The 62264-nt window shown below is 37.6% G+C and overlaps 2 protein-coding genes across 2 annotated transcripts in view; both read right to left on the bottom strand.

Annotated features, from left to right (window-relative positions):
• Positions 1 to 12730: 12730 nt before the first annotated feature.
• Positions 12731 to 40547, bottom strand: LOC140239537 (phosphatidylserine synthase 1-like). The gene is made up of 14 exons (XM_072319371.1): positions 40366 to 40547; positions 38618 to 38629; positions 38352 to 38431; positions 37879 to 37923; positions 36507 to 36625; positions 30898 to 31056; positions 30016 to 30167; positions 28194 to 28253; positions 26915 to 26996; positions 24524 to 24636; positions 23772 to 23837; positions 21516 to 21615; positions 15936 to 16001; positions 12731 to 12980 (listed from the first exon to the last, which is right to left on the bottom strand). The coding sequence occupies exons 1-14, from the start codon at positions 40530 to 40532 to the stop codon at positions 12798 to 12800; spliced, it is 1404 nt and encodes a 467-aa protein (XP_072175472.1). The 5' UTR covers positions 40533 to 40547; the 3' UTR covers positions 12731 to 12797.
• A 20128-nt stretch (positions 40548 to 60675) lies between these two features.
• LOC140239636 (monocarboxylate transporter 3-like) overlaps positions 60676 to 62264 on the bottom strand; it is a 19937-nt gene continuing 18348 nt past the window's right edge. The window contains exons 3-4 of the mRNA XM_072319465.1: positions 61337 to 62245; positions 60676 to 60839 (exon numbers count right to left, since the gene is read on the bottom strand). Of these exons, the coding sequence (XP_072175566.1) occupies positions 60676 to 60839; positions 61337 to 62245 (1073 nt within the window). The remainder of the gene's footprint in view (positions 60840 to 61336; positions 62246 to 62264) is intronic.

Raw genomic sequence — 62264 nt, 5'->3', positions numbered from 1 at the left:
CAAAGAGATCCACTATACCTTTAAGTTAGAAGAGAGATAAGTAAATAATGATAAAATAAACAAACAAAAAAGAATGAGTTTCTTTTGTAATACTATCTGACAAACTTTTTACTTTACCATTTTACTTCATAGCTCAGCACTTTCCATTCTCTCTCATGCCCTCTTACCCATTACATTTAAATGAAATACAACTAAAATGAGTTTGCGTGCCTGCATAATACTCTTTGGAAATTATGAGTGAAAATGTTCTTAGGTTTTGGCTCACTTTAAAATGAGAACCAATAGAACTGTCACAACATGAGAAAATGTATAAGTAATAATCAACACTACATTTCCGAATTTGGCCTGAAAAGAAATCCGCTACCTGTAAGTTAGAAAAGAGATTAGTAAATAATGATAAAATAAACAACAAAAAAGAATGAGTTTCTACCGCCGTATCCAGAACAGAGCCTGAAACGATGCAGGCTCAAGAAATCGTTTGTACTATAATACGTCTTGAAGTACTGTGTGATACTGTTGACTCAGACTTCTACAAAGCTGTAAGTGAGAATTGTAATCCAATCCGACTCATGAGATATTTATGAAAATATATCAATAAAGAATGTAAATTAAATAACGATGCGTCACAATGCAGTCTAACGCTCTCACAATGCTATCATACATAGGGTTTTTCACTGACTGTTTTTACTCCGGAGCTCTTGCAATATTCAGGCTTTTGTAATACTATCTGACAAACTTTTTACTTTACCATTTTACTTCATAGCTCAGCACTTTCCATTCTCTCTCATACCCTCTTACCCATTACATTTAAATGAAATATAACTAAAATGAGTTTGCGTGCCTGCATAATACTCTTTGGAAATTACAAGTGAGAATGTTCTTAGGTTTTGGCTCACTTTAAAATGAGAACCAATAGAACTGTCACAACATGAGAAAATGTATAAGTAATAATCAACAGTACATTTCCGAATTTGGCCTGCAAAGAAATCCGCTACCTGTAAGTTAGTTTCTAACGCTCTCACAATGTTATCATACATAGGGGTTTTCCCTGACTGTTTTTACTCCGGAGCTCTTGCAATATTCAGGCTTTTGTAATACTATCTGACAAACTTTTTACTTTACCATTTTACTTCATAGCTCAGCATTCTCTCTCATACCCTCTTACCCATTACATTTAAATGAAATACAACTAAATTGAGTTTGCATGCCTGCATAATACTCTTTGGAAATTATAAGTGAGAATGTTCTTAGGTTTTGGCTCACTTCAAAATGAGAACCAATCGAACTGTCACAACATGAGAAAATGTATAACTAATAATTTGTTGGAACCGTAAGCAAATGGCAGCTGAAGGCGAGTAGGCAAGTGTGTTTAAAAGCATTAGATTATGCACGGAGATCGTACAGTTACTTGATAGATGATCTTTTCTCGAATGTTGGTACTAGCAAAAGGGCTAGAAAAAGCAGCTATTATAATTCGTTAGGCATGCATAATGGCCCAATGAGTGTTACAAGAGAACTGGAGTAAGACAGGTCTTTCATTTTGTTTTGTCTCTCCTGATCGTTCGTAAGAAATGCTAATTCATGACCACCTTTTCACAATTTGATTGGAGCATGCATTCATAATGGAAAATAGTTGACATAATAATCTATCCCCAGGCATTATCATGCCAACATGTACTTATATATACATGTACTATATCTTTGTGAGACGTAGATGTAAAATGTCTCAGGTTTTCGATTATAGTAATTTCGAGGAAATTTCTTTAATTTTTATTATATATGTAAACTTGAGGCTATAAGTTTTTCATCCACTTACCTCTGTTCCTGTGAAAAAATGCAAGTGTCAACCTCAATGTCATACACGAATCGCACGTACTCAGGCGGCCAGTGGAAAAAAAAAAACACCGGTCACACGCGCCAAGGGCCATGGCATGCAGTGCCAATATAATAATAGCTCGCACAAATTGATACATAACATTTGTGTTTGTGTGCGTGGGGACGATCCGATGGTTCATACAACAAAAGGGTTTCGTACAATTATTTTTAATATTGTTAAACGTACTCTTCCACATTTACGTAGCATATAATGTGTCTTTATATTTATTTGGATTGTTATCTTGAGAATTGCTAAAAACCGTTATTATGAAAAAGTGGACCTTTCAGAATTTGGGGGGGGGGGTGCGTACGCACCCGACGCACCCCCCCTGGCTACGGGCCTGATGTCTGCTACAATATGTGTGTTTTCGTAAGTGTATGAAAGAGCATACAATTCTAAGATGAATTCCAAGATTATTTGATGAAGATTGGTTTTGAAATGGCTGAGATAACCCAGTACCAAGGTGGGACTCCCCTTTCTAGTTTCAAGTTCAAGTTTATTCACTTTTTCCTAGTGTACAACATCATACATTTCAATCATATTTGTCAATTAACATGTATATAACAAGCATATTATAAAGAAAGTGTAATAGTCTGGGTAAGCTCAAAAAAGAAGAAAAAAAGGACGAGTTGACCCTAGAAAAAGCAAAGCTTATGAAATCAAGGCTCCGCATAATCACTATACTGATTAACGATTTCCTTTAAACAAACTATAAAACAAATTCAACAACTGTAACAAGCAAGGGGGTATGGACAGAAAAAAAACATCTACTTACAAAAAGGACATAAAACAAAAGCAAACACAAAAGTAAAGAATACTAGTAAACAGAAAAAAAGAACAAAGAAAGATTAACAAAAGCAAGTAAATTATATAATTCACAAAACAATGAGGGAAAAGATGAATAAGTTTGCTGCAAGTGTGGAGGCAAAAGAAAGTCTGCAGTTCTTTGTACAGATATTATTCTCGACTAGAGATTTGGTTTGAAACGAGCTTATAAATGATATCAACCATACAGTGGAAGTGTTATGTCATAGTTCCTCTAAAAGGACAATCATTTTTTCCCCAAACAATTTCCCCTGTATATTAACTTTGTAATTACGTAAATGGTCCTGTGATAAGCGGTAACAAATTTCTAATTTCACAGGGAGGGATGCAATTTCGAAAAATTAACTTGACCTTTAAAATAATGTGCTGTTTAGCATTCATGTCAGAAAGTCACTAATGGATTGGATTCTGTGGTGCGTGTTTAATTTCTGTACGCACCATGGAGTTTTTATCGTTATGTTTAATGGTATACATACGTTGTTGATACAGACGGCTTAATGTTATGTGTTCCATTCATCCTCATGATGTTTTGGCGTTTAGGAGATCGAAAACCGAGTATGCGCCATGAATTCAGTGTTTTCCTCTAGTGAATTCTTCATCAATTTCGTTTATTTCGGGGTAACCGAAATGATTTGTTGATAGCACTTTATGCAAGTCAATGTTGCAAATCATTTTGACCCCAAGTGGCAAATTTACAATATCATCATAAAATGCTGTGTCCAGCAGAAATAATGTCTGGTTGGATGTTATGGCACGTTGGTGAATACATGCCTGTAGTGTTTGGTTACTCTACATAGTTTGAAACGTAAAGGAATGAGACTTTTCTATTCGTATTTGACATTTGTTATATAACAGTGGAATACGAAGAAGCTTGCCGTGTAGCAAAATTGATCTGTGACTTTGTTTAAAAGATGGAAGTATAAATAATTCGCCGAAATTCTGCCCTCCGTGGGAATGGACTCAAACAGCGCGGTGACATTGAGTGCAGACCACATTATGTAACCAGTGGCGGATCCAGAGGGGAGCGCACCGGGTGCCCCCCCCCCTTATTTTTTTTTTCAAACAAAAGAAGTAAAAAGAAAATATGGGGGTGCGTGCACCTCCCCCTTTAATTTTGTAAAGGCGCATCCTCTTTACGGAATTCCTGGATCTGCCACTGTGTAACTGTCATGCTTGAGAGAGGGTATAATCGCTTCAAGAATCAGAAATCTTTATGTGTTGTTATTCTTTTACAGTAATTTTAAAGTATATGCTTGTAAATGAGAGCACCTCGGATGCACTTCGCTTTACGGGGAATTTAAAAGTGGCAAATTTCATTCGTGATGTGATTTCAAAACTAGAACTTTATCCTCACCTATCCAACTATTCCACTCTGGGCGACATTGTGTTTCGTGGCCAACCCTATTGAAATGATAATACGTACTGAAGTATAGTGTTTGAACATTATTTTTGCGTGGTTGATGAAATATTCTATTGATAAGTCCTGTCTTCAAACTGTACGTTTCCGATTTTGATATTGATACAATGCAATTAAGGTAGTTTTTGTCACATTTTATGATTATTACATGCACCGTTGAAGCATAAATGCCTTGCAAAAATGAAACGCTGATGTTAAATCTTGAGTAATTTCAACTATCACCATGAAAGTAATGTTAATTTTGCTAGAGGTGTTATTGTCAAAACGATCAAAATTTATGTATAACAATGAAACATAATAATGTTTAAAAACCTTCTACTTGAGTAGCCAATCATTCAGCAGCTCTTATCAGTGATAATATATTTTGTAATGTTAACCCTTACTGTTTCTGGTACTGTTTTGTCAAATTTATGAGATAATTATCCGATTTTCACTCTATATTCTCCTTAAAAATGAAATTTCTTTAAATACCCCTGAAGTAACTTTCAGGAAGGCAACACCTGACAAAGAAAAAAAATGAAAAAAAAAAAAAAAACAATTCCAAGAAATGTACAAAAAAGGTACCAAGCTGAGATTCTATGCCGGAAAATGGCGCCAAACCGGAGGCACTCCCTTCAACTTCGAGTGAGTAGTTACCTCCTGTATGTAGATTTTTCATTACCCTATTTTGCAGGTCTAGGGTCACTGATGGTTTACTCTATGGAGAAGATCATAAGCATTTGTCGAGTTGTACATAAACGCGTGACGTATATTTACTGTTTGGGGTGATTTAACAATCATATCTCATGCATGCCACTAGAGTATATTGGTGCCGTTAAAACATGCGCATTGGTCTCTGAATGCTTGGAATCATACCGGTTTTTACCATATTAAAATGAAATGGTATAAGAACATGGATAGATAAAAAGTTACTATACATATAATGTTGTCAATAATGCGCAGTGTAAAGTATCTTATGCAATACATAGATGTAAAGTAAGTTTGAATAAATGGTTTATCGATTTCTCCTTTTTCTAAACACGCGATACTTATTGTAGCTCACGTGCATATTAGATCACTGGAATAATTATCCTGAATTGTAAAATGCCGATTGCGACAATGTGTGTGTGTGTGTGTGTATGAGAGTGTGTGTGTGTGTGTGTGTGTTACCTTAAAGTGCTATGGTTTGAATTCAAATATATTATATATACATATTATGTTATCAATGAAAATAATTAACATTCTGTATATATCTTTGAATAAGGTGTAACTGTATGATTTATACCGTCTTTATGGGGATCATTCAGCGAGATGGATGCATTATTTTCCTGAATCGTAAAAAAACACCTTTATAGACGGTTACGTTATTTTCTATGAATTCATACTGAATCCACACCTTCGCTGATTACTACGTCCCCTTCAAATCATGTAAAGCAGTGACATTTATCATTTTGTGAAATATTTCCTAGTAAACTTGATTTCACAACTGGATGTTTTTCTGCTAGGCAGATTTGAATATTCACATCACTATAAATATATATATTTTTTTTCCTTTATAGTGAGTGTATGTAGGAGGGACAGGCCGGCTTCGGAAATAAATTCCACTACACTTCCTAAAAAAGCATAAGAAGCGGTGAAGGTACAATTTTTATTTCATAAAGAACTGTTATAAGCTAGCACAACAATATTATTGTAATGAGGCAATACATGTATTAAGGAATTTTAATATCAATAGAAGTCACATTTTCTTCGAAGATCCCATTAGACTGTATTCCCATGGCCGTGCACAGAATTTATGTATGCATTTATGTATTTATGTATTCATTCATTCATTCATTCATTCCTTCATTCATTCATTCATTCATTCATTCATTCATTCATTCATTCATTCATTCATTCATTCATTCATTCATTCATTTTTAAGGGAGGGGAGCAAGAATACCTAAAAATGTCCAGGAATTAACACGCATTTGACGGTGCATTTGCTTTTTATGAATTGAAAGATCTACATGGTGCACACTTTTAATGAATTGTATCAATTCTTGCACAAACACTCACTAAGACGCACACAAAACCATCCTCGAAACCATGTCTACATGTTTTGATGTGATGACTGAACAAGTCATTTGCACCTCTTCATAGATACAAGAGTGTAAAATACCCAATAAAACGTTTCCACATATCTACATGTAAGACGGTTAATCAGGTGCACACACCATGTACCTATTTTTAGGTGCATGATACAATGTACTACTATAGTTGATTGAGCATGCATCTTCGAAATCATGTATGGATGTTCATGTTCTAATGTGAGAAGTGAGCAAAGTCGGTTGCATCCCTTCAAAAAAAAACTAGAAATGTCGCTACAGCGACTGGTTATACCCCCGCCAAACAACATTTCATAAGCTTTGGTCAAAACATTTCATAAGCTTTGGTCAAAAAACTGAGGAAGTAGTTAAATCCGCAAGATCTTTCCTTGATCTCCTGCCATTAATATGCCGTTACCATGGCAACGTACTTTCGGGTACTGTCGAAAAATGCGTCTAGCACATCTACAACCAAAGGCACACATCTGTACCAAGTTTGATGGAAATTGGGCAAAAACTGAGGAAGTAGTTTGCAACACAAAATTTTCCATCATTTTGGCTCATAATATGTGAGCGTGTTACCATGGCAACATACTTTTTGTAACTGTCAAGAAATGTGTCATGCTGACCTATATCCTAAGACAAACATTCAATATGAATTCCATGAGAATTGGAAGAGCACTGATGAAGCAGTTTTGCCATGAAGCATTTTGCCCTATATTTTACCAATAACATGCCGTTACCATGGCAACGCACTTTTTGCCACTGCAGAAATATGTGTCTTGCACATTAACATATTCAGATGAACATCTGTACCTAATTTCATAAAAATTGATCAAAACTGTGGGAGGAGTTCGCGACGCAAGATTTGTACCCATTTTTGCCCATAATATGCCGTTACCATGGCAACGTACTTTTGGGTACTGTCAAAAAATACGTCTTGCACATCTACAACCCAAGGCACACATCTGTGCCAAGTTTTATGGGAATCGGTTGAAAACTGAGGAAGTAGTTCGCGACACAAGATTTGCAACGGACCGACCGCCCGACCGACCGACCGCCCGACCGACCGACCGCCCGACCGACCGACCGTCCGCTGATTCCTATATACCCCCTTCAAACTTCGTTTGGCGGGGGTATAAAAAAAAAAAAAAAAAAAAAGCATGTCAGTGTAAATGTGTGAAATAGGCCCATAATACTTTTCCATGATTATCTTAGACAATTATTATTGTATGCAGGAACACAGAAATTCCTTGCCCAGCGGAGGCATCAGTCATAGCAGCACGCATGAATCAAGACAAGACAAAAACCAAGAAAGGATGGCTTGATTCATCACAACACGCAGAAGCATTCTTGATAGAAATAATGAACATGGGTTTTAATACAATGTAGATGCATACTGAAACTGAATAATTGCTGGTATAAAACATGCGAATTCAACATACCACAAGTAAGATATTCTCAATTGCCTCTCACATAATAAAGTACGTACACAGACCTTCAAGAGGTAAAAACTGAGAATGAAGTCAAAATAATGATGATTTCTGAACAAATGGTAATATGTGAAAATCATTCTTGCAGTAAAGCACCTCTGTACACATCTACACTTTACTCAAACTGGTCAAAAATATGTCTGAGCTTTTCAGCTCAAAAGTGAATTATTTATTTTCTAAATACACAACCACGTACAGTAGCAGCCTCCTAGAATACGGATGGGTGGGCAAAGGTGGAGATACCAATGTAATGAAAAGGATGAGTAAATAAACACTTGTTTTTCAGACACTTGTTTTTAAACATAGGAAACAAAATCTTAGGGCAGACTGCATTTTTGAGAGCACAATCTACATTCAAGGCACCATGATGAAATGGCAATCTAGCTCTGCTTTTTCATTTGCATGTAATATTATAACAGCTTATTAACTCCCCCACATAATAATGTATTGCAAAATGGGGAGTTTTGCACCGAACATTAGCCATTATGGCCCAATTTCACTGGCTGCGCTTGTTCATACTTAAGCTAATCAAAGTATTTTATTATTTTTTTTTAACAAGATGAAATATCTCCAAATATGTTTGGATGTTGTTATTTTCAACAATGTACAGATGAGCACTCAATTCGTGAAAAAAAAATACACCAAAAAATATCCATGTTTGAACACTGCATCCCAATACTCCAGATCATACATGAATTGTGATTTTTTTCCCTTTTTCATGTCAACTCCTCACCTTTACACAGTACCTCGTAAAAACAACATTTCTCTAGGAAAACAGAATTTATTTGAACAATTTGAATGCTGCATCCCAATACTCAAGAGCATACATGAATTATGTGATTTTTTTCTGCTTTCTTTTCATGTGAACTCTTCACCTTTATCCTTGTAAAATCAACATTTCTCCTGGATTACACACATGAAGAGAAGCATGTTCTCCGTTGATCACAACTCCTGCATAACAAACAAATCCTCAATTACAAAATTCATTGTGCATGTGTGGCATGAACTGAGAGATAGATGCATATTTAGATGGAAAGATAAATAGATAGATTTGGGACCTGTAAAACCACATTTTTATAAGCTTTGATTATAAAATGATTATAAAATGAGGTTCCACTGTAATAGTAATTAAGTCAGATAGTCTACTAAAATTCAACTTTAACATGGAGTAGATTTCCACATTAACTTGGTCACTATGGACTTTAACATTTGGCAAGTAACACTGCATACTAAGAACATAATCATTAGATCATACCAGACACTAAAGAAGAAGAAAAAAAAAATGGGAACACATGAATCCAACAGAAATCCATGTTATAGATCTAGAATTCCTATCTTACGTACAAACTTTAGAAGATAAAGAAGGAAACACAAAACTGAAATTAGAGGGAAAAAAATACATAGGTATAACTGAAAACATATCAAATGAAGTAAAGAAGTACAAACATATAATTCAACACATCTCACATATGAATGCAAATAAAACATAGCAAAAAAATAATGAAAGAAGAGATAGATTCTACTCCTTTGACTACAATGCAAAAATAAAATTATCGCTTGGTAGAAGCCAACGATGAGGTAGCTCGGTGGAAAATGCACTGTGAAATCTATGACGGGAAACTGTTATATAGGGCTATATGAGGATATGACTGAAAACCTCAGGGAAATCGTCACAAGCAGGGGTGCATCAAAAATATATCAAGGTGATCACATGCTTAGATTCTTTCTCTGGCTTCTTCTCTCTCTCTTTCTTTTCCCCTACATGTTTGGTCCTACCAGTCCTAAACTGGTAAGTCTGGTCCAGTTCAAGTAACATAACGACAACTTTATACACTGAGCAGTAACAATTTTCATCTGTTAACACTCAAACTCAACACTCCAATCAAAACTCACCTACCAAAAGATTGATGACAACATTTCATTACTTGGCATCATTATCGAACTGACTGTAAAACATGATATATTCGCGGCACAAAATTTTCGCTAATTGGAGCTGATGGCCTCTTTTGTGGCATGAAATTTTTGTGAATTGCCACTGGCGTTCAATGCATACAGTATAGACAGGAACTTTTGCGTGCATTTTATTTTTGCCAATCTTAGCACTCGCGAAATTCGCGAAATTAAAATGCACATGAACATTCCTCGTTTTACAGTCAAGCTTGACTGTCTGCTCAAAAAAAAAAAATCAGAATCTGAATCATGAATGCAGCTTGTCTGATTGCTAACAAATACAGTGATCAACCTTTTCTTAATGGCTTCCAAGCACTGTACAAACAAGTGTTCTCAAAATTACCAATACTTCACACACTCTTCAGAAGCCTCTAGATGTAATGATATAGGGGGAAAAAAGACAAAGACAAAAGCGTATAGACATGTATCTCCCACAGAAATACAATATGTAAAGGAGGAAAAAACAGAAAAAGGTCCTCCAGCTAAACAATGCATTATGCAGACTAGTTGCATTGCCCAGCAACAAAATTTTCCCCACATTCAAAACTTTCACACACCTCTACTCCCTACTATGCAGGTCTGTAGCTCGTACAAGCATCAACATTATTCATACAGCATATCAGTGAAAATCGCGATTGCAATCAGTCCCACTGAATTCATGAAAAGGTTAATGACCCTTTGCTTGCGTGAACCAGCGAATTACATGTCTGACTAGTATCTCACAGGCTATGAGGTCAATGCCCTCACGAGTACCATTCTCCATATGTTATGCACACACACTAAATACAGCCAAACCTACTTCAGCAAACCACTGTCTATAGAGACCACTTGTTCATTCAGACCATTACCAGTGTACAAGTACATGTATATCTTTCCCTGCGGACACGTTAATGATTGTGTAAAGATTGTGCGTTCATTACATTTTTTTTTTTTTCTGCCTACCTTGGTGAACTTCATATTAAAGCAGATTTCATTGTATTTCAAACATGTAAAATAGTTATAACACATTCTGGATAATCTGATATGGTTTGCACACTAAAGCAGGGATGCCAACATTGTAAATGGCGTTGCAACATTCTGAGAGCTGAAAAGGCTTATATTTGTTCCGAAAACAGTGTTTTTACTGTTCCTGCAACGACAGTGCTGAAGTAATACAATAAGGTGAAAATAGTGTCTTCTATGAAACCTGCAGTATTTTTGGATAAAAACAGGAGAAAATACTGTAAAAAAAAAGTAACACTTACAATTGTAGCATCTGTGGTAAAGCCTTGTGGAAAATTTTCCTTTCTCAGCACAGGTGCGATTGCTTTCCTCCTTTTTGCTTTGGAGTCAATTATACACCAAAGCAATTATTATTGCATCCACTCTAAGTAGTAGTATCAGGACACTGTGTGCTGCACATCACACTTGATGAAAAAAAATAAAAATAAAAACTTGACACACTCTTGCGAAGACTGCTGTTGGGGAGAGAGCTGCTCCATTGTTTTGGATATGACCAATTGATGTGATTAGAGTCTCTCATTACGCATATAGCTGAACAGGCGAAATATCTGGATATACCATGGTACTTCCACAAATTTCAAGTCCTCCAGTTTCTCTTCCAAACATAATAACCATGCGAAAATTGTCTCCCAACCAAATCTTGGTTTCTCTCGGCACATCACAAATATTAGCATTATTATGATCATTCTGTTATTACTATCATCATTTTTTTGGAACATTCTTTTTTTTTATATTTTAGACTCTATTCACACACTAACCACAATAGTTTTGACTTTCTCCTCATCTATTTCTAGATTCATTGATTTGAGCAGGTACAGGATAGGACCAGAAGAGGTCTTCACGTATCTGCTCATACAGAAACATTTTACACATTCACAATGCATAGTAGTCTCGTCTTGCCAGACTCGTGCCACTCTCAACACAGCCTTCTTTCATGTGCGCGGTAATCCACGGATGAAATAGTATCATCGCATCTCATTTTGGCAATTCGTTTCGGGGACTACCTGCCTCTTATCTGGCAAAGTTCAAACTCTTCAGCTATTCTCTGCTTTCATATGCACAGTAAATCCCTAAAATTCCAGCATGTGAGGGCTTGTAAATCTTCCTCCTATTTTCATCCTCCTCCTGGCATTTTCATCACATCAACACAAAATGGAATAGAGGTGATAAAACCCAAGCTGTTGCACATTAATGACAGTCTATGGGATAGTTTTCTGCCAGTACGTTCAGACCTCTTAATTCATCATACATTTCTGGTCGTCATGAAGTCTATCCATCTCCCGAAGCTCTCCGTGGAAGCAATAGAACCACTAGAGACTGGCAGGTGGGGTCGAGAGAGGCTTCTTCCAGAATGAGAATGCTGCAGCATTTCTTTGATCTTTGAGCAGGGATGTCCGATCCTCTCTCTACTCCTCAGTCATCTCCTCATCCTTTTCTAAATTTTTTTCCTCCTCCTTCTCTTTTGAGTACTTCTTCTCCCCATCTTTCTATTCCTCCTTTTCTTCTTTCTCCTCCTTCTTCTACTTTATCTTCTTCCTATTCCACATTCTCCTCCTCCCTTTCCTCCTTCAGACCTCCTCTTAATCCTCCACCACCATTACCTTCTCCTCCCCCTCTTCCTTCTATGCATCTTTCTCCTCTCCATCATTTTCTTCCTCCTCTTCCTCCTCCTCAATCCCCTTCTCCCCCTCCTTCTTCATATCTTCCTCAATCTCCTCCTCCTACTTCTCCTTTCTTCCTCTTCTCCTCCTTTTGCTCATCCTCCATCACCACCAACATCTCCTCCTCATCCCCATCATTCGTCTTCATATCTTCCCTCTTCCTCCTTCTTCACATCCTCCTCCTCTTCCCTTTCCTCCTTGTTCATATCTTCCTCTTCTTCTTCATATCTTCTTCCTCCTCCTCCTCCTTCTCATTTTTATTTTTCATCTCCCCCTCCAGACCTCCCCCTATTCGTCCTCCACTGCCATCCCCTCCTCCTCTCCCTCATCCTTCTTCATGTCCTCCCCTTGCTCCTACTCATCCTTCTCCTTTCAATCCTCGTTTTCCTCTTCCTCCTCCTCCTCCTCCTCCTCTGCAATTTTCTTCTTCTCCTCCTTTCATATTCAATCTCTCCTTCTCATCCTCTCCATCCTTCTTATCCCCAACCCCATCTCTATTAAATGTTATCACGACAAACTGATCCTTTCCACATTCTGCGCCTTCCTCTGCCTCGTGCCATAGTGGTGTGGGGAGCTGTTGGTCGAACTTTCGTCGGGCAGCCCGTTACTGTGTTTGGTGGGCGTCGACGGGGCAGATGAGGACTGCTGACTGAGACGACGCACAGCTAGTGGTACCAGTCTCTCCTGAGGCTGAGTAAGGTGAAATTGCATTGCATTAAAATTGACAAAGAGGTATGAAAGTATATGATATTTAAAACCTATCTGAGCCCTAGAAACCATATTTCTGCGGACTGGTGCTCTATCATTTTGTTTTATCATAATTTTACAACTACAGTTAGTGTTTCATAAAATAAAGAAAAAAAAAGATTATTGTCTATGTAAGGCCTTTGTTCTTTTATATGACCATTTGTTTTGGTCGTAAACCTGTAGTGGCAATATATCTTTAAAGACAAAAATTCCATTCTCTCTCTCCCAAATTAGCAAATTTTGTAAACTGCTTTCTGGTGTCTTCATGCTATCTTAATGAATTTAGCTACATACTATGATCTTTCTCTAATGTAAGATATGCAGTGACATTAAGAAATATCATTCAAAAGACAAGATGACAATTTCTAAGAGACAAAGAGAGATGAAGACAGAAGGGGGAAAGGGTAGACAGGTAAGATTTAAAAATTACCGTCAATAACTTGCATTATTTAGAGATGAGCACACAAGACAACATTTCCACCAAAAAAAAATAAAATAAAATATATTATGTATACTTGAAATAGTGATATTTGGGCATATCTCAGCACATAGCATAGTAATCTCACATCTATCTACATACATCATCATGCAACATATTACAACATCCTAAATGCCAGTTACTGTAAATCATGAATATTCCTAACTTTGTGATCATCATTCCATATACGAATATTCATAACTTCATGGTTGTCACCATTCAATTCATAAATATTCAGGTCATCATTCAATCATGAATATTCATAACTTCATGGGAATAATTCAATATCAAGGGAGACAGGGATAATTTGTGACCGTGCATCACAAAACCAACAAAACGTTGCACCCCTTGATTTTACATGAGGTCTCAAAAAAGGTGAAATGGGTCAATCACGTCAATCTTGAGTTTTTCATGTTTTATATAAGAGCCATTCTTCTTCTGCATTACTCTTAAAGATGATAAAAAGTTCTGGTATTACCTCATAAGTTTCCCTGAACCTTGGGAGAGCTACACTGAACTGACGGCCAGCGCATGCGCACACAAACATCTTATCCGTTCATGGATTTGATATTTGTTCGCATGTGATGTGTGCGTATGCGCTGGCCGTAGTAATCAGTCTATGTAGCTCTCCCAACGTCCTCTCGACAGAGTCACATTCAGTCATCAATTCGAACAGAAAGGGACTATTGGCAGAACCAAACGTTGCCCGAAGCCTGTTTTCAAGACTTCAACTTAATTGGTAAGTCTTCAAATTGAAGAATTTTTTGGATTTTAAGTTGATATTTACCCGCGATACTAAATCTGTCATGATCCTGAATGCTACAATGCAAAGCCCCATTACGCTATGCGTATGGGGCTGCTGGTCGCAGTTAATTGCATGATTACTAAGAAATGAGAGCACTTTGGGGTGAGTAAGTCTCACAGTGTTAGTTATATGAAAGGTACTTTAACCTGAAACACGGAAATTTAGGGAAACTTTTGAGGTACCAAAACTTTTTATTATCTTTAAGTTTGGGATCATAAAATGAATGGGAAAGTGTATTTTCAGCAGGTTTTCTAAAACGCTTTTTTTTTTTTTTTTTTTTTTGGTAGAGTAGTGTGATTAGGTATGTCTTAGAGACCCCTTTTCATTTCTTGAAAATTCTTTAATAATAACACTCTTCCTTTTCACCTCAATAACTTTTGAAAGGATGATACTACTGCTTTGAAAGTTGACATTAACCATGATCAAAATGTGTAAACAGAGCATGCTTAATTTCACTTTAATCTGAAAATCGTTAAATCCCTTCATTGTTGTTGCTCAGAGGTTTACATCCTGTTTTTTGTCCCATTCATCGCGCCTTAAGCGCTTGAATAGACCCTGTACTTGAGAGCCTCCTTTTTCAGTTCACACTTATCCAGAGTGTGTGCTTTCTTTCCTATATTTAGATAGATTAGCAGAGTTCATCTAAATTGAGTCATACATCATTTTAAAGCTTAAAATATGCTCTTTCAATATCTGCCCTTAAATAAAAATCCATGTCTGGCGACCTTTTTTGGTCTTGTGATGCAGGGTCACATTTGTGAGTGGGAAATATTTAGCAACTCACAAGGTGGTTGAAAGTACTGTATACGCTGTATATTTCGCATGGGTTTTATTTTCGCGAATTTCGCGAGTCGGGAGCTATTCGCGAAATTAACAACACGCGAAAATATTACCTTCCAAAATGAATCCCTTGCCTTGATGATACAAACATTTCAGTACTAGTATACCATGTCACGGCTTACCGAACAGACCATACTGGCTAAGCTTGTTTACGTACATATAGCACTTCCACGTCTATCTACTAACTAGTATACACAGCCCAGTCGCTGTAAGTAGCATTCACACAGTACAGCGTATTAACAGCTACTTACGAATACTGTAGAGCCAATCCATTATCGCAACCCCTCATACCACTCGTCAGAAATATAGCGCGATGGAATTAACCACTTCAAAAATGTTGAATTCTAACTTACTAGTTCGCAGAGTTTGGTAAGTTTTTTTCATGCAGTGTATAAATAGTATCATTCTTATTTGCTAGTAAGTTGAAAATTCACACTTTCTTTGCCACTTCATATTTTCTCTGGTCCCCCAATCGCGAATTAACCACTCGCGAAAATGTGTGACAGCGGCAATTCGCGAAAATTTATGTATGCGAAAATTATAGCGTATACAGTAGATACAAGTTTGTAAAGGGTGACCGTACAAATAAACTTGTGAAAATACCGTAATAACTGTTGCTGATCACAATCTTTCATGATTGGTACTGGTTAGGATACAGAACACTGACATTTGTACAAACAAAATTTGAGAGTTGTGCTGGAACTGGCAGTGCAAAGTATACTTTGATTTAAAAAACAACAACAAACAAACCACAAAATATACAAGAGGCACCTACCAACACAGGCTTGTGTTTCTGGTAGTACCACCAGAATGCGTAGAAGCATATAAGGACAAAGATCAACTGTAGAAAAAAAAAAAGACAGAAAATTGGAGGAAAGGAATAAAGAACATTATTTTCATCCACACAGAGGACATAAAATGCACATCACATTGAAGGTGCCCATTCAGACTATATGGGGGGGGGGGGGGTTAAAAGGTAATTTCCATTCTTTTACAACAGTAGGATCCTCAACTGCTGCAAATAGGAGCCTAGTTGGTCCTGTAGGAAATCTCTGCAGATTTCAGTATCTCTCAGAAGAATCAGTAAGCAGTTACAATGTACTGAATATGGCAAACAAAACTAACAAGCAAATATCCATCACAATGTCTGTGGCTATTGTAGCTCCTTAACCCTAAAAAGACTGGGGGGGGGGGGGCCCTCGACATTTCGCACGATTACTCAGCAACACGCAATGCTCTCGCTGCGATGCTCTATGATTTTTTTCTTTCGAGTTTCCCGCACATTTTAACACCAAATTTGTGACGCCCGGGGGTACGGTTCTGAAGTTAAATAACTTTTTGTACATGCACGTGAGGCCGAAAATGGCTCAAAAATGTGATTTTGTGTACAAAGTCAATGCAAATTGAGTTTTTTCACATGGTTCATATAAATATGCTTATTTTTACTCTCAATGGCTAAAATTAATGTGTTCTAGGAGTATTATGCTTCAAAAAGTGTCTGCCACAAATTTTGTTAAAAAACAACAAAAACAAAAGGTCGAAAAAACAAAGAAATACATAAGAAATTCATAAAACAATAAAATAAATAAGAAATTGATTTTGATACCGATTTTTTTTTCAAGTACATTTGCTAAGAATGCCACAAAGAATAATTAGACCAAAAATGAGCACTTTGGAGCTTTATTTACTGATTTAGATCAAAGAGTCTGATTTCTCGCATAAATTAGCATAATTAATCAAAATAAAATAAAAAAAGACTATTTTGTAAAATTTAAATATAGGATCTTGTAGATTACATCGCACACTACCATTGTACAAATTTCCGCGGCGATCGCGCGATCCACAGCCGAGATCTGAGGGGGGGGGGGCCCTTTAGGCCCCCCCCCCCCCCCCCCCCGTCTTTCGAGCTACCAAAATAGCCCAGTCTTTTTAGGGTTAACGCTTTATGTGCCACGTTCACATGCCCGACTCGGTCGACGGCATGCCAAGTTCGCATATTTTACTCAAACGCACAAACCCGCCCAAACCAATCAATAAATCGCCAAATGCCACTGTACAGTGAAAGCTCCACTCACGATTCCATTCCTCTCATATGTATAGCTTGCATTGTATCATGACTGAATATCAAAGCGTTGTTACCTATTAGATTTTCAAAGTTAATTTTCAGTTTCTGTCAATGTTTCGTGTGCAAAAGTCATGCCTGTACAAAAATTTAGCTGCTGGTTATTTTGAAAGAAATACAATCAAGAATTTGTCATGAATTTTACATCATAACAAAGCTTGTAATTTGCTCTTCAACTTTACTCATTGCATGTCCTGGGCCCCGTTGCAAGAAAGCTGCAATCAATTGCAAATAATTGCTAATTTTGAAACAACCATTCTGACTGGCTCAGGGTCTGCCCTATTAAAAAGACATGCATGCAACAATGATTTTCATTGGCCAGTGACAATCAGTTGCAAGTTGCGTTTAAACGCAAAGTTTCTAGCAACGGGGCCCAGGATAATAAAAATCTATAAAAAGTTACATGGATTAAACAAAACAGAAATTATGGTTTTCTAAAGCATGCCTGCATTGCAGTCTCAGAATAATTAGTCCAGGCTAGGCTCCATAGAAAGTGCACCTAACCTTGTTTTTTGATATATACAATGTTTTTTGATGGTTTCTTGTCAATTCGAGGGTGCTGATTCCAAATCCGATTGATGCCACTCGCGTAACCTTGAGCATTTTCGGCAAAATGCAAAAATCCAAAATGGCCGCCAGATATGCTAATTTGGCCATAATTCCCGTTATGTCAATTTTATGACCAATTATTCCATCAAAGTTTTTAAAGTTTTTGTTCCTTGTGTAATTCTACTTGCACATGCAAGAAATTTTTCATTTGAAGAGGTACATTTAGCATTTTAAGCTTATTTTTAATTCAAAATGGCCGCCAGTCCTATACTCATGTACTATATGAATGGCAAAAAATATGCATAGAAATAGAAGACGAATTTTCAGTCACATACCTACGCTTTTATCAAGTTTTGCATGTGCAATGCAAATCTGATGAGTGCCAATAGCAAAACAAGCAAACAAACAAGCAAACGAACAGAAAATTTATTGTTTTTAGGCTTATTATATTCTTCTCAATACAAAACTCCAAAATGGATGCCACTCATATACCCCTGCACACTATGAACGGCAAAGTGTACATGGAAATAAACAGATTTTCTTTTCTTTTTTTGTTACTCAGGTACACTATTTATCAATCTATGTGCTGATTATTAATCAGAAGGTTGTTAGTAACAAAAGCTGTTTTCCTCAATCTGAATTTTTCCCTACGAATTTGGAAAATCCACCAAAGCTTGAATTGACGCCAACATCAAGACTGTTTATCAGAAATTATTATGTATGAACATTTGATACCTACTTTCCTTGAGATGTTTAACATCATAACATTCACTCTGATTTGCTGAATTAAAAGGCTGAATCCTAGATGATGACACAAATGAAATTTCCAATTACCTTTCTTGTTCTATATTGTCTAAAAGCGATATTATACAAACTTTTCAGTTCCCTCATCCGAGAAAGAATATCAGAGTCAGGGGGAAAAGGGAAAAAAACGAACCACCTCACTTCCTGTCGTCAAATCTCTGAAAGGAAAATAATACCCAAAAGTTTTTCATGTTAACCCAGATGAATTATATATGGTAGATTAATTTTACCACCATTTTTTCGGAGTGAATGTGTTTGAGTACTAGTATATGATGTCAAGGGAGACTCTGAGATCTGTAAAGTGCTGCCTCATTCTGAAAGCAGTGTTATAACAACTTCACACTGCTTGTCTTTAATCTTCAGCACTTGCAGATTCAGGATTGTTCTAGGTAACCAGACCAGCTGTGTTAGGACTCTGAATGATGACCTCCTTAATGGTGGCTGTAAACTAACTCCACTAGAGCTCTTTTTAACATTTACATGGTGACATAACATTCACTTCACGTAGGAAGTTTGCAGGTGATCTCGCCTTTACGTCTCATAGAAAGTCCTTGGATGACACCTGGCAGCCGAGTACTGACCCATCTCAAGACAATAGAGGAGTACTTCACCTTCTGGAGACTTTGCCCCAACCTTTATAAGATTATCATCTGACCCATGCCTTCCATCTTAATAACCATCTTGCCAACGCTATGTTCAAGGTAGCCCTCTGTGGCAAGCCTTCCAAGCATAGGCTAAGGAAGTCTACCCTCCTTCACTGGCACTCGATCACTCTCCCTCACGCTGGAAGGAAAAAATGGCAAGTGTCACCAGTGCCGTCAACGCATACCCTGACCTTCTGAACACAATAGCATGGGGGCATTTCGTGAAGCGTTTTGTCTGACAAATTTGTCGGACAAATTTGCTGTCAGCCAATCAGATGCAAGGATTTTAGTAGCTTATAACAGCTGTCAAAAAGAAAAGATCTGACAAAGCGCTTCATGGGATGCCCCCTTGAACAACCTGCCATTAATGCGTCTGAAATCCCACAAATCTAGATTTCCCTCCCGTAACTTGAAAGCTTTGACCCCAAAACAGGTTGGTGCAGATGCTGGTCTCGTGTCATCTCTGATACCACCTAAGTTACCTACAACTGACTCTGGCCTGGCAACAAAGCCATAGGGCTTCAACGGGTGGTGATCAAGCAAGTCTTCATGTCTTCATTCTGTTTCTATGGCAAATAATCGCCCTCTGACCCCTGAGGAAGTGCTGAACATCACCAGATGTGGTTGCAATTAAATCAATTGCAGGACTAATATGCATCTTTAGCCTGAGAATTCTTCAAACTTGGGGCTGATGTCGCCTGCTGCCAAACATCCAATTAAAGGGTTCTTTAAAGACGATAAACTAATGAAAGTTTTAGTTTTAAGACAAGATTGAAAGAGATCATGATGCCAAAGTGTTATCAACACCTGGGAACTGTGAGAGAACTGAAAGAGGTATCTCACATTGCTTCTTCCCAATTGGTTGATGTTTAATGAATTATTTGTACGGTATTGCGTTTGGACAGTTTCGTTCAAGTTCAAGTTCGAATTTATTCGTTTTTCCACAATAACGTAATACAAACAAAAATCTCGCTTTCTTGAGTGACAGAAACAATGCATGTAAATTCGTACGTTTATGCCTTCACAAGTTTTTGTTGTTTTAATTCAAGAAGAAAATCAAGTTTGCTCGATAATATCAAAGTGATGGAGGTTATGATCCATTTCAAACTCGCCTCAGGACTCCTCCCTTCCCCCCCCCCCCCCCAACTCCTTGCTGGTAAAAAAAAAAAAAAAAAATCTACAATGTAAAGGGTATTTAGTTGGCTCATTAATGTCCGATGTATTTTTGTCTGCACCATGTATCTCTGCACTTACGTATAGGATTTTTCTGTACTTTGTTGATATGGTTTTAGGGGAATGCATATTAGAAGCTTTGCTTTCTAGCTTCCCCTCCATTTTCAACATTATTTGATAAATACCATTCATCTAGGCTTCTTGATATATTATGTTACTATGACATTTCTATATTCAACCTGCATGTAGAATATGATGGTATATTGATTTCTTGGGAGACGTTTAGTGAACTTATATTCGTTGTTGAGACAAAATGAAGTATATAAGAAATTGTGTTAAAAATCGTAAGGTTTATGAATATAGAAATGCTCAAATATACATGTAGGCCCTCTATATTGTAAGTGACACCCAACATATCTGTATTACACATGCAACACTTCATGACAGCGTAGATACGGGACTGGAAATACAATAAATTTGTTCTATATTTCCATGCATATGTTTTGCCATTCATATAGCACATAAGCATGGGAATGGCGGCCATTTTGAATTAAAAAATGAGCTTTAGATACTAAATGAACCTATATGAAATGAAAATTCTCTTGCAAATGGAGATGGAGTAACTCTAGGAACAGAAATGTACAAAGTTTGGTGGAATAATTGGTTATATAATGCACATTTTTGTGTTTATCACGGCCGAATTAGCATATATATCTGGCGGCCATTTTGGATTTTTGCATTTCGCCGAAAATGCTCAAGGTTACGCGAGTGGCATCAATCGGATTTGGAATCAGCACCCTCAAATTGACAAGAAACTATCAAAAAACATTGTATATATCGAAAAACAAGGTTGGGTGCCTTCTAGCCTGGACTATAATGTAGCACACAGGGAATTTACACAGTGGCATATGAAGAGTTAATGAAAATCAGATAATTATGATTGTGACACACATAATTTAACTACTAATATATACTACTACTACTACTACTACTACTACTACTAGCAGTAACATTCATAATTCATAATTAGAGTGCTGCCATTTACTGGTTGAGTAGTGATTACCTGAGCCGCTAGCCAGAGAAAGATGTTGATGAAGATTGTCTGTTGGAACATCTCCTGGCCGTGTTTGATGCACGCCATCAGTTCAATCAGCGTGATTGCTCTGAGGAGGGGTGTGGTGACCAAAAAATAAATAAAAATATAAATAAACTAGAAACGTCGCTATGGCGACTGGTATGCCTCCGCCATAATGCATGATTCTCCCAATAGGCGTATCGGGTATAGTACAATGTCTTCACAATGTGTGATCCATGACAGTTTCACATGACTGCCAAATATTGAAATGACATGTTTCTTTGTCAGAAATGTCTTGAACTGGGTTTGCTATAATTTTCTAAGAGTGCAGGTACACATATTTGGGGAATTTTGGGGAAGTTTATGCATTGAGTAATTTCCAAGGTATGAAGAAAGAGTGTGATGATGGTACAAAATATATATATATTTTTTTTTTTTTTTTTTTTTTTTTTTTGGGGGGGGGGGCATTGAAACCTGGCCTTTGACCCTTAACCTTTGACCTTCTGGCTGGAAATTTCCCGGAGAATCTCCATTAGGTAATGCATGTATTAAGTTTTGAAACTAATAATACAAGCATTGCATATACTAGTATATGAGGGAAATAGTAAAATTTTGAGGAGTTGACCTTGACCTTTGACCCCTGACTATTGACCCATGACCCCTAAATTCCCTAGATAATCCCTGCCAGACAGTACATGCATATGTACCAAATTCCACGAAGATACATTGAACCATTTGCAAGAAAAGTGATATTGCAACATTTTCACCTAACCTTTAACCTTTTGACCTTTGACCTTATGACATGAAGCTCTCTCTGGAGAATCTTTACGCAGTAGTACATGTCCACACCAAGTTTCAAGAAAATATCTTTGGGCATTGCATAGATATGGGGGAAATTGCAACATTTGTAGCATTTGACCTTGACCTTTTGACCTTTGACCTCTTGCCAATGTCACTAAAATCTACTCAACTAATTGTCCCATCATACATCATCCTTGGACCAAGTTTGGTGAAAGCTGCTTCATCCAGTTTTGAGTTATCACGTAAACAGATAAATTTTAGGATTTGACCTTGATCTTTGACCTTTGACCTCTGTCCGATTTCACTGAAAAACTATAAATCAAGTAATTGTCCCATCATACATCATCCTCCAACAAAGTTTGGTGAAATTTGCTCCATCCAGTCTTGAGTTATCGCGTAAACGGATACAATTTCATGATTTGACCTTGACCTTTGACCTTTAGCCGATTTCACCCAAAATCTAATCAAATAATTGCCCCATCATACTTCATACTTGGACCAAGTTTGGTAAAATTCCAGTAAATATTACTCAAGTTATCGCGTAAACGAAAGCGGACGGACTGACAACCCGAAAACATAATGCCTCCGGCACCACTTCGTGGCGGAGGCATAAAAAATGGTTAAATCAAGCGAGACCCAACAATTTGCCCGCAAATATGCCTTGTTATTTGATCATCTATTGATGTAAGGTGCTACGATCAAAGGAAATGCTGTTTATCACCTCTGCTGGCAGTGCTACCACTACCAGCACCACTTTCATGACCATGAATACCCTAACAGGGTGCTACAAACCCATGTGGCCTGCTTGCCAAGGGCAACTAAAAATAACTCTAAGCAGAGTAATATGAACGGACAATGGACTGATAAGTGGCATGAAACCCTGCCCCAAAATGACTGTTTGAGCAAGAGGGAGAAATTTATTCTGTTATCCCTAATACCAGCATCATCTTCCAATCTTGGAGTACCATCATCATCACTATTATCACCATCATCATCGTCATCATCATCTTCATCATTATTATCAACACTAACATCATCACTATTATCATTCAATATCATTACTATTATCACTATCAATATCACCATCATCACTATTATCACTATCATCATCACTATCATCATCATTGTCATTATCAACATCATCACTATCATCATCATCATTATCAAGAGCTGGTGTGGTTCGGTGGGTGAGACCACAGGTATTGCTCCTAAGCAGCCATGCATAAAACAAATGCATTCAATTCAATGTCAATCTCTATCTTCGAAATCAGCCATGCACAAGTGATGTGAGTACTAAGCCGTATAAAGCAAAGTTAAGTTGTGAGGGGATCAGTCTAGAAGCGACACACAGACTAGAAAACAAGACTTTGGGAAAAACAACGATTTTGGATCTGCATTTCTTAATGAAGATTGATTGCTATAAAATAATGTTAATTTACTTACAGGAAAACCCACGTCTGTGTGCCCACTCTCTTGCAGTGTGGGTCAGTGATGTATGTATAGTATTGCCTGTAGAAAAAAAAAAAAACAAAATAGGGAGCAAAACAAATGCGTGATTAAAATGCTGAAATTTGTCACAAGAAGAGAAAAATGAAATGCGTATCACAGGTCACAGGGATAATCTTTCAGGCTCTGCCTCAAGATAAATTTGCTCAAGCTGCTTTTGCATAGTTCATGCCCTCTCTGTCTTTCTCTGGTTTTTTTTTTTTTTAGCTATATGTTGATAATTTTCAGTAGAACCTTGAGCATCTTAATAAGGTGGAGTTGGTGCAGCTAAGATATCAGTACTGTACCATCACTGTCATTGTTATGATCACTATGGTATTAGGCAAAAACAGAGGCAGTATACATCAATGATATATTCTTGGCACACGTTTGAATGTTACAGGCCCAAGATTCTTTGGTACAAGCATGCTGTCATATACTTTTCATGATAATCTGAACACACTCCAGAAATTCCCACCTTCCCAGATATATAAAGAGAGCATGAAGAAACAAATAAACAAACCAAATATTCAAAACGAAAAAGAAGAATGTATTCATACAAAATAAAACACAATAGAATAGGCAATTAAGAATTTTGTAAACAATATGGAAAAAAATGAGCTTTCCTCTTTTCCCCTCAGTTCATATTTCTGTCATTATTTCCCCCTAATTTCAACAGTGGATCAGTCCACTTTAAACAAATCCCTTACCTAATTGTGGGAGCTGTAATTGCACAAATGATGGTGATCCTGATAATGCCGATCATGTGGTCCGCTGGAAACACGTAAATCTGCTTCAGGAAGAACGTGTTTAACTCACACAGCTGTGAATGAAAACAAAGCCGTAGAGAAAAGGGAAAGATGAACATGCAGAGGTGCAAATCAAAGAGAATTAAAGCCAAAAAATCTGCTATAAAAAAAAGAACGTTTTTGATAATGGACAGAATTAATCCCTTAATTAAAAAAAAAAAAAAGGGACATTGCTTACAATAACCTTTGAAGATTAAGTGAGGGGATGATGTCACTGCCTCACCACATTATCCATTGGCTTGTGTACAAAAGTCTCCACTGAATACTGTAACATGAGGAATGTTCGTGAGCATTTTGATTTCGCGAATTTCGCAAGAGCCAAGATTTGCAAAATCAAAATGCACACACAAGTTCTTGCCTACACTACATGCATTGAATGTCACTGGCAATTTGCGAAAATTTCATGCTGCACAAAAAAAAATAAAAAGGTTATCGGCTTCAATTCGTAAAAATTTCATGCCACGTATATACCATGTTTTACAGTAGAGAATTTCATTATAACTTTGTCATACATGATTGCAAGAAGTACTGAATAACAATGATGAATATCAAAGGGTAAAAGAGCACGTTTATTAAATTGTCCACCAAAAACATCTCATTTCTTAATTTAATATCAACATACAAACCAGTAGCAGAGCTTTGAGGACATGACATCACTTTTCTAAATCTGATAGGTACATGAGATTGCAACCAATTTCATCTCATCATAAAAATTTTGTGGAACCTTAAAATTCCATGACTCTTGTGTGCTCGGTCCATTTTCAATGAGACTTCCTACTGTTATCTCTGCTCAATTTACTTTACATTCATTTCAGTCAGCAGGATGGAGTGATATCTCCCTTTAAAGGTCCTGTTTACCTTTGGAAGAAGTTATTTAAAAAATGTTCAAGATACATGTATCACATTTGATCCTTATGTGTAGGTCTGTTGTACAATGTATCACAAAAAACATCCTACCATATACAATTTTCACAAAAAAAGCCTAAATTTTAAGGAGATATCAGCATTTTTCTCAATAAACCATAACTGCAGACGGTTTAGTCTGGAAACATTTTTATTATAGCTATTGTTCACATTTTGTGTATTTAACAGTATTTAACATCGATTCTATTGATTCAAATTTTTACAGTGGCTGTTTCTATCCCTAATTCACATTTTAGAACTATTTTAAAGAACTAATGCTGGGTTTTTGTTTCACCAGCAAATGGTAAATTATGCCTTTAATTTCCTACTACAGTATTCTCTCTGCTCAATTTTCTCTATTCAATCTAATTCAGTCAAGTTGAGATAGAGGGATATTTCCCTTTTAAGGGGTGGTATAATTTTGGTTGAGATGGGGATTCAGAATTTAACTTCTTGAGAGATAATTAGAAACCACTTAAGAAATATGAATGAGCATACAATTCTAGAAGAAATTCAGTTTACTCAATGAAAATCTGTTTTGAAATAGCAAAGATAGCCAAAAACAAAGTAAAACAAACTGGTCCTAATAAACAGTGGGACCCACTTTTAATCAGGACATCTTTGCTCTTCGAAAATCTCAGCCATATCAAAACCACTCTTCATCAATTTAATAAACTTTTGAATTCCTCATAGAATTGTATGCTCTTTCATATTTCGTGGGTTTCTCATTTCTCACAAAAAAAGTTGGAAACCTGAAGCCCCATCTCAATCAAAACAATACCATCCCTTTAAAGGACAAGTTCACCTTCATAGACATGTGGGTTGAGTGAATGCAGCAATATTAGTAGAACACATCAGTGAAAGTTTGAGCAAAATCGGACAATCCATTAAAAAGTTATGAATTTTTGAAGTTTCTGCTCAGTCACGGCTGGATGAAAAGACTACTATAGCTTGTGATGTCACATGAGTAAACGATATAAAGAAAGAATAAAGAAAATTCAACATATTTCCATTTTTCTCGCATAACAAAAGAACATTCGACTTCTCTCTTTCAGAAGGCAGGGGGAATAATATTACCCTAAACATACGTCAGAAGCAAGTCGACGAAATGTGCACTTTATTCAAAAAGTAAAGTTTTGTGAAATTCTCTTTTTATTTTCCTTATATAGTTGTACGCATGTGACATCATACACTGTAGTAGTCTTCTCTTCCAGCAGTAACTGCGCAGATACTTAAAATATTCGTAACTTTTGAACGGATAGTCCAATTTTCCTCAAACTTTCACTGATATGTTCTACTAATATTGCTGCATTCTCTCAATCTTTATGTATATGAAGGTGGACTTGTCCTTTAAGCATCTGGGTGGAAAAAGTTCAACCTGCCCTGTACCTGCACCACGAGCACCATGATGTAGACAGCTATAACCCGTTTCAGTGACGAGGTAGGCTCCAGCCAACGGACGCTGGTCCAGCTACAAATTGAGATACAAAGACAAAGGAGCTCATTACTTGACGATCGATGGCCACTTCATGGAGGGTCTCATGTCAGTCGTGAAACATAATGGCCAGAATTCAGGAAGGTGGTTTAAATTCAAGCCATGGTTGAAATTAAGACCATGGTCTAGAATAAGCATGAAATAGGCATACCTTTGACATGCACGTATCAACGTGTATTTTTACTGGACATCTGTTTTGCATAAATTTGCATAAATCTTGGTCTAATTCTAACCACCTTCATGAATTTGGGACAATAACTTTCAAAGCAGTTTCAAGATAAGCAATGCTTCAAATTCAAAAAAAAATCTGAGCTATATAATCCTAAATGCTAGTAGACTCTGACAGATATTCATTATTGTGTTAAAATAAACATGTGGAAATAAATGTCACTGAAAATGACAATTAGTTACAGTTAGTTCAAATTGCTTCAAGAAACTAACAGTCTATATTGACCAGATTTACAAAATCACATTTTCTTAGTCCTGTGAGAGTAAATAATCTAGTAAAACATTCATCAGCATGGCAAATTTGGTCAAGGACATCTTGATAGTGACAGCATAATTTTCAGACTTTTTGAATGTTACAGCACATTTTCTCAGCCATTTGAACATCAGACTATAGCTCAGATAGTATAAAGTCAAGCAATATTAAATGGAAATATGGACATATGGATTATCTTTACTGGAAAGACCCACTGAAAGAATGGAGGGAAGTGCTCTGAGCTTGAAGCTTTTCTTATAATGGAAATAAAAAGACAATGCTCATTATCAGAACTCACACAGGAGGTGAACTGGTAAGACATAAATATGTCTTTCTTTTCATATCTCAGCAGGAAAGAGCTAATTTTCAATCAGCATATTCAAAGCAACTGCATGATCATTTGCCACATACTGTAGCAAGACTTTTGTGGCATAATGTACAAACAAGTGTAGCGTAGCACAATAGGCACTTGACAACAATTGCAAAATCTTTCCATGGGGGGGGGGGGGGGTGTGGGGGTTAAACTAGAATAGTATGGGATGACAAGAGTTAACACAGGAAATTCAACCTCCCCTCCATTATTTGACCAATGTACAATGTACATACACTATGGTGATAGTGCTTTCATTCTATGCAAGTAACACTCCTTACAATGGCAACAGGAAATTAACAGGAGTCCTTTGTTGGCTCACCTTGCTGGAGTGAACTGGAGAACTGCTCGCTTGATCTTCCCTGAGGTAGATGGAATGTCTCTGGAATGCAAAAGAAGGAAATCAACAATGTACATTCCCTTGGTGTTTACCTTTCTTTTCTTTTCTTTTTTTTTTTTCTTTTTGGTCTTTCTTCTATTCTCATCTGTTTTGTTGCCATGCCATGAGCAGCATGTTAGAGTCAACAACCTATGCCCACAAACGTGTATACTCATATTGCAGTACACGATATGTACCTGTAATCATAAAGTTCAACACAGATTTCGACACAAATGTGTCAGCCAACTGCATGCTACGGCACTGCAGATGAAAGACGGACTATGCCTAGGAACACAATACAAGTTATTAATCTGTGTTATCAGACAATCAAAACTTATCAGGCATACTATAAAACAATATGAAATGGCTTCAATAAAATTTTGAGATGGTAATTGCATCATCAAAGCTTCAAGAAGAGAAAGATGGGATAATATGAAATGTTGTATCACAAACACCTAAGCAGTCTTAACCTTTCTCCCGAATTTACGAAGGTGGTACAATTGAAACCATGGTTTCAACCATGGACAATTTGTATGGAGTGCCAAGCGTCCAATGGCCTATTTTGTTACAAAATCAGTAATTTCTTAACGAAATAACAACATTTCGTCCACAAAATGATCATTTCCTATCATGAAATGACAACATTTCGTCCACAAAATGATCATTTCCTATCATGAAATAACAACATTTCATCGACCAAATCACTGATTTCATAACAAAATAGGCAATGCAACACTTGGCACTCCATACAAATTGTCCATGGTTTAAAAAATGGTTTCAATTGTACCACCTTCATGAATTTGGGCCTCTGAGTACTTTCAGTGCCAATTGGCATAGAAACCCCCTAAAAAAAAAAACATCATACACACTGTCCAATGTCCCTTGCACAGAGAGGGTTAAGATTTATCACATCCAATAGTACAGGCTGCAGGTATGCTATCTTTCACTGAATCCTATAGCAGAAGTGAAACCATACCCGTTCATCAACAAGGAAATACTACAAGTTTCAGAGTGCTGGTCATTATCATATAATTACAGTGTATGATCTGTTTTGAACACTGCTTCAGGGTACCAACCTTTGCATATGATAACACAGTAATGCATAGTGTAAACAATATTGTAAAATCACATATGTTCGCACAAGTAATTTTATATGCTCAGCTGAGTATTCAGATGAATTTCAATTTTTTTTCATTCTGTGGAATCAAGACATTACATAGTGGTAAGTATAGCAAGAATAGTTATTTTTATGCTTTTATTCTTACGCTAGTTTCTGGTCGCGTAAAATGTGCGAAAATTTCCACACTGTGAAAATTTCCACTTTTACAGTATTTTGAAGGCCAATATCATGCACATTTTGACAAGGATATGGGAAAATTACACATATCCAGTGTACTATCAAATATCAGCAGAAAATCAAACATATTTTCTCATCTGGGATGAAAAAAACATAACTATACTGTAAAACGAAACATTTTTGCGGCATGAAATTTTTGTGAATTGGAGCCAACAGCCTTTATCGCAGCAGGAAATTTTCGCAAGTTGCCTCTAACATTCAATGCATATAGTGTAGACAAGAACTTTCATGTGCATTTTAATTTCGCGAATCTTGGCTCTTGCAAAATTCGCAAAATTAAAATGCACACAAACATTCCTAGTTTTACAGTACGATGAGATAATATCACACAAACATACTCGTTGACGGCTCTTCTACACGTACAATGTAGTTGTCCCAATTATCGCAAAGCAAAATGACAGCACTCACTTGATGCTCTCCCACTGAAACTCGGTCATCTCCAGCCGCTTGCAGAGTTTCATCCCAAGCCAGATGCCGAGACCGTTGCAGACCAGGACGTCGAGGACGATGGAGTCCCACCAGCACTCGGCAAAGTTGGCCTGGAGGTGGATGAAGAAGAGCTATGGAGAGAAGAGAAACAAGAAGCGGGATTTATCAAGGGTTGTAAACATCCATGTAAACCCAGTGGACAACAGTATGAAAGTAATGGACCCGAACTTCCTTACACATTTAGACGGTCAGAAGGTCTTTCATAACATAGCAATCATAACAGGCAGGAGTTACAAGGGTTTCCGTAAACCAATATAGGAATGACACCATAAAAAAAGAGCATCATGAAAGTAATAACACACAATTACAAGGAAATAAATCAAGGCAAGGCCTATGTGGTAATTAACAAATGCAACTATACTGATGGCACCCTTTACAGTTGAGGCACAGAAATGCATACTGTGCATTAAAAGTAAAGGATTCTTATATGGTCTTTCTTTCCTTATTTATTACAACTGACTGACAAATTGCCCTTTACTGACTTTATACAGTGTATGCATCAATTACAACTCGATGCAAGAATTCATTAATCTGAGTTCCTACAGCATCTTGGAAGGGGGGCTTTTATCAGATAGTGGAAGGTACTTCAGAAAGATTTCCCATTTCCTTCAAGAAAGAAACTATTTCAAGCATTACAATACTTCACTGTTCCTTCTTTCCTTTGTTTGTCTCCTCCAGTCAACATTGAGCAAACTTTGGTATCTGAGCTCATGTCCACTCTTTGGCTCATATTCCCCTCAACACAAATTGACCTCTGACCCTCAAACACATGACCTTTCACCCCTCTTAATATGTACATACCTCTGTGATCTCCCAGGTGATGCTGATGATCCAGCAGAGGATGGGGCTGCGAATCAGGAGTGCCTTGAGCATCCAGCCTCCAAAGTGGCACAAGGAGTACCAGTCAAAGGAGCCCCAGATGCGCTCGAATGTCACGTCTGAGCAGTTCACCGCGTACTCCTGCCAGAGGAGAAAAAAAATAAATGGGTTATGCCAACTTTATCTTTTACTCGGTGAATAGTGGTCACCTCGGCCTGTGGTATTTCTCTTTGCCCATAAACCTGATTACCTTCAAATACGAGAAGATTTTGTGCATGTAAGATGGAATGAGCAATGAGATGGCAAAGAAACTCCTTTGACTAAACCATTCTAATAATTCCCTAATCTTGGGAAGTAACTCCATCTGTATCACTTCAAAGCATTTGATGCCAATGGCATTTTTACACAGTGGCCCTCAGAGTTACATGTACAATGATGTATGTTGGCAAGATTGATGCTAGTAATGTTGGCAAGAGATGTATATCCCTCATCTACAGCAAATGATTACATCAAATGGTCTGCATAGATACTGATCAGTGATTGGTCATAATAAAATCATGTGACTAATGAAGCAAGGGTCGAAATTGCTATGCTGGGAGCTGTCAGGTCATGTCAGGTAATACAGTTCAGGAATTTGACTAGCTGCTGATGGGGCTAGAACAAAATTAATTAATTAATTTATGTAAATGATATCATAACAAATACTGTCTCTTCTATCGTTTTATTTAGATACAAGCAAACATAATACTTGTTAGTCCCTCAAGAGCTGTATTTTTCTCCCAGGGCTGTGCACTGTTTACCATCGTGAGCAGCGACTTTAAAAATGTTTTAAGAGCTATCACACTTGATGCATAGCGTATCTTAGTTGTATCCCAAAACATCTTATCATACAACAATTTTGCAATAAAGCCTAAGAAGCTAAGCCTATAAAGCCTATAAGATATCACTTTTTTCCCTCAATAAACCATTACTGTATACAGTTTATTCTAGAAATAATTCTATTATAACAGTAACTATTGTTCACATTTTTCATATTTAACAACACTGATCATACTGATTAACATTTTTACATAATTGGTCGTTTCAATCTCTAACTCACATTTTTGAACTATTTTGAAGCACTAAAGTTGGGTTTTTGTATCATCTACAAATGGTAAATAATACCTTTAGCTCCAGCGGAGATGTCAAGTGATATATTGTAAACTCTTTCTTCTAAAATGGCAATATAGGTACAATAGTACACTACCTGCATCTATGCACTGGCATTGAGTTTATGGCCATTCAAGGACAGCTTATGATATTGAGAAAAAAAAAAATTGCACCACAGCACTGAAAGTTTTGAATGGCTCAGAGGCAAGATCATGTCTGAAATTTGCACAAACAACAATTAAATTGCCTTTATCAGCAGAAAAAAATGGGAAAGTCTGAACAGAGACTACATTAAAGTGTGTGCATGGGGGGGGGGGGGGTAGACAGTCTGTAGTCCTATGTTCCTAAGGATCTTCAGTGACACTTTTAATAGCTGTTACAAAAGACATGTAACATGGTATTTGTGTTTTTGACTATACCCTTTAGTAGACAAACAGTTGCATAGGTCTGAAGCCCCCCCCCCCCCCCTCCCATCCCCCATCGATCCACCCTCCATTACACATGGCTGATGGGCAGCATGACATGTAAACAATGTACGATGGGTGATAAGCCTGTTTACATTCATAGGTGTCTCATAATGCCATCACTCAGCCTGACCAAGCTACCAGTCTCCATACCGTTCAGGTCATGGTGCGATCAAAAGCAGATGCCATAGGGTGACATTTAGAAACGAAAAAAATGTCACAGGCCTCTTTATATACAATGTACCTGCACATTTAATCATCATGCAATATCCACCTTTTCTTTTAATTGCAAATCTTTCAAAAGAAGTGCATTCTTCAAATTTGTCTACATTTTTAAAAATATCGCTGTCCATGTTGACTTGTTTTATTTCCCTCTATTTAGAGTCCACTTGTAGAATGAACTAAGTTTCACTTTAAGAGAACTTAGAATTGTGACTTTACAGTCCACAGCCAACATCCTAGCAGTTCTAACAAGAAAGTAACATTAAAACTACAAGTGCACATATGTATCATCATACACCAAATGTTCCTTCATGTAATAAAACAAACTCAAACAAAAGCAAACATTGGCATATCATATACCAGTATCATCACTCGTCAGTGCACCAAAGTGTTCATGTCACATTTATAGGTCACAGGATGCTGAAAATATAGTACGGCTGCCTATTTTGCATTCACACATCAAGGTACTGTACCAGTATATGCCACTTTAGGGAGTGTAAATTTTCATGAATCGGGACTTCCCGACAATTTTGCGAGCGGTTAAATTTGAGATTGAGGAGTACAGTACCGAAACGGAGAAATGAATGCATGCACGTCATATTCATGTAGGAGGAGATTTAATATTTTTGCCCGTTTTTAAATTCACAAACCTCAGGAAATATTTGGCATTGGATACAGTATTGTCACCCGCTATAACAAAAGGATCCTAAAGTCGCTGACGGCTGAGCCGAGGAAATCAAGTTTGTAGTCAGATCATCAAAATCGGACAAAACTATCAGTTTTCTGTTTTTTGCATAATTTTGTAGTCTAATGTATCATCTATCATCTGCCAAAATTTCGAAGCTAAATGGTCAAAGGAAAGGCAAGAAAATAGCATTTTTCTGGGCCATGGTTTTGCGACTTTCAACATGTTCAACGGAACAGAAACGTGTACGAAGATTTGGATTTAGCGCCGCAGCTAGACTCCACCCCTAGCAACGAGGGAGTGATCGTATTGGTCAGTGCGTGGCATCTTGGTTACTGATTGGTTGTGCGTAGACCACTGGCGCTAAGCTTGAATGAACATTGTGGAGGTTGCTAAGATCATACCTTCTATTGTCAAGCGGTGAAGACTGTCTTGTGTCACAAATGTACACACAAGCAGTTATGTACATGTATCAAGGCTGTATGCATGGTTGTTTTAATGTGTATGTACACAAGTGGACCAGATTAATGGAGAACATTCTATATGATATAGATATAGTACATACAGTCTGACCAGATTAGTGGTGAATTTTCTACATGGTATAAAATGTAGCTACAGTACATGTATGCATGTGACAGGAAATACATTATAGCTCACTCAATCCAGAATGAGTTAACCCATTCCAGAATATTCTAGGAAGTGCTGGCTGAGTGAGGCACTGTCCCTGTAACCCAATGTGATTGGTAGTTAATTTTGGCAATGATGGTATGCACATAGTTAGGCAGTGAGTCATCCAGGATTCCTGGAATTTGGACTTGGTAGTATGTTCAGGTATGTGGCCCCAGGTTGGAGAAAATTACAGAATGTACTAGAAAGGGGTGAATGGATAGTATATAAGCAGGAGAAATTCTGAAGTAGGCAGAGTACCTAACACCTCTGCTCTGAGAGTTACGTCACTTCTGGCTCTGAAGCGACTTGTTATAGTCAGTCCTGTGTTACCTGCTGACCTGCTATACAAACTGTGTTTGTGGAGATAAGGCCTGGGAGACATTTTGCCTGCAGAGAATTAATTTGCCTATGTTGGAGATAGACTCCATATTTTAGTGTCAACAGACATTATTACGGCAAAGCTGTAACTGGCTGGATTCCTTGCTGGACATTATAAAGTGAATCATCATTCAACGCATCAACTGGACGTGGTCGTCATAACATTTGGATTCTGCACGTTTTGCTGTGGACATATATTGTGGACTTTACCCTGGATTTATAACGTGGATTATTGCAACCAGTGCCTCTGGAGTTACATCGGAGGAATCATTCGTCGGTGCGTCAAGGATCATTCATCTGTGCATCGAACATCGTATCTGGACATTCTCAAAGGATTATTTGATTTCCAGGGATATTACATATAATGCGTGTAAGTGACTCCACTACCGATTTATAATTGTTTTTATTGATCATTATTGTACTGATGTGAAAACCGATTACGAGTCTGTACCCACAATATCACTGTTAATAAACCGCCTAAACATTAGTTGATTGTTTCTTTTGTGCGATCATTCTCAGAGTGATTTTGGTCGTAACACTTGCCTCTGATCATGATAGCGTTGGAAGGAAAACTTTATAGGCGGTTTTCTCGAAACACTGATTTCCTAAACCACTCTATATGCGCAAATAAAATCATTGATATCTCCGCAACAAAATACTTTCATGAGTCATGTTATTATATGAAATTAAAGTGGAAGAGCAAGAGAAGAATGTCATGTCGTTTTCAGAAAATTGTCCTCCCCGACTTTCGGATCCTTTTGTTGTAGCGGGTCACTATGCATTTTCTTGTCAGAGCATGGTATGGCAGTGGCGTCAGGGCAGTGAGCTAGGGCAGTTAGCTAGCTCAGACTGTAGTCTCTCCAAGTCTCACTGAGCAATGTTGTGCGTAATCATACCGTCCCCTCTAGTATTAAAAGAACAAAACTCTCTTCAGATAGGACATAAAATGGAGGTCCTGTGTGTGAGAGAGTCACAACTCATGCACATAAAAGATCCCGCTTCATTTATTCATCGCAAAGAGCAGGGTGATTAACCCGGTTAAGTGGTCCCCCCTCCTCACATCCAACTGGACCCCATGAAAGGCCAGCTACTGTAACTGAATATGGGTTATCCATCCATCTCCTCAGATGAAAAATGAAACAATCAAACAAAAGATATTCAGGAAGCATCTTGCAGAATTGGGGAGATTAGCAGCTCTGGTACAGTACACCAGGTTCCATGACATTTGCTTCTGTGACAATTGCTGCCCATGAAATATCTGCATGCAGAGCCAAAAAAGAAGTCTGCCCACAGACATAACTCTAGCCCTAATCCTAATCCTCACATCAAACTAAACCTAAAACCCTATCACAACCCTAACCCTAACTTTTTTAAAGGGAATTGGGGAGATTAGCAGCTCTGGTACAGTACACCAGGTTCCATGACATTTGCTTCTGTGACAATTGCTGCCCATGAAATATCTGCATGCAGAGCCAAAAAAGAAGTCTGCCCACAGACATAACTCTAGCCCTAATCCTAATCCTCACATCAAACTAAACCTAAAACCCTATCACAACCCTAACCCTAACTTTTTTAAAGGGAACCCAAACATAAAGAGCAATGGGAATTACACGTGAAAATTACACATTCCATCAACTTGATACTGATATATGTTAAGGGTAGCAATTATTCCCCCTGCTTTCTGAAAGCAGTTTGTCAAGTGCTTGTTCATTATGCGAGAAAAGTGAATTTTTGTGGAATTTTCTTCATATTTTCTTTATATCGTCCACACATACGTCATAACCTCTAGTAGTCTCCTCATCCAGTGGTTCCAACATCAAAACTTTACAAATTCATAAGTTTTGCATCGATTGTCCGATTTTCCTCAAATTTTCACTGTTGTGTTCTACTAATGTTGCTGCTTTCACTCAATCCACATTGCTCTTTCGGTTTGGTTTTCCCTTTAAGTCCTTGGAGAAAATAAGACTGGAGCAACTGTCACAGGAGCAAATGTTGTGTCACTGTCGTGTCCATGCCGTGCTCACCTTCTCGTGGAGGTAATACTCCTGGAGGTCCGGGTAGAGCCAGATGAGGATGCGCCGGACATCCTCGTAGGTCTGGAAGAGGAAGAAGATGAGGATCAGGAGGTACAGGACGCTGACGCCTGGATGAATGGAGGGGGAAAAAAACGAAACAAAACAAGATGTAAAGTTATCACAAGTCAACAAACTGATAAGAGTCCATCATCCCAGTTCACATTCCTAATTGGATCCCTAATCACTACAGTTAGTTGTCATGTAAGGCAGAGAGAGAGATATATAAAAGTGTTCTATCACTTGATCTAATCCCACTTCATCTAACAGCCATTTAGTCTCAACCCACATGGTCTAATCCTGTTTCATCAACCAGTTCGTCTAATGACCATGTAGTCCAGTTGCCACTTAGCCTCATTACCAGTTGGTCTACTTCCAGATCATGGGTTATGCCCATTTCATCTATACCCACAGTTAATTAGACAAAATGGAAAAAAATCGAAGGAATCAAAATCGCAATTCAACCATATGGTCATTTGACAAAATGATAATTAGCCAAACTGGACATCAGACCAAGGTGAGGATCACACCAAACAGGCATTAAAACGAAATTGATGGTAGACTAAATGAGTCTAGCCATAGTGGTGTTAGACGAACTGGAATGTAGACCATCCGATATACACTGTATTAGACCAAGTGACAATAAATTGACAGAAAAACAAAGAGAGCTACATGCTGTCAAAATGAAAGGGAATAAAAGAGGAATTTTTACCTCATGTTTTTATTTGATGGTCTTTGCAAGTATTCCTTTTCTGTTTGATTCCCAGTAAACTACGGCTGGGTGACAAAGGAAATATGAATTATGGCACAGAAGACACAGGGGAAACATTTTCTACATGTGAATTCTTTCTCTGAGGTTTGTTTCAAGCACTTGTTTTCTGCTACAATCAGAGACTCCAACCCCAAGCACCTTCTGATCTGGAGATTCTCCCGCCCGAAACCCCTAGCAAACGGGAGACTCTAAGTTGATGTGTGCGAGGCGCGAAGTTCCTTGGGTTCTAGGTGTTCTCTGGTGCTATCTAAGGCTTATTTTTTCAACATACGATAGAAATAAGTAAGAAATCCTTTCCACCGGGAGACACAGAGCCAGGGCGGGAGAAATCAGATCTCAAACGGGAGAACGGGAGATTTTGCAAAAATGGGCTTTCGGCGGGAGATCTCCCGTCGAAAACGGGAGAGTTGGAGTCTCTGTACAATACATGTACAACACAATACAATATACAATACATTATTATTAATGCCTAGTATGCTCTTCCTAGAAGGCTCAGGGCACTTTCAAAATTACAAAAATATAACATCTATAAATTCAGACTGATAATCTTACCAAATACAACTCTCCAGATGGCAGGATGAGGTCGTGTGAAAGGTCCTGAGTGAAAAGAGAAAGTGATCAATGGGACAAAATTAAGAATTACAGGGTACTTCCAATGCAATTCACCTCAATTGCACAAATCATCACTGCTCTCTTGCCAGAACATTTTGACACTACAGATACAATGTACTTGTACATGTACACAGTAAGTCACTCAAGAGTACTACCACTTATTAACCCTTTAAAGAGAAAATATCCCCTAAAACTCCGTTCTTTATTGGTACGGTATGAACATACTTCTCATCATAACATATCACACATATTTGGGCATCTTCATTTCTTCTTAACTCATTAAAATTGCAAGATTTCAGTGAGATCTTGCTGAACGGTGAAATACTGTACACTAAAGGCGCGCATACCAATGCAAAAGACAACATTGATGATACAACATTACAGCCAAAACAACAAACAAATCTTAAACTCACCATTTGGGAATGCCAAGATACTGACGATCAAGAAGTAGAAGACTGCACAGCAGATCCCACGGTAGACATTATGCTCGGTGCTTTCACTGGATCTACCAACATACCACAGGAATACTGAGTTTGGTAAAGATTTCCATTCTTGTTCTTAAAAGCTCTCCCATTTTCTCAGTTACTTTAGTCAGTGACATAGTTAAACTTTGTAGTAAAATGCCGACTTTGTCAAATTTTCCCTCAAACTACCTGCACAAGAATGTGTACAGTGCCACCCAGTGTAGGTTCTTGTTTCCAGTGTCAGTTCACTTAGAACTTTAGATTTGTCACTCCTTCATCTTAACCCAAAGGGATCACTCTTTTTTTTTTCTTTTTTTTAAAGATGAATGACATGTATTCAATGACAGGAAGTGATCACTTCAACTCTCTGAGCTAAAACAATCTGTAATTTCTAATGGGAAAGATCAGAATACAAAGTTGGGATTAACAGTAACACTGTAAAGTTCCTGGTATACTGTTCATTACACAAACCGTGTGAAGACGGTACAATGTACGTTGATCATATTCTGGCAGTGGCCTACCGGTAGTTTTCCAGCATCTAATATCTGTATCAACTGCATAAATACACCACCATCCCTTTATTTCATCTTTACCTGTTTGTTAATTTTTTTCATTCTTTCATAATAGATGAAGAAATATGTATAAAGCAAACTGCCCATTATTTGACCATAAAACGCTGTTGGAAATTTGACCATCAGCCACACGTAAAACCTGACATGCTTTTGCATGTGGTCGAATTTTGGCATGATGGTATGGGAGATTAAACCTTGGTGTGGGTTTTTTATTCCATGCTCTGAGCTAGAGGCCAGATACAGATCGCACTACTGTACTGTAAAAGTGGAAATTTTCGCGCATTTCGCGCAACCAGCCGCTAGTGCAAAAATAAAAGCATGAAAATACTTTTGCATGCCACATGTTCCAGTAGTTAATGTCCTGATTACATCTGCAGAATTAAAAACACATGAAATCCATTCTTACCCGGCCGAGCGCAAAAAATTACTTGATCGAAAATATCCACTTTTACAGCACCAGTGGCAGTACTTCTCCCTATATCTGGACTATCTGGTTCATTGTAGACCGACAATGAAGTTGAAAGGTCTACCATCTTTGAATTGATTGTGAGGACAATTTGCAACTTGAAAAGAATGCCCCTACTCCCCCCCCCCCCAACACACAAACACACAGAAAAAAAAATACAATTGTAGAAATGTCAATAATCATGGTAATTGGCATATTCTGAGCTGTGATACTGAGTGATATAGTGATAGACTCTACACTTTTCCTTTTTGCAGTTTTTTCTTTTCTTTCAATAAGTCTCTGGAAAATAAGATCTGCCAATACACTGTACACATAGAAGCAAACAGCATAATGCATGCAATCCACATCTCATCTGCACTTGTTTATATATAATGTAGGTTCAAGAACTTCTAATTTACTTCCAATTTGTAAGCCCTGCCAACGGCCCTCGTTCCCATAAAATCAACTGCAACTGCATGGCCATTATTGGCTCGGCGGAGTCCGCGGGATAAAAGTGCACACATGGTCACGCACTGACACCCTACGTACCCTCCCTGACGCCCACTTTCGACAGCCTTCTTCGGAAAGTTCTGCAACCCAGGCTCCAGCAACTGTTGAAATTTCCACTTAGAAATCTATTCTACGCTTGTGGTTATCATCACGTCTCATGCAAGCAAATTTGTCTGGTTTCGTTGCTCTATACTACGGCAGTCAGCAACATGCATGCACGGCTTTGATACTTCAACAGAGCAGGACACCGGTTGGCTTATACTAAACAGTTAGCACACCACCGCCATCTGCTCACACGGGTCAGTTCAGGCGTGCAAGCCCTTCCCGAGTCCGAGCCGCAGCCATCGGCCACACCTACCACCGTAAGATACTAGTAACACGTGTGAGTCGAGGGTCGATGCAATGCCGATGGCCCGATCGGCGATGGCATACTTACCCAGTAAACGCGAAATAAAACGTCCCGATCACAGCAACCAGAAGCAGCGTCAAAGTATGGGGTTTGTAGAAAAACTCCAGCGTTATATCTTCCACTTCTTGCTCGTTGATGTAGCGAAAGTGATCGCTCATCTCCGAATTTGAACGCTTATGACCTCTTTTCGCCATTTCCAGATTGTTCCCCTGTTCTACACACACACACACGCATCTGATTACATCACAACCAAAGATGATAGAGCGCCGCGAAGATCGCACTGCATAACTAAAGCTACAATCAATCCGCGCTCTCCGCCGCGCCCTCGCGTACGTCGCGTCGATCCTGTCACCAAGTTGTTCTGCTAGCACTTCTTGTGCTCTCATTATAATCCGCGCACGATCCGAGCGATCGATTGTAACAACAAAAACAAAAAAACAACATAAACATGCGGCGCTCGATGTCGATGTACGCACCAATGAGCACAAGGCGCGTGTTGCACATGCTGGTTGAAAACAAACGCTTTAGAGCGTTCGCATGCACAGCACATGACAGGTGTATAGATTTTATCACATCCTATCCTCGGCCTTGGGCTTTGTAAAGTCATTCGTTGATGCTTGTTGAACCCACAATACAAGAAATGCCCACATATTATTATGTACAAACGCCCGCTAATGTATGCATTCACCACAAAATAGTACAAATCGCCCACAAACGAATACAAACGAATGTACAAAACATCGCCCACAAAATGTAGAAACGAACAGCGTCCACTAATGTAGAAACGCCCACTTTTGTAGCAACAAAGTTGCGTACAATAGACCGAACTGTGGTTTATTTTAGGTGTGGTACGCGTATCCGGGCAATTACCCCAGAAGGCAATTTTACCCCCCCCCCCCCCCCCCCCCGGCTAAATACTGGTTTTCTAGTGGTAAGGTCAGGGTAAAGATTAGGGCTAGGGTTAGGTTTAGGGTTAGGAGTTTGGGTTAGGATTAGGTTCAGGATTAGGGCATGGCCAGGGGAAGGGTCCGGGGTAATTGCCCAGGGGGTAATTGCCCTAGACCCGCGGTACGTGAAACGGAGAGTTCAATTTTTTTTTTCTGAAATTTTTTTACAAATATTTGTTTGCTTTTTCCCTTTTATGGGGGTGCTGAACACGAAATCTAACAACAGCAAAACAAAATTCTAATAACTGTTTCTTGTATAAATCACCCTATGGACTAATCTTTATTGAATTTTTCTAAGATCTCCGATAAGTTTCGAGGTTCTAGGCCCGCAAAAATTCTCTTTATACTTTTGAAGGTTTTTTTTTTTTTTTTTTAGATCAACTTATTGATGAGGAAACAGTCACGACTACGAGGGTGGTTCCCACCTCCCTGCGTCTACCTCTAGTCTAGCTTCTGGACTCTTTTTACTCGTAGCGGCGATTCAGTGTACGCGACAAGCCGTATGAGGGCGTGACACCCGAGGATTGCGATACGCCGAGAACTACGTTGGGCGCGCAGTCTCTCGATTTAAAGGTGCATGGTCCCGGTGGCGATTTTTTTTTCCGTAACTCTAACGCGTCGAAATTGCCAATTGTGTCACTTGAGCAAAGACTATCAGTGTACTGGCTGGTTTTGTACGCATGCGCTTGGTAGTTATACAATATGTACACATTATACCAGTGGCATGGTCGTCTGCTAACACAGATTCGAATGTGAATGGCACGCCCTTCAAACATAACAACGGGTTTGTGTGTAGGTGTGTAGGTGTGTGTGTATGTGCGTGTGTGTGTGTATGTGTGTGTGCGTATGTGTGTGTGTGTGCGTGTGTGTGTGTGTGTGTGTGTGTGTTTAAAAAAGAAGGTGATTCAGTAGCACAAGTGTGTGCGTAAGGCAGATATGGATTGGCTTGAAGTTACTAAGTAATCAGAAAGCCTTTTCTGAGATATTCATACAACATTCTATGTCAAGTAATACGCTACGCATGGTATGATTTGTATATATATAGGACTATATTGTACTGTGTGTAAGAAAAATATGATTTAGAAGCACAAGAGAGAAGAATTCAGCTGCTTATTTTTGTTCAAATTAATTTCATTGCAAACATGGGCCTGATATCGATGGAATTCTAATAAAGAATATCATTTTTTTTAAGTTTTTTGGTGTATTATTCTGTTCGCACTGCAAGTATACACTCAACAGTAACACGTTCCCATTAATCGAAGTTCCAGAGGAAAATGAGAAGTGAGGACACAAGTCGTACATGGTAAATTGGAGCTTTATTCGAAGACGTTTCACATGAGCAAGCCGTTTAGCAAGTACATGTATATCATTTTACAAAACTCAGCACTCGGTATATCGTGTACAACATAAGCAGTGAGGTGACTCACCTTGCTGATATATTAGCAGGGAGGTGAGACTAAAATTCTCTCACCTCCCTGGTACACGGGAGGGTGCCTTTTTCAATCAAAGTTACAAATCACTGGTCACTTTCATTGACAGCGATCACTTGTGTTCAGATTATTTATGGGCTGCCTTACGCGGCAGCCTCAAAAGTGGAGTGAGCGTCAGGTGGTGTCCATTGACAAGCCACGAATTATTTTATTTTTATTTTTATTTTTATTTGTGGGGGGGGGGTAGGATAATAGTGCTGCTTGATATAATGATGTGTACATAGGCCGTGAGGTAAAAGAAATTTCATTTTAATTCAATTCAATTCGATTCTATTGTCCGTTTCTGGAAATTTGTTTTGTTAGCATGCATACAAGTTACATCGATACATACAATATACAGAGCACACGTTTAACATGGATACATAGACATGATAAACACGCAAGAGATATACAGCAATACAATGTCAATGTCATTGTCAGAACTATCTAACATTAAAGAAATATTAATATGTATAAATCAAGTTGTGTTGGGTGTGGTGTGCATTAACATACACAAGTGTGTAAACATGTATCAGATTTATAATAACTATATAAAACTTTTAAACAATATAAATTAGTACATCTTTACGTCTAAATAAGTGATGGTATATATAAAAATCTCGAAGGCTATTTATGTACGTGTGTGTGCGTGTATATGTGTATACGTGTGTGAACGTACAAAAATGTAAGCATATGATTTTTGACAAAACCGTATAAATTACATCCATACGATTGTTCTTTTGTTTTTGTTTTACAACAGCTGAGATACTGTATGATATAGTAATTAGCTAGTCAACTGTCAGGATGGCGTTAACAGCTGTCTGTGAAGGGTTAGTGTGTAGGATCGCATTTGTATAACATCAAAAATCTACGGTTTAAAGATGTTAAAAGCAATGACAGTATTCAGTGAAACATTGTGCCAACATCGATCCATGTGACGTTTACATGAATGGTTAGTCCAGCGTGGCACAACATAACTATGTGCATGTATAAGGTTGAGCCAACATTGGTTCGAAACCAAGATGTTGACTCCACTAGGAATTAATCACCTACACAGTGTTCAAAAATTCATTCTGCCCCCCTCCCCCGCAGAAAAGTGGTGTTTTGATGTGCTCGTCACTTAATTTATGAAGAGTATTTTGATAATTTGTAAAGAAATCATTGAGAATTTTTTTGAAATGTATTTTCCATGATGAAGCAATAGAACTGATGTCACAGAGGTTATTTGTAAAATATTTGGAGTGATTACTATAGAGGATGAATTTGAAATGGAATACAAACATGTATTTTAAAGGTCCTGTTTCCCGTTGAGAACAGTGATTTAAAAAATGTTCAAGATATTACTTTTGATGCATATTATGTGTAGGTCATTTCGTTGTATCACAAAACATCCCACCATATAAAACGTTTTCAATAAAGCATGAAATATAAGGAGATATCACTATTTTTCTCACTAAACCATAACTGTAGACGGTTTAATCTGGAAACATTTTTATTATAACTATTGTACACATTTTGTATATCTAAAAATATATAACATCGATGATAATGGTTCAAATATTTACATTGGTTGTTATCCCTAACGCACATTTAAGAACTATTTTGAAGCACCAATGCTGGGTTTTTGTTTCATATGCAAAAGGTAAATGATGCCTTTACGTTAGAATATGAAATTTTGCATACATGTACTTTTTTTTTCTATTCTCTTGTATAGGAAGTCGCTGGAAACGTCATAGATTGCCTGATTTTCTTGATCGATTATAATTTGTTGAAGATTAGAATGATACCTTTCTTAAGAAAGTTTTCCTCAATCTTTAACCAATAACATTTTCTTCTTTGCCAAGGGTTTTTTTTTTTTTTTTTTTTTTTTTTTTTTTTTTAAAGAAGTTATCTTTAGTTTGGACTTCCCCTTACTTTAGGTTTCAAACACAGACATGTAAATTCACCTATTTCAACGTTTGACGTTGTATCTCAGATCAGTAAAAGTTGTCGATTTCTACAGCCTGGATGCATTAGGATGCGTGCAGAAAATGCACAGAAATTGGTTGGGAAAAACATATAGCACTAATACTAATGTAGTCATATGAGCGGTTGAATTGGCAGAAAGGGATGGACCAAACTTTATGAACATCCCAGCTAGCAGACGGAGGTAAAAAAGACGTCTCAATTTGGTTGCAACTACATGGTCAAAGTTGTCGCAAGTCTTAAAATGACCAGAAAATGACGTGATTTCAACGTCTCTTTGAAACGAATTTATCACGTCATGTTATAGACATCCTGATGTGTTACGTCAGTTTTCCGACATATTTATTACCTAATAATGGTGACATATTGATGACGTAAAATTTACGTCAAATTTGTGACGTAATTTTTACGTCATAAACACGTATTAATGACGCAATCTACGTTGGTTTGCAACGTATTCATAGCGTTATTTAAATGACGTCTTAATACCGTAATATATACTTTGTTTTACAACGCATTTATGACGTCATATGAGCGACGTATTAACGTGAAATTTTGTTCAGTTTTGCGACGCATTTATAACGTCATATTAGCGACGAACTAAAGACGTAAAATTCAAGTCAATTTTGTGACGCATTATTCACGTCGTATTTACGACGCATAAGTGAAGTAAAATTTACGTTGCTTTGCAACGTATTTATCACGTCATATTAATGACGTATTATAACGTGAAATTTAGGCTACACTGTTTTGGGACGTATAAATGACGTTATATTAGCGACATGTGAACGTTATGTTCCCGTCAGTTTGCGACGTCTTTGTGACGTCATATGACTAGGCCTACGAATTATAGAGTTTTATAGTTATATCAGTTTGTTTGCAATGTGTTTATCACGTCATATTAATGACGTATTATAACGTTAAATTTACGTTGTTTTGCGACGTTTTTATGACGCTGTATTAACGACATGTGAACGTTATGTTCACGTCAGTTTTGTGACGTCTTTATGACGTCATATAATTAGGCCTACGAATTATAGTTTTGTAGAGTTATATCAGTTTGTTTTGCAACGTATTTATCACGTCATATTAATGACGTATTATAACGTGAAATTTAGGCTACATTGTTTTGGGACGTATTTATGACGTTATATTAGCGACATATGAACGTTATGTTCACGTCAGTTTTGCGACGTCTTTGAGACGTCATATAATTAGGCCTACGAATTATAGAGTTTTATAGTTATTTCAGTTTGCTTTGCAACGTGTTTATCACGTCATATTAATGACGTATTATAACGTTAAATTTACGATGTTTTGCGACGCATTTATAACGTTGCATTAGCGACATATTAACCTTATGTTCACGTCAATTTTGCGACGTCTTTATGACGTCATTTCATTAGGCCTACGAATAGTTTTATAGAGTTATATTGCTTTGCTTTGCAACGTATTTATCACGTCATATTAATGACGTATTATAACGTTAAATTTACGTCGTTTTGCGACGTATTTATGACGTTATATTAACGACATATGAACGTTATGTTCACGTCAGATTTGCGACGTATTCACGACGTCATATAATTAGGCCTACGAATTATAGTTTTGTAGTTATATCAGTTTGTTTTGCAACGTATTTATCACGTCATATTAATGACGTATTATGACGTTATTATATATGAGCGACATATTAACGTTATGTTTACGTAAGTTTTTTGACGTCTTTATAACGTCATATAGTTAGGCCTACTAATTATAGAGTTTCATAGAGTTATATCAGTATGCTACGCGACATATTGTCGTCAGAGTGACGACATTTTCACGTCATTACTGTTGTCAGAAAGACGTCGAAACTGTCAACAATAAGACGAATTTTTGTTCAAATGGAAGATATAAAAATGAAAGGCGCAATAATTGTCGTTTGTTTAACGTAAATAAGCAAAGAAAGCAGACATCATTTAGACGTCTTAAACTGATGCCAGAAAGTCGTATTTCTGCTCAAATGGATGACGTCTAAAAGACGACATATTTGTGACGTCTAAAAGACGTCTGGGTTGTTATACAAAGACGTCATAAAGACGTGTAAATTACTAATTTAAAGACGAGACTGACGTCAAAAAAAATCTTTTAGACGAAAATAAACAAAGATACTGGACGTCATATAAACGTTTCAAACTGACGTCAATATGTCGTATTTTTGCTCAAATGGAAGTTGTCCAAAAGACGTCATTGGTGGTCATATAAGAGTCGTCTTAATAACGTGTAAATCACAATTCTAAAGACAAGATGTACGTCAGAACGTCATGAGCACGTCGTATACACGTCAATTCATGACTTTTTAACGTATATTGGAAAAGAAAACAAGGAATACATCTGAAAGACGCCTTTTCTTCAAGGACAAGGGTAATGGACGTGATTTTGACGTCATTTTGAAGTCGTGGCCAGTTGGTTTATCAGTATTTCAGTTGAAGATCTAATAAAGCGCTTGTGAGCATCTCAAGGTACAATCATGATAAAAATCTAACCTACTCTACTCCTGCAAATGTCCTAAGCCTTACATCTACGTCTACCACCTACAGTCAAACCTGCCTTAGCGGCCACCTGTCTATAGCGGCCACCTGTCTATAGCGGCCACTGCAAAATCCCCCCGAGAGAAAAGCCCTGTTAAAGACCCTGTGTATAGCGGCCACCTCTCTAACGCGGCCAGCGGCCACAAATTTTGTTTCCCGCGGGAGATATTAACCTGTCTATAGCGGCCAAAAACCCAATGGAGCCGAGGCCAAGCCGATAATTCAGCGTATTTTTCTGTTTGGTAGCCGTGCGAGCAACGTTCAGTGATCGCCACCGCTGCATTCATTCCTCATTCAGTCATAATAATGCAACAGTAAACATGCTACTGTGCAACAATATCATATACACCGGCATGGTTAAATGCATGAAACACGGTGTATGCATACGTACACACATACACTGTACATGTACATGTAAGGATACAACGATGATACATGTACATGTAAGCAATGCACACAAAGTTGGATTACCTGTCTATAGCGGCCACCTGTCTATAACGGCCACTTTTTCCGTCTCCCTTGGGTGGCCGCTATAGACAGGTTTGACTGTATTCATATATAGTTGCTAGCACGTTTAAGGGGGAAAATTTGTAATGCTTTATGACATGGTTACTAAACTAGGTCACAGCAGGCTCAATCTTGAAATATATAAATATGTGTTCATAAAACATGTGAAGTTTCAATAACAAACATTTTTTAACAATAGAGTGCACAATTTCTGACATTTTAATGATTATGACCAGAATGTTTACTTTTTCAGACGTGAACAACGACCAGCTGTGACCTCGCTTTCATTTTCTTTCAGAATAACTCTTGATTATCATACGTTTTTTACGTTAGCATACACAAAACTTTGCAAGTAACGATATACTGCACACCTACCACACCCACACAAACACACAAACACACATTGCACGCACTCGCACATACACACAAAGACACACACACATAGTGCATGGAAGGTGCAATCATTGCACTTTCAGGCGCCCGCCCTCGAGTTTTCGGTGCAAAGAAAACATACACACACACACACACACACACACACATTGTGCCAAATAACAACACATTATAAAACGATCGTTTCAAGTCGCTTCGACAAATGTGTATTACTCATAAACCCATGAACCCTCCTGGGAATCTGTACCAGTTAATGCCAGGTGATTGTTTCTATAATAATTATATCGATCATGAAGTTTCATAAAAAGTTACGAGTATAACAAGAACTCGAGTTTTGGAGCGCCGACAATCGATACAAAAATTATTCATTTTTCTAGTTTTGGTGTTGTAATCACTGGATAAGGAGACTACTAGAGTCCATGACGTCATGTGTGGACAACAATGTAAAGAAAACATGAAGAGAATTCCACAAAGAAATCATTTTTCATGAAAATTACACATTCCATCAACTTAATTGATACTGACATAAGTTATGCTAAAGGCAATAATCATTCCCCCTACTTTCTGAAAGCGGTTTTTATAGTCAAATGTTCTTTCATTACGCAAGAAAAGTGAAAACATGTTTTATGATTTTCTTTATATTTTCTTTATGTTGTTGTCCACACATGATATCATGAACTCAAGTATCCCCTTATCCAGTTGTACCAACATCAAAACGTTAAAAATGCATAACTTTTGCATCTTTTAAAATATTGTGCGATTTTCCTTTAACTGTCACTGATGTGTTTTACTAATGTTGCTGCTTTCACTCAATCCACATTTCTCTTTGGGTTTGGGTTTCCTTCACTGATGGTCGTTTTGGTAGAGGTAACGAGGCACTTGATGAGGAGAACTATAGGGTTGGCAGTGATAAAGTGAACATCCAAAAATATAGACCTATATATGAAGGGTTTGTTTGCAAAAACCGATAAGTCCATTTTTGAGGATTTTGAAGTACGATCTCTGTCATAAAGTACAAAATAATACCTTTTAAATGATATATTGGTCACTCGTACATATAAAGGTATATTTTTGAAGTTATGGTCAAAAGAAGCAAGAATTTTCTTATTATTCTCTTTATTTTTCTTGACCTTAAATCGCAAATATCTCCATTTGACAAATATGGACTTATCGGTTTTTGCAAACAAACTCTTCATATTTATATTGATAGATCAATTCAAACCGTACGTGATATTATAATTATAATTTTGAATGAAAATGAGTTGCTGTTTGCTTTATAAATGCTGTTTCAAAATGCCTTTATAAAGCTGATTGAATTAATATATCAATATAGAGATTTTATCGATCGAAATCAATGATTACTCTCCCCCCAGCTTCTCTTCCCTCCCCCATCTTCATCTTGGATGTTAGTGCATGAGAATTTAATCATATATCTTGATCTACATGAACCTGAACTAAAAAGGAGCCTACTACGCCTTTCTGAATCATTTTTTTTTTTTAAAGCACAATCATCGTGAGGTTGGAGAAGTATAAACCCAAATTAACCAAGTAGTGTATTCATGTTACCCAATTAGACATAATGCCCACTTCGAATCTGATTCTGCGTGGCTTAATAAACATGATCAATGTTAACAATAGCAATTGCTGCAGTTGTACGCCTATATAGGCCTATATAATACTTATATCATAATTCATTCCAAGCTTAGATTTCCAATTTACTTTTGCAAGATATTGATGAAAACTTCGAGTTTGCATCTTGTACTCAATGACTGAATTTCTCTTTTCTAATGTTTTCATCGAGACGCTCAGCGCTTAGAAACATTGTAATAAGCGCTTTAATAAATGATATTTATTATTTAATATCATTAACAACGCAAGTGACAAAAGGAAAAGTGTCAGCAACCAGTAGTGTAAGCAGACGGCAAAGCAGAACGCGATGCCGATGGCGAAGTGGAAACACGCACACGCACACAACACACACACACACACACACACACACACACACACACACACACACACACAAAGCCGTTGTTATGACAGTTCACAAGGCGGCGTGCCATTCTCACATTCTAATCTGATTCTGTGATTAGCAGACGACCATGGTACTGTATACAAGAAAGCAACACAAGTATCGCAACCAACTAGTACTTTGATAGTCTTTGCTCAAGTGCCACAATTGGCAATTTCGACGCGTTAGGGTTACGGAAAAAAAAAATCGCGTCCCGGTGTTTTAGTCAAATGCGTACGCGGGCGCACGGCGCAAGTTTCCTATAGAGACCTACGCTATCGACTCCTCTTTAGCGCTTACGCTTTGGCCCACTTCCCGAGTGCGAAGAAGTCCGATCCACTGTAGTCAGTGGTCCGATCACAGTTCGGCTCATGATTCGGCTGAGGGGGATGACAGCTTTAGCAAACTTCTTTTGTGATGTCATATTAACAAGCACATATGCACGCACACTGGCATTACTACAGACTGCGCGATGCGCAGAGAAGACAACGAAGGCAACGTTACTTAGCAACACCTACGCACTTCACTCCTGATGACAGCTCAACTTCGGTAATGTTCGTATCAATGCTAACAGTGATCGGCAGTATCATCAACAGCGCCCTCTACACTACCGGGACTATGCCCCTTTAAATCGCAATCAGAAAATTTGCGCCCTCTCTTGGTTTATCGCACCAAGGAAAAGGGGACGGAGCCCAGACTGGTCTACCTCCAGTGCAGACTTCAAAATTTAATGTCAAACAAACCCAGCTCTCCTGCCTGTCACATACACATGACCGTAGGGCCTATGCTATATAGTCACAATGTTGTTGAGTACAGTTAATTTTGAGTATATCGACGGAACCGAAACAGAAACAAAAACTTGCGGGTAGAGGGGGGGGGGGATAACTGTATAATTACTTCTAATCACTTGAGTTATATGATAGTGTATAATCATTATAAGGTGGTACAATCATTGTATATTCATTCTTTCATGTTATACTTTACGCACCTTAATTTCTGTTATCAAAAAAGTGATGTTCATTTTATCTTTTTTGTTGGAAAATGAAGTAAAACATTGAATTGAATTGAATTACTTTACTGCAATCACGCATACTTGTAATGGTATCTGCTTCATATCAATATTATTGCACAAAATACCACCATATTTCACACACACACACACACACACGCACATGCACAATACTACGCGCTCACACAGCACACCTTACGACACGTTACACACATGCATACGCATACACAATCTCCCCATCCCACCCATATACCTACATCCGACACACGCACGCACTCGTACACAGCATATCATGTACAATATGATTAATTCTGAAATGCAGAAAGTGTATTTTTGGTTTACTGCAAATCGTTTGGTTTTAAATATTGATAAAACATGCTATATGGTATTTAAGACAAAGAATAAGGTAATAGATGAAGACGTTTTACAAATATATATAGGTAATGTCAAAATCAAGCAGGTCAATAGAGTAAAATTTCTTGGTGTTACAATTGATGATGGTTTAACATGGAAAGGTCATTTTGATGATATTTGTATCAAAATAAGTAGAATTGTTGGTGTCATGAATTATCTGAAACATATATTTCCTTTAAAAATTCTTTTGACAATGTACCATACAATGATTTCCCCCCATTTAACGTATTGTGCAATAATATGGGGTCATAGTTCGTTATATTCATTGAACCGTGTTTTGATGTTACAAAAGCGTGCAATAAGAATACTCTGTAATGTAAATCCGTACACACACACTGCAGTACTGTTTAAGAAATTGAAAATTGATCAAATTGATCAAATTGTGCAATTACAAGTGGCTACATTTATGTTTTCATACTTTAAAGGTGTCTTACCTGTCACGTTCCATAATTCGTTTACCCCAAATAGTGCAATCCATGCCTACAACACTAGACGTGCCAACGAGATATGTTTACCTTTTTACAGATATAAGTTCTCAGAGACTACAATTAGATACACTGGAGCAAAATGCTGGAATGAGTTGCCAATTTTTATTAAAGAGAGTCCAACACTGTCATCTTTTAAACGTACAAAATGTTTTTAATCCAAAGTGCAATTGAGTAATTATTGAAATAATTTTGCCATTTTCCCCTTTTTTATTGTTGTGATGTTTCATTGCTGTTTTTGTTCCTTTGATGTAAATTGGGTCCTATTTATTGTTGTAAGGGAATCGGCCACGATAGGCTTTATACGGCCTTTACTGATCCCTCACGTGCTATGTTTGTATACATTTTTCTCTTCTGTTTTATTGTGAACGTGATGTTTTCTTTTTAGCATGTGAAATAATTTGAATTGAATTGAATATTTTACGCTAGACATGCCTGTGTTTATGTCGTTGATCCCCTTGCCCACATTTTTAAGTTACCTTTAGTATCTATCTCGACTGGTGTTGTACCTGACAATATGAAAATAGCTAAGGTTGTTCCAATGTTTTAAAAGGGGGATAAAAGTGATGTTGATAATTACAGGCCATTTCTCTACTCTCAAGTATGTCAAAAGTTTTAGAAAGAATCTGTTAGAACATTTTTGCCAAGCAAGTCATATTACTGATTCACAATTTGGTTTTCGTGAAAACCATAGCGCATCACATGCTCTACTTTCGTTTGTAGAAAAGGCGACATAAGCATTAGATAGGTTTTGTCATATGGTAGGTATCTTCCCGGACTTCTCCAAGGCCTTCGACACTATCAATCATGAAATACTACTTAGTAAATCATATCATTATGGAATTCGTGGGAATGCATTGGAGTGGTTCAGGAGCTACCTATCTAACAGAAAACAATTTGTGACTTTTAACAATACAAACTCTCACGTCATGTTAGATATAAATTGTGGTGTTCCACATAGTAGTTTATTAGGCCCACTGCTCTTTATAATTTATATTAATGATTATTACAGATCTTCGAAATTATTATCGTTAATCCAGTTTGCAGATGATTCTATCTTTTTTCGCCCACCCTGAGCCTCATACTCTTCTGAACACTGAATTTAGAATTAATAGAAGTTTCACATTGGATTACGGCTAACAAACTTTCCCTTAATGTTGCTAAATCTAAGTTTATGATTTTGAGTAATTCAATAGAAATACTGCCTGGGGACATAATACTGCATGGATAATATTCCTCTTGAGCAAGTCAATAGTATAACATTTCTTGATATTTGTGTTGACAATAAACTTTCATGGAGAGATCATGTCAATGTTCTCTGTAAAACAATTTCACGAAATATAGGTATTAATAGACTGAAATATTTTTTTACAATCTTCCACATTAACTATGCTATAATCCAGTTTTATTTTACTGTATTTGAATTATGAAATTTTAGTGTGGGGCAACACACATCAATTCCTTTGGGAAAATTTTTATTATTGCAAAAAAAAGTAGTTGAGAGTAATCCCTAACTTAAATCCGCGTGCTCATACTGAGAAATTGTTTTGTGGTAATAAATTATCAAAGATAAATGATTTATATTTATTTCAGTTGGGTCAATTTATATCTAAATTTTACCACAAATATTTGATCAAATCTTTCGTCGCAATGATGCGGTACACAATTATCCTTCTCGACGACGTTCCAGTGAATTATCATTTACCATTACTACGTACTGTGTGCATATTCTCGCCTAAAATACATTCGTTTTTCACTGACCCGAGGTTCTGAAACAGACTTGATAATACTCTTAAAAAGATGTTCTGACTTTTCCTTCTTTTAAATCAAACTGAAAAAAATCTTTTGTCATCCTCACGAAAACAAACAAATAGATATTTTTTTTTTGATAAAAATAAATGAATGAATTAATGATAAGTGTCTTTTAATATTACGAGTTTGTGTTTTTGAGCCAAATTTGAATAAAATTTTAAGTTCTTCCTTATGCATTGGTGACCTGTCCAGATAACTGAATGTAGACATTGTCTGGTTTTGTTTCTCTACCTTTCTTTGTCATGCCTATCTTTAGTTTTATTTTCTGTCTGTTCCGTCCCTGCTTTCGTTCTTTTCCTTGTCATAGTCCTTTTTTATTTTATGATTATATCGCCTGAGATCAGGATAACAAAATTTTCATACATGGAGTCCTTGACGGGTCTTGAGATGCTCTCACCTTTTCTAGAGTAATTCACAAATTTTACTAGTTATGCTTTCCTTGTAAATTCCTCTTCTCCATGTAGAGTTATGAATTAAGATTGTATTGCTTACTTGTTTATTTATCCAAACCAGAGCTGATATCATCATAATAATTATTGTATTCATGTTTTGTTGAAACTATACGTGATTCAAAGTTCCTTTAAATATTATCTACTTGTGTAAGCGTTATGTATAACTTTGTATTACTTTGTATGGAAATAAAATCAGTTGAATTGAACTGAATGTAAAAAAGTCAATAACCAATTTACTGTTTGTACTGTGGGCGACGTCTGCAAATTATTATTTCTACACTAGTGGGCGTTTCTACATTTGTGGGCGTTGTCAATTTTCTACATGTCAAAGTGGGCGATTTTGTACATTTGTGTTTGATTTATTTCTATATTTATGGATGGGCGTTTCTACATTAATTTGTTGGCATTTCTTCATAGTATTGTCCTTCCCCCTTGATGGACCCAAAAGGAACCTATAGCATCGTATGATTGGCACCTGTAGCATACTAGAAATTTTCACCGTCTGCAATGTCAAAATATAAGATCCCGTGATATTTTGCGCCAAAAAGTTTTTCTTTTTTAAATCTAACTTGGTCAATTTGGGGGTGCTGAATAAAAATGATAATGATAATAATAATAATAATAATAATAATAATAATAATAACAATAATAATAATAATAATAATAATAATAATAATAATAACAATAATAATAATGATAATAATAATAATAATAAACTCTGGTTCCATTTTTTTTTTCTGGCACATCTTCAGGAGCCACTTTGAATTTCAAAACGGCCACCATAGCAAAACTGAGTTTTGACCCATGTCTGATGTTGTAAGCACTGCGTAAGGTTTAACTTTGGAGCATACTTTTGTTGTCAGATATGCTTATATTTTTTTTTCAACGATGAATCATTAGTAGGTCGCTATTTTGAAATTCAAAATGACCGCAATAGCAAATGTATTTTATCTCAAATCATATGCATTTTATAAGGTTATGATGTCAGACATTCTCAAACATTTTTTTTTTCTGAAATGATGGTTCATTTTTATAGGTGACCATCTTGAAATCAGAAAAAAAGGTGAAAAGTAATTATCCTACAATCTTTAAGAGACATTATCTTCCTTAGAGAGAGGCTGATTATTATGCAGTGGCACATGAATTTGTAGTGTCCATATTATCTGTGGGGCAGCTTCAGTTTGGCAAATGCTTCAAATGTCTTCAAGCGGCGGCATCAAACATGGGATCAAAGGGAATACGACTGATGTGACCCCTGGCATCTCTTGAAACTCCTTGGTAAGACGGTGTCTTTATTATCGATCGTAGACGTAGCAGAATAATTAAGGCGCGCCAGCTAGCGATCAAGATGCAGCAATGTTTCGTCACTCGTGGCGCTCTACTATTTCTGCATGTGAAAAATTTCGAACTGAGAGACAGATCAGAGTGTTTTACGTGTTCCGTATCCAAGGAAAGTAATTTAATTGTTTCACTTCAGTCCTAACTAACTTAGGGGATCTTCTTAAACTACGCCAAGATTACAGTTTCATTACCAAAAAAAAAAAAAAAAAAATGTGTGAGTTTTGTCAATCGATAACGCCGAAAAATAATAATAGTTTATCGTAATCTAAAGTATACTGTGTCCAATTTCTGAATTGTACAAGTGTTATACGTGAAGGGATGTACCTCTTTACAGCTTGTACGTTTTGATTAAGCTTTCTTAACAATCATGTGAGATTTTATGACTGTTCCTGGTTTATCTTGTAAAACAATCATTGTGATGAGGCTCGGGCTGGTCCAATAGTAAGCTTACTTCTTCGTAGATTGCTGTCAGGAACACCCCCCCCCCCCCAAAAAAAAAAAATACCTTCTCCTCCTCTCTCTCTTTCTCTCTCACTCTCTGTGTCAGTGTGTGTCTGCATGTATATGTATGTTGTCACAGGGCGCTGCCGCCGCACCACCCCGTAACTGGATCAAAGGCTTTCTCTTCTGAGAGTCTACAAAGTAGGCGAATCAAATGCTTCTTCAGTTCAATAATTGCGTGGTTTATTGTACTGAATTTTGAAACGTATTTACAACATTGGAATAAAAACAGTGATTAACAATCATTGACAAAACTGTTGCCAATTAAGAGATACATTTAAACGTTATCGCTAAAGTCGGTTGGTTCTTGTTCTCGGGATGAGATCATCTGTCCTCGCCCATGGGTCTTAGTTTCATCAAACTTGAGTCCCCTCTAGAGTCTAGACGAAGTCCCCTCGATCCCTCTCTAGTCGACTCTGCAGTCCAATACAGTTGGAGCTTACTCCAGCCTAAAACTCCTTGCTCCCACCTTAAAGGGAAGATAAACCCCAAGAACAATGTGGATTGAGTGAAAGCAGCAACATTAGTAGAACACATCAGTGAAAGTTTGAAGAAAATCGGACAATTGATGCAAAAGTTATGAATTTTTAAAGTTTTGGTGTTGGAACCGCTGGATGAGGAGACTACTAGAGGTTATGACGTATGAGTGGACTACAATATCAAGAAAATATAAAGAAAATACTACAAAAATCCATTTTTCATGAAAATTACATATTCCATCAACTTGATATTGACATATGTTAAGGGTAGCAATTATTCCCCCTGCTTTCTGAAAGCGGTTGGTCCACTGCTCTTTCATAATTCTAGAAAAGTGAATTTTTGTTGAATATCCTTTTTATTTTCTTTGTATTGTTGTCCACTTATACGTCATATCCTGTAGTAGTCTCCTCATCCAGCGGTTCCAACACCAAAACTTTAAAAATTCATAACTTTTGCATCGATTGTCCGATTTTTCTCAAACTTTCACTGATGTGTTCTACTAATGTTGCTGCTTTCACTCAATCCACATTGCTCTTTGGGTTTACCTTCCCTTTAAACTCGGATCCTTGCTCCGACATTAACCGCCCTGTCAATTACAATGAGTCACATACGGGCGGATCCAGGGAGGACCGCAACCGGCGCACGCCCCCCCCCCCTTTATTTTTTGTTGAAACAAAAGAAATAAAAAGAAAAAATGGGGGAGGGGTGCGTGCGCCCCCCTTTAAATTTTGTAAACACGCCCCCTCTTTACGGAATTCCTGGATCCGCCCCTGCTCATAAGTTCAGTAATCTTAACAAAACACTATTATACAATAATTGCTCAATGAAATTGTTCCTTCATGAATGAAACACCTACGTTTCATGAGACAGGTTTCGGCTTGTATGTTTACATCAACAAATCTGTCAACGCTGGGTCAGCCAGCATGGATTAACTGTCATGGAAACTGTGTTCCCAGTTATGGCCACTGGTGCAATAAATCTTTATGGTCTTTTAGCTCAGTATTCTGAAATGGCTTGTAGTAGTACTGGCTAAACTATTAAACATTTCCTCATTCCTAACTGATGCATGTAACAAAATACTGTGAGGCAATAGTGACATAACAATATTATATCTTGACTCTCCTTTTCCTTATGAAGGATTAAATAATTACATGAAAATTACAATGAGAAAGATTGGTCAACTTACAACTTTCGTTGGCGTTTCTCCCCTTTCTGTGCAAGTTACTTTCTCCCTGGCCCCTGCCGCAACCTCCTTCGGGTTGATGAGAGATTTCTCTAGTGTTCAGACTCTCAAACGTACACTGAATGTGGCCTTTTGCCACCACAACCTCTTTCTCCTTGTTCCAAATCCATCTACCAAAGGGTAGACCAGTATGTCGGCGACACTGATGTTCACCGAACCCTCCCGACGAACTGGATACACACGTGGTGATTTCACAAACAATTTCGGTCTCTGGTCTGAAGAATTTTGGGTTTTGCATCCCGGTTTTGTTCTCCAAAGTTTCCTTCTTAACTACACTTGTCTATGTAGGACCAATCACTGTATATTAATTTATTAAACAAGTTATCTTATTGGAAGAGGGGGTTAGATGGTTCAGAAAACTTGCTACCAGTTGGTCAGACTGGACACACCCCTATGAGTGACTTTTCCTTAATTTCAGAGAATTGTTTTTGAACATGATTTCCAAAGAAGGAGGATATTCCTCTGACGTTAGCTGACCACTGCAGCTGGGTGTGACTATCAATTTCTTAACCTATGCCTCTTCTGGGCTGTCCTCCCACTGGTGGACATTTGGCAGGTCTATGACCCTCGCTCCTGGTAGCGGTCTCCACTTGGTGTGAGTCACCCTCTCCCTCTATGTTACGCTTTATTACCCTCGTGCCCCTGACGTAATGAAGGGCTGAGGGCCTGAGGGGTTACTACCCTATTGCTTCCTGTGCAGTGTAAACTCATTTTAATGGATGCCTTGCACATAAACATAAATTTGATGTAAAAGGACTGATGAGATTATCATTAGGACTTTCACATGGACAATGTAACCTACCATGTCGTGACATGTAAGTATGTATTTGTGGTGTGTATGTGTTAATGTAAGTACAAATGTATTCATAATTATGTATACACCCACCCGTGTGTATTACGTATTATAAATTTTATTTCAACAAAAATATATCGCATACAAGCACTAGATACTCATTAAAGCATTGTTATCAACATTTTACATGAGGAAGTCAACTTTTTTTTTCCTGCTTGGGAGATTACAGATTCGTTTTTGTATTCAATTCAATTCAGTTCAATTCATTTATTTCATTCTCATTTTTCTTCCAACAAAACATAACAAAAAGTAAATCAGGAATTCTATCATAAGCATATGTACATTATACGAAAAATAAACGATAGTCAACCAACTAATAAAAATAAATATATTTCGGAAAATACAGAGTTATATTTAGAGGGGGGAAAATGAGAGAACTGAGAGGTCCACTAAAAAGCAATGCTTGTAGATTGTGTACCACTCAAGAATTTCTTCGAAAATACTTACTGCAATTACGAGTACATAACACAAAAATAATTAAGACAAAATGGAACAAACAACAGAGACACAACAGCATGACATGACTAAACGGAGGGGGATAGATTGAAAGGAATGGGACAAAAACAAAATTAAAGGAAGAAAGGAAAGCAAAAAAGAGAGTGCCTACACGCTGAACAAGCACAAAGAGTAAAGCGCTTCCTCTAAAGTAAACCATAAACAACCCTTTTCGTCATTTTTTTATCAGTTCATCTTCATCACTTAGACAAGAATTATTGCAATTTTGAGAGGTCTCTGAAGTGGTGTTAGTGATGTAAGTGACTGCTTGTATATAACAATAACATTATAAACAACAAAACAAGAACAACAAATACGAGTCTTTATTGCGTCCAGTTTGACAACTATATACCATTTATCTTGTCGTGTGAGCAGTGAGTGTTAAAGCATAGATATACACATGACAGTCCGTTTGTAATGCAATATTCCCGCGGTTAGATTGTGCCAAATGTAAACAAAAGTGATCGACAAGAGTCACTATGTATTTATTATGTTACTATCAAAGTGCTCACTTAGCCTGTAACATGAGGCAACCATTTACGTGAGTTGCCAAGGGAATTAAAAGGAGAGCATACCCTTTTGAGGGAAAGCGCAATTGAAAAACAGTTCATAAGTATATAGGCCTATAGGAGTCTTCAAAATTTATAAGCAAAAAAGGTTAAATGGACCAGCGTTACAGATATTAAAGTCATCGCCATAATGCAATTACTATATACGCTGGCTGATAACTTATTTTCTTCTGTATGATGTCATTGATGTTTTATCGGTTTGTTTTTTGTTTGGAGGGTGAGAAGACTCCAGAAATAATGCTGGAGGGTTAACAGGCGGTGAAGATTATCTTTCAGTTTTTGAAGTCTCTTGTAGCTCCATGTTTCAAGTAATATTTTGATAGATCTCTCCCTCTCTCTCTCTCTCTAAAGTGTTCCGATTTTCTTTAACCCTATCCCTCGCCCTCCTGGGTCAGATACCACTGCATAGCGAAATAACTTGTTTCGAAAGGCTGGTGTTAAAGGGACTGTACAGTACTGGTTAAGGTGGGGATTCATGTTTTGAACATTCCTAAGTGAGATAATAGGAAACCTCTTATGAAATATGAAGGAGCATGTAATTTTAAGAAGGATTCAACGTTTATTTGATGAAAATTGGTTTTCAAATGGCTGAGATATCCAAAAAAGTGCTAATAATAAAAGGTGACATGCCACAGCTTTATTGAGATTTCTTTGTTTCACCTTGTTTTTGGATATCTCAGCCATTTCAAAACCGATTTTCATCAAATAAACTTTTGATACCCCTAAGAATTGCATGCCCTTTGACATCTCAGAGAGTGGTTTCTGAATGTCTCGCAAAACGTTAAAAGCTAAATCCTCACCTCGACCAGAACTGTACACACCCTTTAAATGGCAGCACGCTGGCCGAGCGAGGGGAGGCAGCCACGCCCCTCGTCCCTGTTTCTATGGATGCACACGAGGGCAATTGTCAGGGGAACAGTCACTGCGCACATGCCGCCAACAAGTTGAAACACTTCATCCAGTGACCCAGTGACATCATACAGCTTGCCTGCAAAGGAAGTGAATCAAAGATAAGTTCTGGGTTGTGACTGCATCATGAAAAGCACAAAGTGCATTCGATGTTAATGATAGCAATGATCAAAGTATGGAGAAGGGTAGTGAGATATCCCGTGTAGATAACTGACTAAAATCAACCTCTCCACCATTCACTTCAAACAGACACGCTTTATGGAAAGCTTATACGTTTTTACGTAATGGTGAATGTGTATCACCAGACAATGTGCTTGCTAATTTTTTTTTTCTCTCTCTCTCTCTGTGTCTGCGTAGGTGCCATTTGCGTTTCTTAATTACTATCATGCAGGACCCAAAATGGAACTATGATAGATGCATATGAAGACAGAAGAAAGATTATAACGTTTTATCTCATTATATTCCACTCTGACTTTTCCATCGTGCATTGACTCTGTAAACTTCAAAATGTATGTATCACTTTATATTTTGTAATTATTCGTGTGAGGTGTTTTTTTTTTCTCCTATGTAACATACCTGTAATGTACCCGGAAATCACAATACCAAATCCTGTGATAAATAATTTGGTGGAGAGGATTCCTTTGAAATTTTCCTCCGAGACGAAGGATACGAGAACAGCGTAAGATGTCGCAAAGCCGGCAAAAATACCACCACCGGCGAAGAAAGAGCAGATGAGGAGATGCATTGGGGACGACCTTGCAGGGTAAAGAAGCAGCGCCCCACTAAGAGAGGCCATGCTGGTGATGAACAGGGGCGCTCCCCAATGGTGTCTGAAACGTAGGATTACGGTCATAGTCCCCTGGAAGACCAATCCGCCTATTGACCCCACCATGGGCAGGTAGGAAGCGAACGATTCCTCGAAGCCCTTGGACATTGCGAAAGAGACGACGAAAAGAGTCCAGCTAACCATGGCAATCTGCACGACTACTTTACATGGTAAAAAGAAGAGAGTAAATGCCCACTCCTGCACCAGCACCCTCACTCCCAAATCCGACCAGACACAGTCCAGGATCCGTTCCCGAGTCCATTTAGGAGATGCGGTTTCTCGGCTTCGAAGGGTATTGTGACATTGGTTTATCGGTTTTGTGGGCGTGTCGTCGTCTGTTCGTTCTAGCAGGTGTGCTGAAGACTCCGACATTCTCGGCCGGTCATCTTCATTGGATAGGAGTTCCGTTCTATCCACGAAGTCCACAGGTGGACGGAGCGTCGCTGCTACTGGTACACAGTTTAGATACAAGGCTGCCAAACAAAGTATGGCTCCCTCGAGTCCGTATCCTTCCAGTAGGGCTGACGTCAAGACGGGAAAAAGCGCGCCCCCAACGAAGCATCCCATGAGACAGATGGAATTTGCATATCCGAATTTGTCACCGAAGTGTTGATGTAAGACAACGTGGGATATTTGGTTGACAGGGGAGCTGAACAACCCTGTGGAGAAGGGGAAAAA

This window comes from Diadema setosum, chromosome 16 (assembly GCF_964275005.1).
Source record: "Diadema setosum chromosome 16, eeDiaSeto1, whole genome shotgun sequence".
Classification (NCBI taxonomy): Eukaryota; Metazoa; Echinodermata; class Echinoidea; order Diadematoida; family Diadematidae; genus Diadema; species Diadema setosum.
The sequence above is the reverse complement of the archived record's forward strand: the minus strand, read 5'-3'. Positions and strand labels throughout refer to the sequence as shown.

Excerpts from the sequence above, each read along its gene's own strand:
- LOC140239537 (XM_072319371.1), bottom strand. The coding sequence starts at position 40,532 with ATGGCGAAAAGAGGTCATAAGCGTTCAAATTCGGAGATGAGCGATCAC. Across the intron at positions 31,057-36,506 it reads AGTATTACCTCCACGAGAAG|GAGTACGCGGTGAACTGCTC; the intron begins GTGAGCACGGCA and ends CTCCTCTGGCAG. Across the intron at positions 12,981-15,935 it reads AGAAACACAAGCCTGTGTTG|CCTCAGGAGAGACTGGTACC; the intron begins GTAGGTGCCTCT and ends CACCTTACTCAG.